The 72,089-nt window shown below is 35.4% G+C and overlaps 1 long non-coding RNA gene across 1 annotated transcript; it reads right to left on the bottom strand.

Moving 5' to 3' along the window:
• Positions 1-36,075: 36,075 nt before the first annotated feature.
• On the bottom strand, positions 36,076-41,178 carry LOC141276262 (uncharacterized). Its single transcript, XR_012325531.1, has 4 exons — positions 41,122-41,178; positions 39,784-39,841; positions 38,352-38,411; positions 36,076-36,256 (listed from the first exon to the last, which is right to left on the bottom strand). It is a non-coding gene; the product is annotated as an uncharacterized lncRNA (long non-coding RNA).
• Between the last annotated feature and the right edge of the window lie 30,911 nt (positions 41,179-72,089).

Raw genomic sequence — 72,089 nt, 5'->3', positions numbered from 1 at the left:
CAAGGGACTGGTATGCCATATATCATGAAAAGATCAAGGAGTGGCTACTCTCCTCTGACCTATTACAATTATTTTTGATCCTGAAGATTGTCAAAGACTTTACATGTCTGTTATTCCTAATGAAAACTACTGCTAGTGTTTGTATAAACTCCACAATGCTAATGGAAAGAAAAATGAAATGCCTCCATGACCATGTTTGTCAGAAAGAAATTTCCCTTCCAATTCGTATATGGATGCATCTGCCAGAAAATCCCTGGTGATATGCAGAACCCTAGCTGCAAGAGAGCCTGGGATACGTAGTCTTTAGCATTCTGGGTAAGTATTTGAGCTTACCCAGAGTATAGACTACCAACACCCAAAAGATAAATCAAGATGGAATGGCCACCAAATGCTGGAAGGAGATTAGGGAGTTGTTAGAAAAGATACTAGGGGAATTATAGCCATACTTTCTCTGAATGTTTCTAAGGGTTTGATCTCTCATAGATCACGTAAATGAATTGTGTTATTCTCAGACCAACAATTAGGTATTTTACAGTGCATTATAATAGCTGTCCTTTTACTCTTTAAAATAATTTTCTTAAGAATGTGATACAGGAAAAACACTGAAAAACATCCATGTTAATATTTTATCTGCTTGTATTGGAGATTTCTTTTACTCAGTTGGTAACGCTGCTAAATCCTGAGTCTTCTTACCAAATGATTTTTTAAAATTACTTCTCATGTAAGAAATGACAGCATTTCCATGCTGGACAACAGGAGGTCATTTATAGTCAATTTAGCTCATGCCATTTACTATAATCATACGAACCACTGCACTTTCATATCCAGTGTTATTTATTACAGAAACTGAACAACATATCTACACTCTGATGTGAGGTATAGGTCATAAAATTTAAACTTTATAACATATCAGTATAGATGTGAGAGCAAACCAGTTTGATTTATAAGCATTTTAAAAATAAAATCAGATGGTGCATGAGTAAGACGTGGACATCACCCTCCTCCCAACAAATACATCAGAAATACATCAACATATGGAACAACTCCTACAGAACACCTATTGAACGCCGTCAGAAGACCTCAGACTTCCCAAAAGGCAAGAAACTCCCCATGTACCTGGGTAGGGCAAAAGAAAAAAGAAAAAACAGAGACAGAAGAATAAGGATGAGACCTGCACTACTGGGAGGGAGCCGTGAAGGAGGAAAAGTTCCCACACACTAAGAAGCCCCTTCACTGGTGGAGATGGGGGGTGGTGGTGGGGAATCTTCGGAGCCACGGAGGAGAGCGCTGCAACAGGGACGCAGAGGGCAAAGTGCAGAGATTCCTGCACAGAGGATTGGTGCCAACCAGCACTCACTTGCCTGAGAGGCTTGTCTGCTCACCCACCAAAGTGGGTGCAGGCTGGGAGCTGAGACTTGGGATTCAGAGTTCAGATCCCAGGGAGAGGACTGGGGTTGGCTGCATGAACACAGCCTGAGGGGACTAGTGCACCACAGCTACCCAGGAGGGAGTCCGGTAAAAAGTCTGGAACTGCCTAAGAGGCAAGGGACCATTGTTTCGGGGTGCACGAGGAGAGGGCATTTAGAGCACCACCTAAACGAGCTCAAGAGACGGGCACGAGCCGCAGCTATCATGTCGGATGCCAGAGATGGGCATGAAACGCTAAGGCTGCTGCTGCAGCCACCAAGAAGCCTGTGTGCAAGCACAGGTCACTCTCCACACCTCCCCTCCTGGGAGCCTGTGCAGCCCGCCACTTCCAGGGTCCTGTGATCCAGGGACAACTTCCCTGGGAGAACACACGGCATGCCTCAGGCTGTTGCAACGTCACACCGGCCTCTGACACCGCAGACTCTCCCTGCATTCCATACCCCTCCTTCTTCCCAGCCTGAGAGAGCCAGAGCCCCCTAATCAGCTGCTCCTTTAACCCCATTCTGTCTGAGCAAAGAACAGATGCCCTCAGGCAACCTACACACAGAGGCGGGGCCAAATCCAAAGCTGAACCCCAGGAGCTATGTGAACAAAGAAGAGAAAGGGAAATCTCTCCCAGCAGCCTCAGGAGTAACGGATTAAATCTCCACAAACAACTTGATGTACCCTGTATCTCTGGAATACCTGAATAGACAATAAATCATCCCAAAATTGAGGTGGTGGACTTTGGGAGCAACTGTAGACTTGGGGTTTGCTATCTGTATCTAATTTGTTTCTGATTTTAAGTTTATCTTAGTTTAGTATTTGGACTTTATTATCATTAGTAGATTTGTTTATTGATTTGGTTGCTATGTTCCTTTTCTTTATATATATATATATATATATATATATATATATATATATATATATATATATGTTTTTCTCTTTTTGTGAGTGTGTATATATATGCTTCTTTGTGTGATTTTCTCTGAATAGCTTTGCTTTTACCATTTGTCCTAGGGTTCTGGCTGCTTTTTTTTTTTAATATAGTTTTTAGTGCTTGTTATTATTGGTGGATTTCTTTTCTGGTTTGGTTGCTTTCTTCTTTCTTTCTTTTTTCATTGCTTTTAAATTTTTTTATTTTTAATAATTTTTAAAATATTTTATTTTAATAATTTTATTTTTTTGTGTATCATTCATTCATTCTTTCTTTCTTTTTTCTCCCTTGTCTTCTGAGCCATGTGACTGACTGACAGGGTCTGGGTGCTCTGGCCGGGTTTCAGGCCTGTGCCTCTGAGGTGGGAGAGCTGAGTTCAGGACATTAATCCACCAGAGATCTCCCAGCTCCACATAATATCAAACAGCAAAAGCTCTCCCAGAGATTTCCATCTCAACACTAAGACCCAGCTCCACTCAACGACCAGCAAGCGACAATGCCAGACACCCTATGTCAAACAACTAGCAAGACAGGGACACAATCCCACCCATTAGCAGAGACGCTGCCTAAAATCATAATAAGCTCACAGACACCCCAAAACAGGGAGCGGGAAGGGTAAGCTGTGACGAAGTGAGAGAGTGGCATGGACATATATACACTACCAAATGTAAAATAGATAGCTAGTGGGAAGCAGACACATAGCACAGGGAGATGAGCTCGGTGCTTTGTGACCACCTAGAGGGGTGGGATAGGGAGGGTGTGAGGGAGACGCAAGAGGGAGGACATATGGGGATATATGTATATGTAGAGCTTATTCACTTTGTTATAAAGCAGAAACTATCACACCATTGTGAAGCAATTATACTCTAAGAAAGATGTTTAAAAAATAAAATAAAATAAATTGTTAGATACTTGTGTATATGAAAAATGTCCCAGTCCCATAATCAGCTGAGTTATTTGTATTTTCCTGAAGCTTATATCCACTTTGCCATCCAAACCTTATTGTTCCTTTCACATACCAATCATTCTCTGTGCCATTTACCTAGCACTGAGACCAGGACAAGGATGTTTTAACCTTACTTTCCAAGCCCATCCTATTGTTGTCATTGATGGATATCATTGTTTAGACTGAAAATGTTGCTTCTGGAACCGATCAAATGTAGTGATTTGCATTTGCTTGCATAGAAAGAAGAACTCTACTTACAAAACTGAGGCGTGTAACACAATAACATTTTTTTTTTCAGAACTGTAATTGTCTTGAGCCTTAGGCCCCTCATATATTTTTCCGTCTCATTTGTGTACACACTCTGTCATGCTTTGGTATTTGTAATCAGAATTTGAAAATTACAAGTTCAAGTATATAGAAACTTCTCCTTACCCCTCTCTAAAATGACAGTAAGCCAAAAAACAAACAAAAAACTAAAAGAAAGAAGACATGTTTATGCTTAATTTCATAGTTAAAAAATAGTTCTTGTTTTAGAGATTTATCTGGCACTGGATTTAAATGAATAGTCTAGCTTCTAACTAGGATCTATTCCTGAATTGATTCCATAAACAGTTTTGCTTGCTAGGGATTTACTCCTGGTATTTGGAGAAATGGAGACTGGTCATATTTTGTATTAACTGATTATTTTTATCTTTTGAAAACCCTCGCAGAATGTTGTGTTTCACAGTGTATTGAAATGTAAAACAGCTTCCTTTTACCAAAAAGTGTAGCTGTTGTTGGTTAACACCTCATCAGTGAATTTCACAGACATGTTTTGTTTCCTTTCTGCACACTAAAACCTAGTGTTTTTAGGACTAAAGATCTTGGTCCTGTCACATTAAACTATGACAAGCTCTGAGCCATCCAGCTGATATCAAGACTCAAATAGCTTTATTTACTTCTGAATAGACTGGAGGCATTGGGGGGTGGGGGAGACCATGAACATTTTAATATGAGCCAGCTGTGAAGTTTCCAGAGCATCCCTCTGCAGCCAGAGCCGGACTAAGATTAAACCAGGCAAAATGCCTGAAGAGATACTGAATAGGTTTGATATAAATTACATTGTCCTGCCGACTTGAAAGTGTACATTACTGGAGTCATTAACCATAATCATCCTCAATTACAAGCACTGTATGCCTGCATGCAGCACCCCTGCGAATGCAGCCATTGTTTGCATGCAATGTCTATCATCTGTAAAGACGTTGCCTCCCCTGGATGGACTAGAAGCCACCTCCTCTCTCCTATCCTTTGATCCCAATTTCTCAAGTTTATCTCTAAAATAGTGCAATTAATTAAAGTGTTTTTTTGTCCTCTGACAATTCAATATTGTTGAAGATACTAGTTTTTCTTATTTCAGGCTATGGAATGTGTAACGGTTATGACAAGTTTCAGATTAGCTCTAGTTTGTACTATTTGTTTCAGATTAGCTCTAGTTTCAGATTCGCTCTAGTTTATACTATTAGTTTGGCCAATTTTTTAAAAATGATAATTGTCTAATGATTATGTAATGAGATACATAAAGCTTTGTATCACGACGGGGTAGTAAAAGAGGGAAACAAATAGGAAACATGCTTTACAACTAATATATCACAACCTTTCATGATCAGAATCTGTATGCTTTCAGTGAAGGCTGAACTCATCAAGAGTTTGGGGATATATGTTTTTAACTTTTCTTTTGAAATAATCTCAGACTACTTCAGTAAAAAGTACAAAGGAGCATAAAAATAGTGCAAAGAATTCTCATATACATTTCATGCACATTCCATGAATGTTAACATGTTTTTACACATGATTCATCATTTTCTTTTCAATCTCTGTCTGTCCCCTTTTCTTTATCTGTGTGTCCATTTATCTGTGTGTGTGTATAGTTTTTATATTTTTGCAAGACTCAAATTTTACATTTAAATACCTTTTACCTCTAAATACTTCAGCATATTTTTTTAAAGATTTTTTTGATGTGGACCATTTTTAAAGTCTTTATTGAATTTGTTACAGTATTGCTTCTGTTTTATGTTTTGGTTGTTTAGCCACGAGGCAGGTGGGATCTTAGCTCCCCAACCATGGATCAAACCCGCACCCACTGCATTGGAAGGCAAAGTCTTAACCACTGGACCGCCAGGGAACTCCCTACTTCAGTGTATTTATAAATTCAGTGTATTTATTAAAACAGAACATTCCTTTACATAGCCACAATACAATTATCAAAAGGAGGAAAATAACATTGATAATGCAGTATTATCTAATCTATGGACCTTATTCAGATTTTGCCAATTGTGCCACTAATGTCCTTTCCTATTCCAGGATCCAGTCTCTGATGACACATTACCTTTAGTTTTCATATCTGTCAGACTTAACATTGCATTATATTATTGAAAAGTTCAGACCAATTACCTTCGAGAATGTCTCAAATTTTGAATTTGACTAATTAGTCCATATTGTTAGATGCAGGTTGTATAGTTTTTGCAAGAATCCAGCATGTGTATTGTGTCCTTCTCATTACATCACATCAGGAGGCATCTGGTATTGCTTTGTCCCATCACTGATCATGTGCATCTCGAACCATGGTTAAGGTTGTGTGTGCTCTTGCTCATGGCTAAGGCTGTGGCTGGAGTGTGGAGATCACCTGCTGGGATGTGGTAGGTTTTTTCCTTGATTCTAGAAGGTAATTTGTAATTTTGAAAATTTCTATCTTTTGAACACATTATTTTTGTGTAATTTTCTTTGGTCGTCTTGTTTTTCTGCATTGTTTTTGGAGTAACTATGGGGCAACGTAGATTTAAGTGGCTGACATTTTCCATGGTTATGTGAAAGTATGAGTGGGTCTATTTTAATAGGGAAGTATTTAAAATAAGTATAATTATATGTCTATGTTTTGCCAGTTTATATATTTTGCACTTGGAAATTTTTTTTTTAGTCAAAAAAATACTACACACTATGAGTAATGCTTGAGATACTAGCTGTTTGAGGGTAATAGTGATATTCTTTATTCTTATTGAAGAATCATTAGCATACAATATTATATGAGTTTCAAGTGTACAAGATAGTGATTTGATATTTTTATACATTATGCATCATACGAAGTTATCAACATATTATTGACTATATTTTCTGTGCTGTGTAGTACATTCTTGTGACTTATTATTGTATAATAGTAGTTGTACCTCTTATCCCCTTCACCTATTTTGACTCGCCTTTCGCCCTTCTCCCCTTTACCCAAGTAACCATTACTTTGTGCTCTATATCTTTGAGTCTCTTTCTGTTTTATTATATTTGGTCTTTGCTTTATATTTTAGATTTCATGTGTAAATGAAAACATACAGTATTTGTCTTTCTCTGTCTGACTTATTTCACATAGCATAATATCCTTTAGGTCTATGCATGTTGTCCAAGTGGCAAGTTTACATTCTTTTTTATGGCTGATATTCCATTGTTTATGTATATCACAATTTGTTTGTCTATTTATCTATCAGTGGACACTTAGGTTGTTTCCTTATCTTGGATATTGTAAATAATGCTACAGTGAACATTGGAGTGCATATAACTTTTTGAATTAGTATTTTGGTTTCTGCTGATAAATACAGAGGTGGAATTGCTGGGTCACATGTTAGTTTTATTTTTAATTTTTTGAGGAAATTCCATACTGTTTTTTATAGTTGCTATACCAATTAACATTCCCACCAACAGTGTACCTGGGTTGCCTTTTCTCCACATCCTTACCAACACTTGTTATTTCTTGTCTTTTTGATCATAGCCATTCTGACAGGCATGAAGTATCATGTGCTCTGACTTCAAACTATATTACAAAGCTATAGTAATCAAAACAGTATGGTACTGGCACAAAAACACTTAGACCAATGGCACAGAATAGAGAGCCCAGAAATAAACCCATGCACATATGATCAGTTAATATATGACAAATGAGTCAATGATATATAATGGAGAAAAGACAGTCTCTTTAATAAGTTTTGCTGGGAAAACTGGACAGCTACATGTAAAAAAATGAAACTAAACCATTTCCTCACACCATGTACAAAAATAAATTCAAAATGAGTTAAAGACTTAAGTGTAAGAACTTAAACCATAAAGCTCCTAGATGAAAACATAGGCAGTATGCTCTTTGACATCAGTCTTAGCAACATCTTTTTAGCTCTGTCTCCTCAGGCAAGGTCAACAAAAGCAAAAATAAACAAATAGGGCTACATCAAACTAAAAAGCTTTTGCACAGCTAAGGAAACTACCAACAAAACAAAAGGCAACCTACTGAAAGGGAGAAGATATTTGCCAATGATATATACAATAAAAGATTAATTCTAAAACATATAAAGAATGCATACAACTCAATATCAAAAAAACAATCCAATTAAAAAATGGACAGAGAACCAGAATAGGTATTTTTCCAGAGAAGACATACAGATAGTTAATAGCACATGAAAAGATGCTTACCATCAGTAATCATCAGGGAAAGACAAATCAAATCTGTATTTCTTATTTTTAAGGAAAGATAAGTAAAGTGTAGGAGAGGCAAAAAACTTGTATCAGGAATATATTGATACAAGAATCACAAACAATAAAGCTAGTTATTTATAAGTTTTTGTTATTCATTCACTTTCATGGCTTTTGTTTTAGACTCTTCAGTAAATCTCACTGGATTTCCTGTCCTATTTCAGTCTTTGAAGTGGGCAAGGTGCAGACTACATGGGAAGTTCTTTCAAACCCAAGTGGATTCAGTTTTGTATGTACAGTTGTTGCTGAGTTATTTGCCAACTGTTGCAGCAGTATGAGATTACCTTGTGCATTTTTAATAACTTCCTTCAAGCAATGAAAGAAATATCAACAGACTTTTTGCCAAAAGTATACCAGTCCTTAAAATTTATTTAATAGTTATGCCAAAAATTTTTATATATTCTTTTAGATACCACTGTAAATCTAGAAATTAAAAATTATGCATTGCTCACTAAAAATAATTTTATTCTAGAATTTAGCTAATAATAAGGCTATTAATATGAATTTTATCTAAAGCTTCTTAAGTTTGTTTTTATGTTGTTTGGTATTTTTGAATTTTATATTTTTCTATTAGTAAGCAAAGTGGTATTTGAAAATATTTCCCTTAGATATGGGGCACAGAATCTGTTATTGAGATTTCATACTTTATCTATAATTTAATATGTATGAATAAGTGTGAAAGTTAGTCCCCATTCAGCATCCTGGAATTCAAAGACAATTGTCAGATAGATAGAAATAACAAAAGAGAAAAGAAAAAAAAAAAATTAGTTGATAACTTTATGTTATGGACAGAAGGTTTTTACACCCCCTCCCCCTGCTAATTCATCTGTTGAAATCCTAATCCTCAATGAGATAGTATTAGGAGGTAGGCCTTTGGGAGGTAATTAGGTCATGAGGGTAGAACCCTCATGAATGGAATTATTGGCCTTATAAAAGAGCCCCCTGAGATTTCTTTCTTGTCCCTTCTGCCTTGTGAGGATACAAGAGAACATGACCATCTGCAATCCGGAAGACGGCCCTCACCTTAACCAGACCATGCTGGCACCCTCACCTCAGACTTCCAGCCTCCAGAACTATGAGAAATAAATTTCTGTTTTTAAAAGCCATCCTATCTATGATACTTAGTCAGCCCACATTGACTAAGACATTTGGCTAAGTAATTTATCTGTCTCATTATTTAGAATAAATTTTCTAAGCTACTAGTTATGCAGGAAATCCCACAAAAAATGGAAGAATCTTCTTTCAGGAAAACTAAAACAAGATACCTGAGAATATTTCTGAAATGTCCAGCAATAATCGTCAGCAATATTTATCATATTCTGGGATAGGTAGAATATTTTTCACTACCTTCTCCACAAGTACTACTTGGAATCCCCTGTCCCAAGTGATACTAATAATAATAGCTACAGTTAGCTATTTACCATATGGGTTTACCACATGCCAAGCTCTGTCCTAACTGCTTTAAATAAACAAACATGTTATCATCCATACAATGCCCTATGAATTAGGTTCTAATATCATACCATTTTAAAGATGAGGAAACTGAGGCAAAGAGTTTAAGTAGCTTACCTGAGGTTATCCATCTAGTGAGTGAACGAAAAAGTCACCGTTTTAACAGAACATGCATTTATAGCAGAGAATGACTGAGGCACATTTGGCTTCAGTGTTCATGCCCTTTGACCAGCAACATTGAAAACTATGATGTATAATTTGGGAATTTGGTATATTCACATCTGGCATATACACAGAAAACTTAATATGTTAAGAGGCTATTAAAAATCCCTAACAAAAAAAATGTGAAACAACAAATTAACAATTCACTGGTGAACATTTTCAAATTTTATATTTTAGCTTGCAGTATTTGATTAATAAAACTCACACTTTAGAGATCAAAATGCTACAAGTATAAAATTAAAAATAACATTCCTTATCTGGTATATGTATAGTAGAGCAGATGGCCTTTGTTTTTTTAATTTGTAAGTTCTTTCAAAAATCACCCCCACCTTTGATTTCTGAATGCTCTTAATCAGGTGATTCTCGCCCCCGGATCTAATGTCTACTCTTGTACAGGCTACTTGCACTTTAGTGAAATAGAAGTGGCAATCCTTTAAAGACTTTTGAACTTAACAAAATTTGATATTTTAGAATTGCATGATACCATAAAATCTTACCAGAGTGACACAGATAGAATTACAACAGCAATAAAAGCAAGTTTATTTAGATGTTTAAAAAGTTACTCAAGGGCTTCCCTGGTGGCGCAGTGGTTGAGAGTCCGCCTGCCGATGCAGGGGACACGGGTTCGTGCCCCGGTCTGGGAAGATCCCACATGCCGCGGAGCGGCTGGGCCCGTGAGCCATGGCCGCTGAGCCTGCGCGTCCGGAGCCTGTGCTCCGCAACGGGAGAGGCCACAGCGGTGAGAGGCCCACGTACCGATTAAAAAAAAAAAAAAAAAAAGTTACTCAAATGTCAGGCAGTGATTCTGTTCTATGTAGGAGGCCTAGGAATCTGGGGTGGCAAATTCCCGGTAGAGATCTCGCAGCATCAGTAGTTGTGTCAAACTGCTAGAGATGCAAAGGGACATTGCAAACAAACCTTAGTACTCTTAGACCTTAGGGAAAAAGCTAATAACATCTGATGCGGGAAAATGTTTGGAAAAAGGTATTTTTATAATTAAAAGGAATGTATGGGCAAATTAAAGGAGAACACGTATAATTAGAACGAGTCATAGCAGTTCTGTGCACGTTGGTAAACTGTCTTGTAGAGCTATTTCCCTGCTTCTCAACATCTGTTTTTTGTTTTTTACTGTATGAAATAAAAATTGTAAACGTTTTCAGAGTTTACATTGTTACAAAAATGTAACCCACAGGATTCTTGCATCCCATCATTTTGGGTGTTTGTTAGAAATGCAACTTTTTAGGTTCCATCCCAGATCTGCTGAATAAGAATCAAAAGCGGTTGAGTCTGGGCAGGTGCCAATTTTAAACATCACAGGTGAATTTTGCGCATCTAAAGATTTAAGAGCCCCTGGAATAGAGACTCTGTATGGCCCAGAGAACATAAAAATAACATTATCTTTATTCATAGTTTAGTCTCAGTTAGAAGGTTGAACGAAATCCTAGTGGTTGAAACTGGATGCTTAAAGAGGCAGGAATGGATAACCACCATTACTTTTCAGGATGCACTGCCTTGGCTTAGTTCTTCCTCTCCAGGCAGTATCAGGACATTCAAATCACAAAAATAGTGTAGAGAAAGGGAAAGGAGTAAAGAGAAGGAGATGGCATATGGGGAAAGGGAGGAAAAATATGTGTTCATATATATGTGTGTGAGTGTATATATATGTTTAAAATTTAAAATGTTTGAATTGCAACAGTAAATTATGAAGTGATAAAAAATCACAAAAATACAGAAAATGTAGCATACACTTTTTTGAGACTACTAGCCTGGAAAAGGATAAGACATATTCACATATACTCCTTGAAATATATGGTAATAAAGCCAAATGTTTCTTTCTGAATTCAACTTTCTCATCCCCACTGTAGAATCAAACCAATAACACTGACTAGTATTAAAACCCAAGCCCCAATATTCACGCCTACTCCATCCTCATCTTTAAAAGTAAACGCCAGGACTTCCTTGGCGGTGTCCAGTGGTTAAGACTCTGCGCTTCCAGTGCAGCAGGGGGCCCTGGTTCTATCCCTGGTTGGGGAACTAAGATCCCACATGCTGTGTGGTGCAGCAAAAAAAATGCCAGAAGTTACATGGGACTCACCACATCTCCTCGCTGAAAGCTAGCACTGGCCAGAACCAAAATTGCCAAATTGCACCAAATACCTAAAAACTCTGGGAAGCCCATTATATTTAGGTCCGCTGAGGCCTCACCAAGATAATGTCAGGCCTCTTTTTTCACTCTTATTGCAGTCGGTGGCCATCCTCACACCATCATAATTCCTTCCATTGCAGTGTACCTCTCAATTTCCTTGAGTCCTATTACTCAAGTTCAACCATAAGTTTTGCATCCCGATTTAAAACCTTTGATGCAAACACAAGAGATACTAACCACAGATTATCTATTGGGAAAAATTAGGGAAGAAACACAAACTATTCATTGTAAGCCAAATAAATCAACATTCAGTGCAGCCTCATTAATATCCTATAAAAAAGCAAATGCCATAGTGTTTTTTCATGATTTATTTGGTGGGGAAAGTTTTTTTAATGATAATAACAACACTTGTATTGAATATTTAGGTAGTATTTGACAGTTTCGAAAATACTTTCAAATTATTTGTTTATTTGATCTAAAAATAGAATCAAGTGAGGGACTGCATTATCACCATTTCTCAAGTAAGGAAAATGAATAGGATATTTCTCTTAGTTCACATAGGTATTTGGAGTAATTATTCCTTATTCAAAATCAGATTCCAAATCCAGAAGATTTCATTGGAATTTATATTTTAAGTGGGGACTTTTAGGACAAAAATAAAGGTGGTAGTCAAGATAACCATAGCTGAGTGTTATGAGATTTTGGCAAATGCATTTTACTTACTCTTCTGATGTCATGTTGTATCAACTGGATTAATTGTTCACTGACTTTGAAAAGCAGTTGCAACAACTTTTTTCCAGGGTATGCTTGTCCTGCAGTCCAAGATGAGAATCAGTGGGTGAGATATATATCTTTACCTTCTAGGTCTCTTTGAAACAGAAAATCTGCTGAATAGATTTTTATCCTTACATAATGCATTGTACTTGATGTTTATTGGAAATGTAGAACCAAACCAATAACAAGTGCTACACTAAGAGGTCAACATTTTGAAGTCAGAAGACATGATAAAGTGTTTCTAGCTTTACCTATACCATCACCAAAAGAGCAATGTAAGATACTGTAGACATAAAAGCTTACAAGTAGGGCTTCCCTGGTGGCGCAGTGGTTGGGGGTCCGCCTGCCGATGCAGGGGACGCGGGTTCGTGCCCAGGTCCGGGAGGATCCCACATGCCGCGGAGCGGCTGGGCCCGTGGGCCATGGCCGCTGAGCCTGTGCGTCCGGAGCCTGTGCTCCGCAACGGGAGAGGCCACAACAGTGAGAGGCCCGCGTACAGCAAAAAAAAGCTTACAAATATATAGAGTTTAAGGGCTAATCAAGAAAAAAATAAGGAGATTGTTCCAATTTTTAGATATTTTTATGTAGCTATATATACACTTAAAAAGCAATTACTTGAAATTAGAACATAATTCAAGTATACTCTTGAGATTTACAAAACGTTTCATACATACAAATCATTCTTTATACTGCTACCTCATCGCTAAAAGAGAAGATAGAATCAAACTATACGAAAATTGTAGAAAACTAGATCAAGGGATATTTTTTTGGAATGGCATGTATTCAGCAACATGACTGAAATACCTACAAGCTCAGCAAAATGCTAAGCTTTCCACTTTTCTTTTTTTTTTTTTTTTTTGGTTTGATTTAGTACGAGTGTATCCTTTTATTGATGGAAAATTGCACCACTGAAATATTTATACTAAAGTCTATTTCAGAGTCCTTGGAGGTTTAAATAACTTAAAGTCACTCTTTGAAGAATAGCAGTTGACCTCTGAATAGGTCTTACTTTAGTGTTCTTTACTTCCAAAAGAAATAAGAGCACTGGAAAGATTTAGAAAGTCAATCAATTTTTATAGAAAAATGAAACAATAATTTTTCCAGTAGTTTATGCCAATAGTCAAAAATAGGATATGACTTATGCCAAATTTCAACTGAACTAGAGTTAAATATAGGATTCTCAGCTTACATGAAGGCTAACCTGAATCACACGTAACCACATTGAAATAATACAGAAATCCATGGGTTTAGGTGCACATTATGGAAATAGAATCATTGTGCAAACCACGTGAATATTTTTATGGAGTGAAAATAATATTGTATCTCTGAGAATTCATTCCTGAGAAATTCCCACTCGCAAATCCACGTAATCCATTTCTTTATCATATGTGACATTTATGATAGGACTTTTGGATGTAGAGTAAGGGAAGTCGAACTGGTATTTGGCGAGTGACATTTCAAAGTAGGAAATTAAATTACAGAGGGGCTAAATGTTGCACCACAGAACCAAAGGGTTCAGCAGCAGCAGAGGCTTCAAAGTCATTTTCAGCCTATTCTCTAAAGGATCATTTCACAGTTTATGCAGAAAGCCCAATATTTCAGTGGTAATTAACAGAAGTTAATCCAGATGACTGTCTGTGGAATAGTCTTCATAAATTTACAGGATGTGAATTAACAGTCTATCATGAAAAAAAAAAAGAGTACTGTAGAAGTAGATTCATCACGTTGACAAGAGAAAAAGAATCATCTATTTCACACTGATCAGTTGCAAAGTCATCTCACTTTAGCAGATGTCCAATCAAATGACACAGAATGTTTATAATCAACATTTTTTCCACAATTTTTTAAAATTGTGTAGCTAACTTACATCGTATTTCTGTAATGTCCATCATTGTCAACATCAAGTCCTCTATAATTTAGACCATGCAACAGTGCTGTGTTGTCTAAATTAATTAAAGAGACAAATTTTAGGCCCATTGGAATCTGATAATATCAAACAATGATACGAACAAACATGCAAAGTTACATTTAGAGCTGTATAAGCAATGGAAATATTTTATCAAACGTGTTGAATATAAAAAGTATGCTCCATGGGAAATGTCTGGTCATTCCTTTTTTTTAATTAATTTTTTTTTATTAATTTTTATTAGAGTATAGTTGTTTAACAATGTTGTGTTAGTTTCTACTGTACAGCAAAGTGCTATATGTATACATATATCCCCTCTTTTTTGGATTTCCTTCCCATTTAGGTCACCACAGAGTATTGAGTAGAGTTCCCTGAGCTTACAGCAGGTTCTCATTAGTTATGTATTTTAAACATACTATCTATCTATCAATAGTGTAAATATGTCAATTCAAATCTCCCAATACATCCCACCCCACCTTCCCCCTTGTTATCCATACATTTGTTCTCTACATCTGTGTCTTTATTTCTGCTTTGCAGATAAGATCATCTATACCATTTTTCTAGATTCCACATACATGCATTAATATACGATATTTGTTTTTCTCTTTCTGACTTACTTCACTCTGTATGACAGTCTCTAGGTCCATCCATATCTCTACAAATGACCTAAGACCTAAATAGACATTTCTCCAAAGAAGACAAACAGATGGCCAGAAAACACATGAAAAGATTCTCAGTATCACTAATCATTAGAGAAATGCAAATCAAAACCACAATGAAATATTACCTCACACCAGTCAGAATGGCCATCATCAAAAAATCTAGAAACAATAAATGCTGGAGAGGGTGTGGAGAAAAGGGAACCCTCTTGCACTGTTGGTGGGAATGTAAATTGATATAGCCACTATGGAGAACAGTAGGAGGTTCCTTAAAAAACTAAAAATAGAACTACCATATGACCCAACAATCCCACTACTGGGCATATACCCAGAGAAAAACCATAATTCAAAAAGACACATGAACCCCAATGTTCATTACAGCACTATTTACAATAGCCAGGACATGGAAGCAACCTAAATATCCATCAACAGAGGAATGGATGAAGAAGATGTGGTACATATAAACAATGGAATATTACTCAGCCATAAAAGGAACAAAATTGGGTCATGATGTTCTTGATGTATCATAAGCCCCTACTTTCTTCTTAAATCCACATTAAGAACATATTAGTAAGTTTACTTTAACTTAAAATCTTCATCAGAGTTTAAATTATATAATTCTACTACCAAATAACTGTCCAGTCTTGGGCATGTCACCTGAATCTTTGTGTCTTGGTTTTCTCAGCTATAAAACAAGTGTACTTGCTTAGATCATTTCCAAGGACACTTCTAGATTTCTTGTAGTAAAGCTTTTCATTATTTCAACGGTTATAAAACTTTCTTAAGTAACATTGTATAAAATCATATTTTGAAACATTCAATTTCAGAATTGGGAAAGTTGTCGATTTTATAATCTATACAATTATGATGCCACAAATCTCAAATACTGTGATACTTATAATATCAAGTATACACTGATGTCATAAGTATTTAATAAAACCAAATTTAATATTTGAAGATCTAGAAAAGGAGTTTCTGGAAGCAGATAAAAGATAGCCCGACTTACGTTTATTCTCCCTAACTCTGATCGGCCTCCTATAGCTCTTTTCTTGTTTCCATTGGTACCACCCATCTAGGTCTCCATATCAGAAAATTCACTCACCCTATATTTTCATCATCTCTCACAGATAAGTAGTTAGTATATCCTGTCAATTAGACCTCCCTCCATAAAGTGACACATATTTATTCAGTATTCTCTTACTACCACATTTGTAAGTTTCCTGAACTATAGCCATTCTTTTGTGAACCATTCTCAGGCACATTATCTCGTTGCCAAGAGCTCTGCCTATTCTCTAGCTGTTATCTGACTGTATTTGTGAATGACAGGAAAACCAGACCCAGCAGCTGCAAAAAAAGAGAATCTTGGCAAGATTACAACAGCTAACCAGATGACAGGGGAGTAAATTGCCCCTGTCAGATTTACACAAGTCAGATTCTTATTATTTGTTTTCCTTTATGATTTAATTGAGCCATTTTTTCTTCTCTTTCACTTAAGGAAAAGGAGTTTGGAAATATTTTCATTTTAGTTAATCAGCTAAGAGCTAGATTTCACAATCCCAGAGAGGAAAGGAAAAGGGCATCAGATTCATCTGGGAGTCTATGTTTCTTTGAAATTTCTTGTTCTTAGGCTTATGTTGGTTGCACAGGACTAGTACCTCCCTTCTCTTTTTGAGGAAACTGAATTTTATTTGTCTTTTAGTTAGAAAATATTCCCATTTAGTTTTGAATTCTTTAGAATCAATAGAAACATCACATGGTCAATCTTTGAAGAATAAAGATTCTCTACTTGCTCAAAGGTCCAAAGGACATAGATATGGTGTTCTAGAATGATTTATATATATATATTTTAGTACCTTGAGCACATCCCCCAAAACTTGAGATATTATTTGCCCCTCTTAAAATATAATGGAAATACAGCTGAAAGAGATAACTTCCGAAAATGAAACATCTGATAAGCAGCATCATTGAATTTGAAATCTAGTTCTCATACATATCATTGTTCTTGTGAAAGCAAAACTAGAAGGCTGCCTCAAGTTTTGTTTTCTATGTATATACAGTTGATTCTCATTCACAGTAGTTATGTTGTGTAAAGTCAACGCAAACACTGAATTAGCAAATACTGAACGCTTATTACTAGGAGAAACACAGGGGAATTCTGCAAGCCTCTGGTCACATTTCATCAACTGATCCATGTTTTATGTGTGTTTCTTCTTGAAGATACCTTATTTAGGTATCTTTTTTACTCTTGGTTTTTTAACACTGAATGTACACATACCACTATAACTCAAGCCTGAATGAAGCTTATCTATCTCACGCATATTCTCTGTAAGGCACGTGGCAGCTTTCTTGCACTTAGGATCACTAGACAGTACTTGAACACTGTAGTTGAGAACCAGATTAAACAGCAAAACCACCCACAAAAGACACCAAAATGTGAAAAACTAAATTTACCACAAAGAGGACACTTGTTTGCAGTTCGAGAGCTGACACCAGAAGGCAGAGTATCAGCTCGTTCGACCTTAACTGGGAACATGTGTGTCAGGCAACCCTCATTTTTTTGCTGCTCTGCACCATTTGTGAATGACCAGGAAATCACTTGTGAGTGTTCATTTTGGGGTTACAAATAAACTTTAGTGAGTAGATGGTAAATTCCACAATTAGAAATGGTAGAAGTTGGATCTTTATAAAGATCTGTAAGACTCCAAAGTCCACAAGCAGAGCTGCATTGCAGATAGTCTGTGTAAAAATTCACTCACCCTCTAAAATCAAATGCAAATTCAATGAAAGATTTCTTTTTATATGGATATGATTTCTAGGGTCATTCAATCTTCAGATGTCTGGCTCAGCTTATTCAAATTCCTCACAGTGGCAGTTCTGGGCTCCCTGATATCATTTGACATATGTATTTCCACATCATTTTCTCACTTCATCTTCTGATTGACATTTATGTTTTAGTCTAGGCCAGAGAGACCAAAATTGAAATTTAAGTCCTAGCTCTTCAAACACACTATTAAATATTATCTAACTTAGTAGTGATATGATAGTCCCAGAATAGTATAAGTCAAATTCAACTTCATTCAAGAAATAATTATTGTGCTCTTTGCTTTAGTACATTTCATCTCCCTGATAGTTTTACTTCTTCATTGATGATTCTCTGAAATGCATTCCCTAAGTAATTTGGTAGACCTACACCCATAAAATTCTTCCGTAATAGTCTACGTATGAAGCGAATACATTTAAATGACTGTCATGATATTTTTCCTTACCTCCCAAAATATCCAGCCATTCTATGGTAAGTGGCTATTCAAAAAATTTATATATATTCTAACCCTCTCTCTTTCTATACCTCTATATACATATATACATGCATATATATTTATACACATATGTATCATATATTTCAAAAAGTATCTGAGCATTTGTTACAGGTCATCTATGTCATTGCAAATACTTGCAAGTTCCATTTTTAGTAAAAGCCAAGCTTTATATTCTTTTCATGACTGTCACAGAGAAAATACAATGAAGAACTAAGTATAAGGGAAGGGAGAGTATCTGGACTAGGATCTGGGAACAATACTACCAAGACCACATTGTTCTTTGAAGAGTGTTAATTCCTTCCTCAATAATCCTTCCTGTCTCTGATGTCCAGGACATCATAAAGATTAAGAAAAATGTCTGAATATGTGATTCCAAAATACAAGAGCTGTCCCTTGGGGTTTAAGTGTGAACCACCATCACTGTGACCTTTGGGACACTGTCAACAGTTTATTATGACAGCAGTGGACAAGTAACTGTCTTACACTGAAGAATTTGCAGCAAAGAGGAAAGGCAAAAGAAATTGATCCTCCTGTCTACTTCTTGCTCCACATGTTGGAAGTTGGGGATGCCCCTGTAGGCTAAGTGATATGATAGGGGCTCTCTTGTCAGATTGGGCTGCCATAACAAAATACCATATTTAGTGACTTAAACAACCACATACTCACAGTTTATTTTCTCACGGTTCCAAAGGCTAAAAGCAAGATCAAGGTGCAGCCAATTTTGTTCCTTATGAGGGCTCTCTTCCTGGCTTGCAGACGGCCACTTTCTCATTGTGTCCTCACATGGCAGAGAAAAACAGTGACCTCTCTAGAATTTCTTCTTATAAAGTTCCTAATTACCTCCGTAAAAGTCCTGTCTCCAAATACAGTCACATTAGGTGTTAGGGATTCAACATAATAATTTGTGGCAGGGTAGGGGTTGCACATACAAACATTTAGTATCAATATATGACATGAAGTAAGTTAATGGATCAGGAGGAGACTTGAAGATGGAAGTATAGGATTTTTTAATCACTTGGAAGTTGTGACAACAGCAGTTAATTGGAGAAATCAAAGTTACATTGCCGTATTTGTATGGCAGGCTGGTGGTATAGATCATAGTACCAACATATATATAAGAAGAAAACAAAGATTTAAATACTACTACTTTGCAAATTAGTGAAATTAGACTAATATTGATACAAATAAGCCCATTTGACTGTTCATATAGAATCCTCTGAGCAGTAATCAGATATTTTCATTTGAATTAAGTTTTTTATAAATGCACTTAAAAAATACATGTAAGCGTTTTTAAAATGCTTAATTTGCATTGAGCTAGAAATAGGTTCTAACTAGGGATAGTGTCATGCACGAATAAAATGTTTTAGCATTTACCACCTTAACAAAAACATAATAAAAGCCCAGGGTTTATAAACAAGAGAAAGACCCTACTTGTTATTTATTACAGACAGGATTAAATACAGACAATTTTTCCCAGCGTTTATCTGTTCAATGTACTATGAAATATAATCGACTCATGTAATAAAAGACAGCATCTTTAGAAGATTTATGTCAATGTTCTTATTAGCTAATGAGTTTACATGTAGACCCCTGGCATTTTTGTTTTCCTCCGTATAATCTTTCCATTCCCAATCACCACAGTTTCATCAGCAATTGCATCCTTTGAAGAGCTATTCTTTCACTGGGATGTGTGAAAATGTAGGACTACTTTTCAGAAAGGAGGCCACTCCCTGAAATCCAAGAATGAATGTCAATGAAAATGAGGTCAATAAAGAGAAAGTAAAAAAAAAAAAAATCACACTTTATATAAAATATTCAGCTTTTTATAAAGTACATGAGATTTATACATGTGTAATCCACTCAAATGTTTAAAGTATTAAGTATACACAATATATTCCATATTATTTGAATTTTGAAAACTTTCCATCAGGCTTTATGCATCCTAATATCTTCTACATGGTCATTAAAGAATACCATAGAATTTATTTTTGAAAAATAAAATGAAAGTGGTAGAAAACATAGTAAATTAAATGTCATTTAAAATGCTACTAAGACAGCCAACCATGTCAATTGTTTTACAAAAACCATCACCTATACTTAGAGAAACCAGAGAATTTCCAATCTGTGCAATATACTATTGTCAGTTTATCTCATGGAATTAATAAAATGGTATTAAGAGAAGCAAACGTTTCTCTCTTTTTTTTTTTTTTTTTGTCTGCATCGGGTCTTAGATGCGGCATGCGGGATCTTTTGTTGCAGAGTGGGGGCTTTTCTCTAGTTGCGGCGTGCGGGTTTTCTCTCTCTAGTTGTGGTGCACGGGCTCCAGGGCGCGTGGGCTCTGTAGTTTGCAGCATGCGGGCTCTCTCATTGCGGCCCACAAGCTCAGTAGTTGTGACACACAGGCTTAGTTGCCCTGTGGCATGTGGGATCTTAGTTACCCGACCAGGGATCGAACCCACGTGCCCTGCATTGGAAGGCGAATTCTTTACCACTGGACCACCAGGGAAGTCCCAAAAAAAGCAAACATTTCTTTCTTTCAAATAATTACTAAAAATTTCAAGTTATGTTTTAAACCTCACTCATGCTAATTTTAGTAAATGAAACAATCATTATAGAATTTGCCTTTCATTTGCTTCAATTTAGTTAAATCTTCATGTGTGTACCCTGCTCTAGAACTGTATTTACACATTTTCCTGTTCACTCCCTAAATAACACTTGATAAATCTAAAGAGCTGCTATGTATTCTGAGACATGTATGCAAGCAAATTTAGAATGCACGGTATGGTTTCCATTGTATCTGGTTTAGAATAAACTAAATATTTTCCAGGTGGTTTTGCAATTTTTTTAAGCTGATCGTAATGCAGAAGCTTTATTTTTTTTCGGTTAGCTTTGGTGTTTTTGAAGTAAAGAATGACAAAAAACAAAAACAAAAACGCTTTACATCTATCTATTAAAATATTTGATAGAGCGTAATTGAAATAAGTCTAAATGGCTGACAAGAATTTGAGCTTAAGCTTGAATAAGTTGACAATATATTTTCCTTAGAAAAAATAAACTAAAATTTTTAAATATGTACATAATTGTGGTGGACAGCTTTAAAATAGCTCCCCATGGTCCCTGCCCCAGGGTGTTTATACCCTTGAGTAACTTCGCCTTGAGTGTGGATTGGACCTAGTGACTTCCTTCCAATGAATAAAATTCTGCAAAAGTGATGTGATGCCACTTCAGATTATAAAAGACTGTGACTTCTGTCTTGTCAGAGCTCTCTCTTGCTGTTCTGATAAAGTCATCTGTGGTGTTTTGAGCTGTTCTATGGAGAAACCCAATGGCAAGGAAGTGAGAGCAGCTTCCAGCAATAGCCGTCAAGAAATTCATGCTTAGTCCAACAGCCTGAGAGACACTGAGTCCTATCAACAGCCACTGAGAGAGCTTGGAGCTAAATCGGTCTATCTGAATTGAACCTTGAAATGACTGTGGCAGGCCAAAATCTTGGCTGCATCCTTGTAGGAGACCCTGAACCTTAGGACCTGTACAAGCTGTGCCCAGATTCCTCATCCACAGAATCTGTGAACTAATACACATGTGCTGTCTTAAGCTGCTAAATTCTGAATCGCTTGCTGTGCTGCAATACATAATTAATACAATAATTAATATAAATAATTTTTACTTTAGGGCACTAATAATGTTCTATTACAGAAAATGGTTACATGCTGTGATGTTCCAATGCCCCCTACTCTCCATCCTTTGTTTCCATGTTTGTAAATTGAGAATGCTGAGAAAGAATATCTCTGCTATTGTTTCCAGATATAAATTTTATCTTATTTACATAATCCTATGACTAAATTCACACTTAGTCTTGATGTCAAAATAGAAGATAAGAATTGTGAAGATTACATGATATTATGCATGGAAAAGTACCTAGCTCCATGTGCTGTTCACTGTGAAAATGCTCAGCAAATAGATATTTGCCACAGGATGGAATGCAGGGAGCAAGCCTGCACTTCCAGTTGAGCTCTTTCTTGGTCAGTTTGGGTTTGTCAGATGGGGTAAATAGGAACAGTTTGGGGCTAAAGTCTTGGTAGGACAGGTAGAAAAAATTCAGTGCTTCAGCATCTTTCATCGTCATTTATTTTGGATTCACTTTTTTAAAAAAAACTTTTAAGATCAATTCTTAAACTTTCTGTAGGAAAATGTTTAGAATGTCAGAATAAAAATAAAAGTGTGAAATACACATTCACAGCCTTACATTTTCAAGTTTAATAAGAACATGATGTTAACAGATATACACGTTGAAAAGCTGAAACGGGGTGGGGAGATGAGGACGGAATAGTTGGTCTATTTGATTTTTGTATTTTAAGATTCAAAAGTTTAGAAGCTCTGGTCCTAAGATTTTTATGACTTAGATGCACACTGACCAGGATTCCTCTGTAGAATAGGTATGAAAAATTAATTTTGTAATGTTACTGTAGTAGTAGATTAAAGATGGCTGCAAATTCTTTGCTGCTCTTTCTGTTAAGAGGTAGAGGAAAAATTCATCTCCCTTTGAATCAGGGCTGAACTTATTAGCTTGCCTGACAAAAAAAACATGACAGAAATGATGCTGTGGGACTTTCAAAGGCAAGAAGCCTTTCAGCTGTCACTCTGACAATGTTATTATACATGCTCTGGGCGAAACCAACAACCATGTAAGAAGTCTAGCTACCTTAGACCACCGTCCTGGAGAGGCCACACATAGGTCCACAATGTGAGCTCTCAGTTCAGCCTTCTAGCTGTTTCCACCAGTAACTAGACTTGTGAGTTTAGCTAACTTGGACCCTGCCACCATAAAAAATGGAAGAATTACCCCGCTGAATTCTCCCCTAATTCTTGATGAACTGTAGTAAAATCATTGTTATTTTAAGCCACTTAATTTTAGGGTAGTTTGATATACAGCAATCATTATCTGGAAACTTCATCATACTCACCTAGTTTTAACCTAAGTGTTTAATATGCGACCAAATGCATAGTCGTCTCAAAGTGAAAAATATATTTTGCAACATTATTTAGAAGTGATAATTTAGGCCCCAATTTATATGGGACAAGGGTGTCATTGGATACCCAGAGGAAAATCATAAAGAAAAAGAATCAATAAACTGAAGGATTTTCATATTGGAAGCATATTGTATGACTTTACAGAAATTCTATATTTCTGCTTTGAGTCATCATGGAACAAAATATAAAAATAAATAGAAATGCATGTATATGTGTGTGTGTTTATATTTACATGCATACTTATATATATGTATATGTTTACAAACAAATATATATAGAAGTTTTGAGTTTAAAAAGACCTGCATTTATTATTCTATGTAGGTAAATAGATTGAATGAAATCTACCAATGTGTATTGCAGTAAAGTTTTTGATATCCAGAATAGATAAAACTGGGTAAAGAACATCGCTGAAAGAACTCTATTTTAAAAAGATTAGTAACTCTTTATGTATCATATGCTTTAACAGTGCTTTAATAATTAATTCTTTAACAGAATTAATTATTCATCTCCCCCACCCAAGGGAAAAAAAACAACCCACATCTTTATTCAGGTAAATACTGAAAATAAACAAAAATGGTAACTTGACTAACAAAGTCCTACTTAATTTCTTTCTCAAAAACCTCAAGTTTACAAAGGCTCACTTTTGTATACTAGGCAGAACACTGAAGTAGATATTCTCAACTGATAAATCGCCACTGATGATTTTCCATAGTGATGCATAAACACAGTTTTTAAAAAAAGGAAAGGAAAACCATCACATCCAGAAGAAGATTTAATGAAAAGCATTAATCTGGCAGCTGCCTTAACTGTGGTTCTTTTTAGAGTCAATCACACTTATTTTTTCATTTGTCAAATTTCCCTATGTTTCTTTCCAAATCCTCAGTATCAAGCTTATACTGGTACTTCGTATTCATACACATTTGGTACTGATACAATTTAGATATTTTCTGTTGACACTTTTCATTGACATTCAACCATGAGAGATAATGATTTAGTTTCCTTATACCACTCTAGGCACCTTTCTCTCTCCTAATTCTTCTTAATTCCTTAATTTTGCTGCTCAAATTCAAACTGCACTCTTAATTTTGTACCCTTTACACAAATAATACTACATTTTTAATACGAAATACTTACAAAATCAAATCTCGATTAACTCACTTTTGATAATTCAACATAATATTATATCATTTTTGTTAAGATGTGTCAGTTTACACGTTAAAGAGTTTTCACGTATATTTAAAATTATTCTAAACATGTTATGACATAAAATTTCCAAAATGTACTGATCAAATATGTCTATTTCATCCAGACTGCTCCCTTTCAGCCCTAGGTGTAAGTTCTTCAGAAGAGTCATATATAGAAAGAAGCAATAAAAGGGATTTTACACTGAATAAAATTCCTTGATATGGCTTGTTAAGAATGCTGTGTCTGCTCAAATCTCAGAGGCTGACACATCCTGGTGTGGTACCAATTCTCCAGTTCTGTGAATCAGCATGATGTCTCAGTACAGGAAATCTATAATGACATAATGTTCACTAAATGCCATCAGAAAGGTAATTGTCAAGTTAAGAAAAAAATAGCACATTTTTGTTAGGAAGAAAAATATTTGAAACATGCTTAAATATTTATCCATTGATTTTTATGGTAATGAATAATAGATAAAAGGCTTAAGAATATCTTTGGACAGCTAAGTGGTAGATAGTAGTGACAGGTTTTTGTTCCCTTTTCCAATTTCCACGATTGCTGCTCTGGAGAAGCTTCAGGGAACTCTATCTGGAGAGAGGTATTTTGCTTTCTCTTTCAGCTTAATGGCAGAGTTTTAATAACTAAAGATCACGCTATAGCCATATTCCATTCAATAGTTTTCCCTTTGTGGCAAAAGATAGAAGCAATTATGTTTCTATTTATTCATCACAAAATGAAGATGAAACTCCACTGCTAAATTGCCATTCTGCAGTGTTTAATGTTCCCCTGAAGATACTGCCTTTTTGGAGAAGTTATATGTGCTTGATTATAAAACTATTCATTGTTTCTCTTCTATTTTAACTTGTAGAGCATGACCTTTCCTTAATTGTTGTTGTTACATTATAATTTATATATGTTTTATAAAAAAACAATTTCTAAATTTAGTGATGGGAACTTTAGTTCCTTGCCATAACACAGATCAGATATCCTGAAAATACTCTGAATAAAAACACCAAAATAAGCTGAAAAACATAGACTAAACATACTTTAAGTGTGTAACTGACGCTATAAGTCATTAGAATAGTTCTATTTGGGGAGGAACGGCCAAGATTCCAAAGGATAAGAAACAAAGACAAAGAGAAAAACCTACTTACCCCTCAAGACATGGTCCTAAAACTATAAACAAGGTAACAGGGAGATCTTAAACACAGTCAGAGAGAAAGGAAAGATAACAAGGACTAATAACAGGCTTCTGAGCAGTCATTTTTAGAAGAGAGTGAAATAATACCTTTCCAACTATGAGAAAACAGTAAGTGACAACCTATACATTTATACATAGCTAAGGCATTATTATAGAAAAAAGCTGAATAAAAGACTTTCAAAGAGAAAAATCCAAATCTTAAATAAATCTTAACCATATCTTTTAGTAGAAAGGAAATTGAATTTAGAAGGATTAAGAAGTGGTACAAAGAAGAATAATCATCAAGGAAATTAGTAAAACGTAGCTAAACATATAAAGTATTGATTTAAAAATAACAACAAGGGTAATTAATTTGGAAGTAAATATAAAAGAAATCTAAAAGACTGGGCAACAATAAAATGTAGAAATTAAGGGGATAAAATGTTTTCAGTGCTTTACCATTATTGTATAGTTTTGTTGGAGGTTATAGGTATTGATTTACTCTACATTTTGTTAAATATGTATGTAAAATGTTAGGTGCCATATGAAAAAAAAGTATGGGTCAAATGCACATTAGAAATCAAAATGTTTAAAATTAAATACTTAAACGATCAACTTAAGAAATGAAAAAGAACAGGGTAAGTTGAAATAAAGAACAAAAATGAAAATAAGATAACAATGGAAGTTAATTAAATAGAAGAAAATTAGAACAAACCAAAAGTAGATTCTATGTAAAACCTACTAATACAGAAAAGAAAAAAAAATGTTGGTATTGAACATCTTTGTGTCTAGAAAGAGGAGGCAATGCAAGGTATATAGAAAAGATTAAAAATGGTATGAAAAAACAATGAATATGTTTGTTCAAATGAATATAAAATTCAAATGACTTGGAAAATTTTCAAGAAAGGGTAATTTAACAGCACTAACTCAAGAAAAAATTTTAATACAATAATAACTATTAGAATGTTCCATCAGAAGTTTAAAATCTATCTCCAGCAAACATACACGCTTACAAATCAACCCTCAAAAAATGATTTTAAATTTAATCACTAAACCTTCAAGAAACTGCTAATTACTTTTAAAAATTCTTATGGGAAGTAGAAAAAAGTTGTTACGTAACCCATTTCTCAGCTAGTATACTTTAGAATAGTGTTACTCAAAGTAGCCAGTCAGCTGTTTGCTATTGATCAGCAATGAGCTAAGGAGTTTGCTGCACTGGAATGTAAATTAATGTGTTGCTTCCTTCACTGAGAAAGTCTTGCATCAAAAAATATCAGGTGAACTAAAATTGTCATCCTTAGTGATGTAGTTGATTTATATTCTGGCCCAAGGTCCTTATTTCATTGTGATCCAATAAAAAACAGTTCAAAACCAGCATCACAAAACCAACACCAGTTCATATATCACACTTTGAGTAGCATTGTTCTGGAAACCAAGAGAGGACAGGATAAAATGGAAAAATTTGAAAAACATTTTTGAATGTAGAGGTAAAGTGCCCAGCCAAGATATTCTCAAATTAAATTTATTAAGGAATTAAAACAAAAAAGCCAAAGTTAGGTTTATCCCAGGAATTTTATTAAAACTCGACACCAATACATAACAAATGAATAGGAAAAATAAATAAGAAAATGATGGACCTTTCTTAATCTAATGTAAGGTACCTAAAAAAACCAAACCAAACAAAAAAACCACAGAGCAACTATGTGATGGTATTTACCACTTTGTGGTAAAAATCATAATCCACCCTTTAAAGTATGAAAGTAAGCAAAAATCATAATCATCATGGTTTATATCTAATATGTATACTGGAAGTAATAATCAACTAAGAAAAGAAAATAATACAAAAGTTTGGAAATAAAGAATGACTGTGGTACAATTACATAGAACATCTAATAAACTCTAGAGACACATTATGGGGATTAATAAGATTAAGATTGTACAATAAGATTTCTGTATGTTATTTCTAGAAATCATTTCTATTAGAAGTGCAATTTTTAAAACATAATTTTAATTGTAGCCCAATATAAAGGATTCACATAACCATAACAAATGTGGATGAAAACTCTACAGAAAATACATAAACTTTGTACTGAAAGCCTTTAATGAAGAATTAATTAAAGAGATATAAATGAAGTTTATAAATAGTCTCAAAATATTAAAGGATGCTGCTTCTTTTCTAATTAATTTTAAATCTAGTTTTAAGGAATACAGTATTTTAAGTAAGGTGGTTAAAAACATGTTTATGGAAAAAAAGAGACCAAGAATAGCAAAGATGATTCTGATAGATGAAAACAACAGATGAGGTTTCAATTATTATAAAGATATGAGATATCTTATAAATATACTGTATATAAAGATATATAATTTAGAAATAATTCAGACAGTGTTGAACTGGCCCCTCCAATGAGATGAGTAGGATAGGATACGATAGGATAGGGCAGATGATGAATAGGGCAAGATTGGATAAGATCAGTTAGGATAGATAAGGATAGAATATAATGGGCTAAGATAGACAAGAATAGAATAGAATTGAATAGAATCTAATAGCAAAACATTTAGTAATATATCCATCAGTGTATAGAAATTCATTATTTTAAATGAGTGGCTTTGCTGAGAGGGGTGAAACAATGGCATATTGAATTAAAGGTACTGAAAAAATGTCACTTAACATAGAAAAAAATCAAGTCCGATGCAAATCTTTTTAATCTGAAAATCAAAACTTTAAAATTCTGATTTAAGCAGAATATATTTATGACACCTGGATCAGGGTGAACTTCTTTAAAAAGACACATAAAGTACAAACCATAAAATATACTTTGTAAAAGTATTTGTATAAAATCACACACACACACACACACACACACACACACACACATGCACACATAAAAAGGCAACCGAATGACTGGGAGAAACACTGGTAAGGCATAAGATAGACAAAAAACTAGTATGCTGAATATGAAATAAACTGTGGTAAATCTGGTAGGAAAATTTTTTTAAAAAGGAAAGAAGGAAAAAAGGAAGGAAGGAAGGAAAAAAGGAAGGGAAATAAAATTCCTACAAAATGGACAAAATATAGCAACAGGCAATTCAAAGGAGAGGAAATATGACTAGTGTTTAAAAATGTCTAACCTCAGTAGAAATAAGAGGAATGTAAGTTAAAACTGCAATAAGAAAAAAATTTCACGTTCAGAAACTGGCAACATTTAGTCTGAAAATAGCATGTTTTGACAAGGATACATAGCAAATATATATATATTTTATAACCCACTGGTGGGAATTTACATGGGTACAACCAATTTGAAGGGTAATTTGACAATATATAGAAAAATTGAAGATGTCCATACTCTTAAGACTTAGTGGTTTTCTCTAGAGAGGCAATCACATACAAGTACACCAGGAGATATATACACAGAAATGCTTGTAATAAAGAAAAGTTAGCAATAACCTAAATTTCCATAAAGTAAAAAGCAGATATATATATATCTATATATAGAATATGTATAGTATTTATTAGCTAAATAAATAATTTAGCTAATAAATAACTTATTTAGTATTTATAAATATTAAATAAATCTATATTTAGCATTTAGTTTAGTATTCAGTAGCTGTGAGATGGATGTATGTGAATTATATGTTCCAAAGTGAATTATTCTCAAAAATATATTGAACAAAAATAAGCAATTTGCAAAACACTGTGGACATCAATAAAATAAATATAATATGTACTTTAGGGATAAAACATATATGCCATAAAATGTAATATTTGCTAAAATATAAGAATACCAAATTAATCATAGTGATTACTTAATATTTATTTACTTATTTCTTAAATAGGTGAGAGAAAGACAAATGTATAAGGGATTATTCTTTCAAATTTTTTAGGTCTAAAGTTTTTCACAGAAATAAGTATATTATATGGTCATCAAATTCAGCCAAACTACTTACACAAGCACAGAAGGCCATTCAAGTGCAATGGAAAAGATGGTAATCTTCTAACCAGGAAAATGTTGATATTAAATGGGCTGTGAGTATAGAAAGTATCTTCTGAGAGCTTCATCTGTTCAGTAACAGGAGTCTAACTAGTGTGAAATCCTGCAATGTGGAATTATAGTAGTAGGACCTGACCATCACCAAAGTCTAGAATCTGTTTATGACTGAAGCTATGAGACCTTTAGGTAGACAAATGAAACAAGACTGAGATAAGGAAAAGGAACATAGGCTTTCAAGCTCAAATTCAACTTCATTTACTTCAGCATTTTAAAAATCTCCTGAAGCCTTTATAGGATATGCCATACCCTTTTTTACACTTTTTTAAAAAAATTTTTTTTCACAATAAATGTTCCAAAGAAAAAATTATTAGTATCTATATCTGTATCTCTATGTATGTGTGTGTGCATGCATTATGTATGTATATGCACAAAAGTACATGTATTAACTTTCTAAGAAAGTACAAGGGGGCAGAGTGATGCCCAAATCATAACAGCAATTAAAATTTAGGAAAAAGTCAGAAAAACCAACTATGCTAGGAATAGAAAAATAGAATGGAATAGAATTGAAAGAATTAAGCTGGGACACTCATCACTTCTCAAGGAATTTCTCTCATTTCACTTGTATCTTATGAGGTAGGGGTATTTTCTGATAGATAGACAAGCCTATCATGGTAAACCCAGATGCATTTTCAATAATGCCTAGAACTAAGTATAGTTCAAGATTGAGGTAAAGCCCAGTAATCTACTTTGGTCAATAACTCCCCAGGAATAATACTATAGCAATTTGCAGTGCCTGTTCTTAGAGTAGGCACATAAAATATCACAATTCCCATAACTGGAATTCAATGATGAAGATTGCATCATTCCCATTTCATAAACAAAAAGAAATTCAGAAAGGATATAAAATTTTCATATAAATAAACGTATATCAAATAAAGTTATTTTTTTCAAACAATGAAGTGTCAGAGCCTTGAGTTCAAAACCAGCTATATCTGATTTCATACACCATATTTTATGTTGCCGAGTTAAATGGGGTTATTACAGTCATGGCAGGACCCCCTAGGATGGGAGCTGTATTACAGTGAAAAGAGACCCAAAGCCCAGTCTGTACCCGCTCAGAGGGAACTGCCAAATTTCCCTATTATTTGAAACATTACTGTGATTTAGATATGGTACCTCTAAGAGGTACATAACACATAACTGGATGGGAACTCAAATTAAGATTTTAACTTCTGTTAAATCAATAATAATTAAATTTCAGATTAGTTTGCCATCATTTAAATAAAAAATAATAATAATAAAAAAAAAACTAAGGTAAAGGACTCTGTGACAGGGAAGGAATACGGGGACACATCTGGGCAAGAAGGATTTACGTCTGGCAATCAACCTGAATGAGATCCTGGACAAAGGGGCCTGGGAGAATGGCAAAGAGGAAATGAATATCTTTTTTGCATATTTAAGTGAAGTTTCCAAAATCACCTGATATATCATATCTTGGTGATAAATCCACATGCATTTAAAATTTATAAACCTGTTATGCAGTACTTAATAGACTCTGGAATTTTTAGGCACATTATCTCTGATAGACACAAGCCGAGTGTTGAAAGAATATGGTGTTATTTACTTGCTGGGTAGAAGCTAGTGCATCCTATTGTTTAGTGAGGTTAGTTTAGCTAGTGAGTCCTATTGTTTAGTCAGATTAGCTTGGTAGTGTTCCCCGGTCAAAAAGTCTAACTGGGATATTGTTTCATCACTATCTTCATCATCATTAGTACTGTTACCATTGCCAATATGATAATGGTCATTTACAGTTCAGAAAGTATTTACACATGCTTATTTACCTCTATGTGTTGGTATGGTATATACAGGTCGGTGAATGGTGTATGTCTTTCTGAAGGAGACATTTGATCTGTGATAGATATATTTTATTCTCATTGCAAAAGGAATAACAGGGTTTTAGAAGGGGAGCAATAATTATTTAAAGCTTTAGAAATATCAATCTGGTTGGTTTGTGGAGCATGTATTATAGAGGAGCAAAAGAGCCAAAGAGAGCAGTTTGAAGAGTTTCAGTTTAGAGATGATCATGGTTTGTTCCAAGATGACAGATAAGAGGCAAAGGCATAGATCTGAGGTTCATTAGCATGTAAAATGCTATCCCTATTAGATAGGATTTAATGGGATTTAAATGAGTGCTTCTAAGACAGAATAGACAGAGAAGAAGAAAGAGGAAGGACTTTGGGTCACTGCAACATTTAGAGGACTCAGGAACCAGGGATGGAGACAGACTGGTATTGAGTTGCAGACTAAGGTAGTGTACACTATCCTAGAAAATTAAGGATTCAGAGGAAGTGGTGACCAACAGACAACTAACCGTTGACTTTGAGAAAATATAAATCACCAGCCCTCCTTGATATAGATATTTTAGTGCTGTCTTAGAGAAGAAAGTCAAAACAGTCAGAAATATGGCTAACTGCAGCCTGGTCAACTGCAAGTGTGGTGTTGTTGCTTCTGATCACTCATATTCTGTGATTTGCAGAATATCACAGAATACTCTGCGGTTGTGTAACTCACGCTCCATACCATTACAGGTTCTGTATAATTCTATTGAACACTCCCTTTGATTATGATTGCCTGGGTTCTATCTCTTAATAACTTCAGGTCTAATGATTGGTTATAAAAATCTTTACTTCAAGTTTCACAGTACGAAGCCTAAGAAAATTATCAATTAATATTATAGCAAACGTCCCTTGAAGTATGTGTAAAATTTATCCCTAATTGGTATTTCAAGTAAATAATACCCTGTAAGAGCTTAATTCCTCTTGGAGGAATCTGGGAATAAATAAGAAAATATATAAGTAAATAAGGTAAATAAATAATTCTGACTTCCATTACCTGTTCACACATTTTAGATAAATTCAGCTTATTAATTTCATTGTTCTCTTTAATATAATACAAACTCTCATTGAGACATAATTCATAATTATAAGAAATATAACTGTGAAAAGTAAGAAATATAATTGTAGGTAAATACAAAGAAAATATGCACCTTGCTTTTTTTGTCTGTTTCTATACTGTATCTACTGTGTGATTATATCTTCTAAACATATGAATATTGTAATACCATTTGTTCTTACATTTAGCTATCCTAGCTTTTAAATTTTATCAAATAATGTCTTTTTAAAATCACACACACACACACAAAAGCATGCACACAAACAAACGAGTATTGTAATGTCTATGTGTTGGCAGACAAACCACACAGGAATGCTTTATTTTGTTTGAAGCTCTGATAGAGTGTTTGTTAGGTATCTACAGTTTCACATCTCCTTCAATTCATCTGACATTTTCAAATATCACTACTGAAAAGGTTACAATTGGATAAAATGCTTTGCAAAGTTTGAGATATAGTCTACAAAGTCTTCCCTTTGATTTATTTAATGGAAATTTTATATAGCTTATTAGCTATAAAAACTTCTCAGCAATCAATAATTCTTATGTCCCCACCATCTACTCATTGACAGGCTAATCCCTGGCCAACGTTGTTTTTAAATATGCCTACGAACACCCCGCCTACCCCCCGAAACACAGATGCACACAGACACACAAAAGTAGACCCTTCTTTACCCTAGTCAAGTTCCTATCTCAGCAAACAACAATCTGGTTTTTTTCATTTCCAGGAAGTGTAAATACACACCTTAAGGCAGCAGGTTGTTCCTTCTCAACTGCTAACACATCTTTTGAAAAACATAGTCCCAGCCTTTCTTCATTATATAGCATTCAATTTCCAAAGTAAATTTTATTTATGTTAAGTATGAACAAAACTCTGTCTTAACTAGAGTTCAGCCCTCAAATATTAAGTGTTTTGTTTCATTCCTGCTGTTATAAAAAGTCCCCATACGATAAGGTAAAGGATTTATGTTGTGATTCTGAATTAAAAGATACTTAAGCGATGATGTATTCAACTGATAAAATGAAAAATTTGCAGTAAATGATAGTAGTATAACCATAAACATTAAAAGGCTTTTTATTGGTTTTTACTTCTTAGAACTCATCCTATTGGCAAAACATAGAACACTTGATTTAGGGGTTAGAGTGCAAATGTTTAATATTGTGACCCTATAATAGCAATGGCAGAACTGACAAAAAGGAGAAGTGGGGGGAGGGAATGTGGGCTTACCAGTTTACCCATTTACATAATATGGAGTCATAACTGTGATTAGAAATACAGAGTCAAGCATAGCATCTAAAGTTATAAAGGTAACAAAGAATGGTTTTAAATTATATACCTATCAAAATCAGATGGTGGTAGAGAAGGAAGCAGGAAGGTAATATAAGTCAAGTGAATTCCTCAGCAAATAAAGGTAAGGGAATGTTATTTTTATTGTTACAATAGTGACCCGCAAAAGAAATAACATTTGAAATACTTAGAAGTCAAGATCTCTGTGAAATTAGTCCAAACTTGGAGAAAAGGAGAGAATCACCTCTGCACTGCCTGAATATTTTTCCTTATGCATGTGTTAGTATTATTTACATATAATTAATAACACGTTTTATAATTTGGTAAATAGTTTTAAAGACAGCTAAACTTTTTCTTTAATATCAGAAAACATAGCGCATAATCAATAAACTGAAATGAAAAATCAACATATTTGGTACACATTCTTCTGCATTAAAATTGATAATAGTAAGCAATTCTACTCGAAGATTTAATTATCAGAGGGTGCGTTTTGCGGCTAATTCATCCTGGCGGACTCGTTGGGTTACAATTTTGCACATAAGTGTTCTTCAGGAACAATATTAGGGTTCCTTTATGACAGAGGCAGGCAATTAGCTACTCCCACCTAAAATATCTCCCAGGCTAAGATAATGTCTTATATGTTTGTGATACAGAATTCTAGGCCTTTATCAAAGTACTTTAAAAAAAATAAATATGTATCACAAAATACTTTTTAATACAGTCAGAAAATACTGACTATGCCTATAGGCATTCTTGCATTTAATCTCTGTACAAAATGAGGTGACCCATGTGGACTTGAAAGTAGTTTTTAAAAATTATCTTAACAAAGTATTAAATTTCATAACTATATGTTTTTTATGTAAAATAATTTCCCTTTTAAAAAATTATACAGAATTTCTCTAGTTTAGACATCCACCACTGGCTTAACCATTAATTGTGGTCAATTCATTTCTCATCAAAAAACTCCACTGAATCAAATGATATTAAGGGGGGGGGCACAGTATGAGAAAAAGTGAACATTTATTTCTCAATTTTCTCTACGTTCATGCTTTGTGTCTTACCAAATTGTTAGCAAAGTGCATTGGTAATATTTTTGTATATGTATTTGTGATAGAAAATACTTTATAGAATCATAGCATTATGATTCATAGTTAATATCCTTGGTAAATGAAATATATGAGGCTTAAATAACATAACATGCAATGTACTCTTTTCAAAGTTATTTTCCCAAATTAAGACAAACCTTATCCATAAAGTCAATTTTAAAGGCATAAAATTTTAGGTCATGTTTCAGACATTGGGAGAGTTAGTATAAATTATTTTACTCTTAATAAGATTTCCAAATCCTTTCTCCCCTTTATTATTTTTCAAAAAAGAAAGAAAGAAGAAAAGACAGAGTAACTGTCATTCTGTTATGATTTTGGATAAGCCCTGATGATTGAAAGCACCAAAACAAATTATATTCACAAAGGTCAACTCCCCTGCCTAGCTTTTTAAACTGTTCATATTCCAACCCACCCTATCTAATTAGCTTTAGGTCCCCAAATACACAGTGGATGAAGTCCATTTTTTCCTTGTAACCTTTTCCAATTTTCTGGTCCTGTTGCATATTTTGTTTCCTGAACACCTATTGCATTTAAAACCATCTATACAATAAACATCATCTCAAATTACATTAAAAAAAATTTTTTTTCCAGTGAGTCTGTTTGTTACAGGAAGAATTCCATGTCCTAGATATATCAATTAAACATTGACCCAGTGTCCCTACAGTGACAAGGAATTCATAAAAAGCAAGGAGGAAATTCCAATATATATATATGGGAAACAAATACCCATTGGTATAATAAGTTTTTCCAAGAAAATTTAGTAGTTTTAATTTAATTTATTTACTTAGAGGTGTCTGAGACAGTCTCCAAAGTGTCCTTCCCTTCTGCAATGTATGCAGAAGCATTACTTACACAATGGGAAATCATTTTGGTTTTAGATTCTCTTCATGTTATCCACTGTTAGTTACACATTTTACCTGTGTCCTAAGTATCCAGTCAACAATGCACCATAAATTCATAATTCCCAGGTTTATTTTCATTGTGCAGAGAGATCAGATATAGCCTACTAAAAATCATTTTGTGAATAGGACTTACCTTTATCTTTCTGCTAGTGAATGATACTAACATGAAGGCTTTGATATAAGGTCATTAACTTGTTCACAACGTAATTTTATTGTAACCATTGTTCTTCTGGGTAGTTGCTAGTAGAGAGAGAATGAGTTCTATATCTGCTGTTAATTATTTCTTATCCACCTCTGGTATATTAAATTTGAGGATTTCTGTTTATCAAGAGAAAGAATTAAAAGAGAGACTAGGAAAACCACCAACAGGAAGAAAATAATATACCTATCCATCAAAACTTTATATCCAGAATATTTGTAGAAGTATAAATCAATAAAAAAAGACAACACAGAAAAAAGGAAAACAAGAGACGAAAGACACTACTAAATAAGATACCCAATGGCTAATAAATCTATATAAGGTGCTAGACCACAGAGAAATACAAACTAAGACGACAGAAATACGATTCCACACTTACTAGAATGGCTAAAAGACAAAAAATATCAGATGTTGGTGAAAATATAGAAGAAGCAGAATTCCCAAACATTGCTGGTATGAGTCTCTACTAGTACAACCACTCTGGGGAACTTTTAGACAGTGTCTACTAAGGCTGAATGTGTGCAGTTCACAAAACCTCCACTCCTGGTAATATATCAGTCAGAAATATGTGCACGTGTTTATCATAAAAGCATGTCCTAAAATGTTCAAAGCAGTACCATCTATAGCAACCACAAACTTGAAATTTCCCAAATGCCCCATCAACCACTGAATGAATAAGTGAAATAAATAAATGATGTTCCATTGTAGGGATACTTTCATACCATTCAACCCAAGTCCCTTCCTTTATCCCAGTGCTTTATTAGATTGGATGTAAACTCATGTAACACCTTCTCACATTAGGGAAGTTGTTATTAATAAGGTAGAGCACAGAGGATATGAAAGTCAAATTAATATGCAGAATCTTAAATTAATTACCAGTATTGTTTTCCAGAAAACAATGAAATTAGGGATTATATTTCTCATAGAATCTCAGTTTGACTTTCTGTATCCAAAACTCTGGATGGTTTTCTAATCAAATATCTATCTGTAAGCTTTATCAGTCGATGACTCACTTTCATGATAGGAACAGATAAATACTTATTATTACAAAATTTTAAAAGGGCAGAAACTCAAAGAGTAATGCATTTTAAAATTTTGAACCAAACAAAAGACAAAAGTCCACTAGAAGACACCAGAAAATTAAAAGCTGGCTTGTAGTAACTCTGGGCACCAACAGGAGTATATCTTGCCAATGCACTCTGATTTACTTAAGCATGTAATGTTATTTTTTTACTCTTATAGCCTGAAGAGTCACAATGACCCTGTTCCAAACAAACAGACCAACTCTTATCTGTGAGGAAATTCAGAGCTGAGCTGAGGCATAATTTCCATAAACACCCTGACTACAGACATATTATTACATTACTAATTGAAGTATTTCTTTGAAATTGCTGGTCGAGAGCCAATAAAATCTCTACTGAATGACACCCAAGCCTGCTAAAAAAATTACCTTTAATCAGAATGTCAATAGAGCTATTAATAATTTTTCAGAAGCTGCTTCATACTTACAGAGGTAACCAGGCAGCTTCTGTGAAAAAGAGGAGCAAGATATTCCCTCTCCCCATTCCTTCACTATGACAGTGTAATTCGAGTCTCATTAATCTGCAGTGATACCTTCGATTGTCAGCAGGCATGGCAGAGATGGTTTGGGTCTAGGCTAATATAAAAATGGCAGGAGTAGAGTTTCCCACTCATTTTCATTGAGGTTTATTCACAGCACTGCAATACATGTAATGGAAGGCTTGGCCATCTTCTTAATAGTAGAAATGTAAGGACCGTCTATCAGTGCCAGAGGCAGGAAGTTGATATGATATATCAAGCGTCACTTAGCACTTGCACTTTCAGAAAGATCCATTATTACAATATTTATTTTAAACTGCCCAAGTTGTATCCACAATAGTAAGACATCCATCTTATCAGTTACATAGCTTTAATCCCTAACGTTGTTAACTGGATATTGCGTACTACAGCCAGCCACTCTCTGAATTCTGAGAAAGTAATAATTTTTAATTTCTACTTAGACATTTCTCAATTTATCATCCTTTTCTTTGAATTCAATAAATTCTTGTTTTATGAATCTAGTCTGTAAGTCCTGGCTGAATAAACTATAATAATTGTGCCATGTTGTTAACTGAGAAATGGCTGTACTGCCTCATTTCTTAAAACTGTGAAGAAAAGATTGGATAGAATGATTGTTACTCAGTTATCTCATACTTGAATTTTCAGAATCTCCACAAAAACTGTGTTCTCTGCAACAGTCTTGTGAACAAGAACCTGTAAGGAAAGAAAGGGAAAGCACTTATAAACAAAATTAAATTTCTAGTGACCATGCTCCCAATTGAATTCTTAATCTATTTAACCCTGCCCAAGTTTTCCTCTTTCTGTGGAAGGCTGAAATTGTGTGCCAGGGAACCACTAGTTTTGATGTTAATAATTTATAGATGTTGGCAACAGATATAATCTCTTTAAGTGTTATGGGAATAGCAGCTGTGAATAACTTAAATGTGTAGAATGAGGATTGAGGAAAGAGAAGTAGCATTCCTATTACATATTCAAAGTATCTTTACTTGCAGTGCAGAATTAAATTCGCTCCCCTAAATCAAACCAGAGGATGATGATGAATTTGCATTTAACTATACTGAGAAAATGGACAACATGTGGATTTTTAGATTAAATATCTAAATACAGAGGGGAAGAGGGAAATTACAAGTACCTTGAAAAAACATAACTGAAACACTCATAAGATAAGGAGATGTAGGCTATTCTGGAATGATTGCAGCGTTCTTTGTGTTTTTATATATAACTGTTAAAATGCAGTAAGGAACCTTTTGTGAGATTGCTGATTTCACAAAATTTATGTTTTATCAGTATTTGCAGCCCTTTTTCACAATTCCTAAAAACTCTAAAAGAAGAATAATGTTTAACGTTCATCATTTAGTTTCAATTTACTTTCAAAGTATTCTTGTTACTAATATCTAAAGTCCTCTTTGCCAGGAATTAACACTTTCTTTCCTTTAAAAAATGCAAGCTTGTGGGCTTCGCTGGTGGTGCAGTGGTTAAGAATCTGCCTGCCAATGCAGGAGACACAGGTTCGAGCCTGGTCCAGGGAGATCCCACATGGCGTGGAGCAACTAAGCCCGTGCGCCACAACTACTGAGCCTGCGCTCTAGAGCCCTCAAGCCACAACTGCTGAAGTGCCCATGTCTAGTGCCTGTGCTCCAGGACAAAAGAAGCCACTGCAATAAGAAGCCCGCGCCCCGCAATGAAGAGTAGCCCCCACTCGTCGCAAACAGAGAAAAAGCCTGCACACAGCAACGAAGACCCAGCACAGCCAAAAATAAAATAAATAAAAAATATAAATTAAAAAAATAAATTCAAGGTTGTATCTCCAAGTAGATGAATTCATGTAACATAATGGCTAACTTTGTGTCACTAACCCTACCCGGCAATCTTCCTTTTTCTCCTTTCTGTATCGGTATGAAACCTATCAAGGGACTATAGAGAAGCTGCCTGAAAACGCTAAAAAGCTCTTCTTTACCAACCCCAATCTGCAATAGTTTTTTTGTTACATGATCATCACACTTTTATTGTTCAAAATAGTTTGCTTTGGTGATTGAATATTAGGCTCCAATCTTGAGTACTCAACCTATTGGGTGCGCCGCCTTGAACAAATTACTTAACTTCTCTGAGTCTCATGTCTTCATCTATAAAATGAGAATAATAATATGAAGGAAGAGATGATACATGTGAAATTCTTAGAAAAATACATACAAACAGAAATCAAATAGTAATAATATAAAAATAGCTATTTTAACAATAATGCACATTTGAGGAATTCTCTCTGCCAGGCACATTTCTAAGTTCTTTATGTGTTTTATATTTAATTCCAAAGACAGCCCCATGAGACAGATAACTATCTCCATTCAGGAGCCCTGGATTCTATGATACTTGCTCAAGTCACAATATGTTGGCTGGTCTTAGCCTTACTGTAAGTTGCTCTAGAACCAGGCGTTTGGTTTCTTCTTTTATATCTTGACAACTTTGAGATGAATTATTAATGTGATTGATGTGCAATAATTCTAAAGTGTCTAGATTCAAAGTGAAGTAGTCTACAAAGTTTCATGTGTAGGATAGTGTATTGTAAAGTTCTCACAGTCATTTACTATCACCTGTTAGGTGCAAATTACTGTCCTAAGTAACTCTTCAGTTAGTAAGTTTAGGAAGTGATCTTTATAGAAATTAAATAATTTTCCCAAGTCACTGAGACAGCAGATAGCATAATTAAGGTTTGAACCAAGGAAATTCTGGCCTTTACATCCCTGACATGTCTTCTGGAAATGAATATTTAAGACTTCTACAAAGGCATGACAAAAAGTATAAAACCCAAGGTTACTATTTCCAGGCAAAAGCCTCAGTTATACAACATAGGAATTTTGCATGTCTGGGAAAAATATATTTTGTTCAAAACATTTAACTTGCAAATAGTTTTATTTGTTCATTTTTTACTTTGTTACAAAAATCCTGAACAGGTTCTAAAATGCAACTCACAGCTAGAATGCAGAGCAGATCTCAGAGTGCTCAGACACAGAGATAGACCAGAATTGCATTATTGAGGAGATTGTGAGAGGGTAACTGATTCCGGAAATAATAATTATTCACATACATTTACTCCCACTCCCTAGATAAATCCCACTAAACTTGTAGTGAAGGGATGGATATAAAGGCATAAATATGATGACAGAGAAACTAGGAGAGAGAGAGAAAGAGAGGGGAAAAATACCTGAAGAAGCCTGCGGAAGGAGTCCAAAATTTAGTAAGACCTAGCTAAGAGTGATTAGCAAATGTGACTCTGCTTGATACTAAAGGCTCCAGTTTTGCAAATCCAATGGACAGAGAAAAGGAAAGGTTAGACTATTCTGTGAAAGACAACTAACCCATCCAGAACCATACACATTCCCTCTTACACAGACACAGCTACACTTACCTACACTCTCATACATATTCTTCAGCTTGTGTGTAGAACACTGCAGAAGTCTATCGCCTGTTAAAAAAGGGAAATAATAAAGAGTTTTCTCTGGAATGTGAATGGGCCACTCAATCTGGTATTTAGGACTTCACAAGTAAAGATCACCCACTGCTCAAACACCCAAAAGAGCAAAGCCTGCCTGTTCACAAGCCCCACCAAGTTACTATTTTTTCCACACAATAGTAAATGTGAATTAACAAGACAAGACACATAAGATATTTGGGGGATTCTTTTAAGTAAAAGAAACAAAGATAAACAGATAAAATTACTCCTAAAAAGATATGTGAGTGAAAAAATTGTACATCCTTAAAACAAGATACACTGTAAAAGAAACAATTAGAAGACAATGTTTTTTGTCTTTGTTTTTGAAACAAATATATGCAATAAATATCAAAATTTTAAGATTCAATAAATAGAATTTAGGTACTGGGTAAACAGGTTTCACTACAAATTTCTTTGAAGTGCTTTATGTTGGAAAATTTTTATAATAAAATGTTGGGGAAAATCAATAGAAATATTCAAGAATAAAGTTTGGTAAGTTTCCTCAAAAGAGCTGAAAACAAAGAAAAAGAAATTTAAAAGTTGTGAAAAAAGTAAGGAACATGAAGAAACAATTCTGTATCCCCAATATGCAACTAATAAGTGCTTCAGAAAGTCCAGAGAAACTGGAGTAAATAATAAAGAAATATGTAAAAAGAAAATTCTCCAAAACAAGACATGTTGCTCTAGATCGAAAGAGCCCACCCAGCATGAGTGGGGAAATTATGCACTTACTTACAACATAGTAAAGTTTCAGAATTGTAAATATGAAGAGATTTTATAAATTGGGCCTGGAAAAATGAAAGGGGAGATGCAGACATGGGGATAAGACCAGAACAGCGTAACTCTCAGCAGCCATGCTGAATGCCGGAAGACAAGAGAGCAATTCCCTCCATGTTCCCAAGGGAAATTATTTTTTGCCTTAGAATTCTATTCATACCCAAACTATCAATCATGTATGAAGAAAGAATTCAGCTATTTTCAAACATGTAAGATCTCAAAAAAACCACCTCCAACACATCCTTTAGACAGTTACTTGAAAATGCAGCTCTTTTGCTCTGACAAAACCAACAAATAAACTAAGAATGATGAAACTAACATATCATTGTAAAGCAATTATACTCCAATAAAGATGTTTAAAAAAAAAATAAAATAAAAATAAAATTGGAAGAAGTCCTTAAAAAAAAAAAAAAAAAAAAAAAAAAAACTAAGAATGAGGATCCAGACAAAAAAAGTGGTTTGAGTCCAGGAAAACATTAAATGCGATCAATCCCCAGGATGACTGCAGTTCTGAAGTATCCCAAGAAGTCAGTCTGCAAAATTTGAGGACATATAAAACTAGAAGAGTAAAGCAAGGGGAAAAATAGCCATAGAAAATATTCAGAGTGGGGAACCACAAAAATTTTATGAAGACCAATGTACTCATCATTTATGACTTGGCTTTGTAATGAACATTTTTAAAATAATTTTTAAAATGTAAACATTGTTTATGTGAATGCTACCTACCTAGAAATTACAAATATATGAACAAGAACAGGAATACAGTTAAAGGAAAGAAGAACAAATGGATACATCTTACAGAATGGGGGATAAAATGTACTTTTTTGCTGGCACAAGAATTAAAGATAGTTATAAAAGGTAACCAACAGAGTAAAAAAAAAATGCACCATAACTGTTGCGATTTGTTTGCCAGATGAAATACAGATTGCTTAGTTAAATTGGATTTTCAGATAAGCATAATTTTTTTAGTATAAGTACATGTTGTCTTAGGCTGTTTGGGTTATTATTACAGAATATCATAGAATGGTGGGTTATAAACAGCAGAAATTTATTTCTCACAGTTCTGGAGGCTAGGAAGTTCAAAATCATAGTGCCAGCAAATTGAGTGTCTGGTGAGAGCCTGATTTTTGGTCCACAGATGGCCATCTTCTCACAGTGTTCACTCATAGCAGAAAGGGGTGTGAAGCATTCTTGGGCTTCTTTTATAAGGACACTAGTCCCATTCATGAAGTCTCCACCTTTGTGGCCTAATCACCTCCCACCTCCAAATACCCTCACATTGGAGATTAGGTTCTAAGGCATGAATTTTGGGGAGACACATTCAGTGTATAGCACATGTAATACTTGAGACATACTTTTTTGAAGATATTATTCTTTGTTTATAGGAATTTTAATTGAATTGGGCATTTTGTATTTTTATTTGTGAGGTATGGCAACCCTATCTTGTTAGAATGGGGGAGGAAAGTTAGAGGTTGGCATAAGGTAAATCTTTGCCTATTAAAACAAGAAATTAATATGAAATATCATATCAAGTCAATTTTAAAAAGCTGTAGAAACATAATACATAAGAATACTGAGACATCAGAAGAAAAAAATTAAGACGCTAATAATCCTGACTCCGGGGACAGAGGTTAGAAGGGACTTAGCACAATAATATTAGCTTAGCCACATGCCTTTGTTAATTTAATCATATTACACTTTTAAAAATTAAGTAACTAATGAGTCCTATTTCACTGAGTATATTAAAGAAAATCAAACTGCAGTGATGAAGAACAATGAAAACTCTTTATAGTAAAACTATGAGCAATGATAGATTGGAAATGAGAATAGTTAGTACTAAGAATCCCCAAATTAGAGAATGACTATTCAGAGTATACTGGCAGGTATACAAGAATAGTGTGGGTCATAGAACCAAAGCAGAAAGGTAGATGCCAAATTTAGACAAGCATAGATTTAAGAACAATATAAAAGCATTCACTGGAAACAATCCAAATGTCCTTCAGTAGATATATGGACGTACTGGGACACATCCACAAAATGGAATATTATTCAACATTAAAACGAAAAAGGACTATTGATTCACCCAGCTCACACATGCATGTAACTCAAACACATTACACTAAGTGAAAAAATTCAGTTTCAAAATACAGGAACAAAGAGCAGATCAGAGTTTGCCAGGGGTTGTGGTGGAGCAGGGTCTGAATATAAAGGGACAACATGAAGGAATTCCTTGGTATAATGGAATTATTCTGTATTCTGTATGTGCCAGATGTTACAAAAATCTATTTACATGTAAGAACTCACAGAACTATATTCCAAAAAAAGTGAGTTTTACTGCATGTAAATTTTGAAAAAAAACGTACAATAACAAATTACATCAAGGTGAAATGAAGGGAGGATGGGATTTCAAAGGAGATAAAGGAGCAGAGGTAAAAATGTCAAATGCTAAGCAAAATCATCTTTAGGTAAATCTAACCAAAATAAGTCTGAACCCAAGGAAACATGTCTGATCCTAACTGGAGATAAATAAATAAACTAGTAGTGATATACAAGTATATATAGGCTTTGTACTGGTTACCAACCACACTAAAGCAGAAACCCAGCGAACCAACAGTTCAACGAAAAGGAAGCATGGCCCACACATTGCCTGCTTTATTAAGAGGCGTCTGTGGAGTTGCTTTCTAAAATGTTGGTAAAATTCTGAAAGCAGACAATTATGCATATATAACAAAAACAGAACCCTATTTTAGCTAGAAAGAGAACTATGGCTATTGTTTAATAAACTTTGTTATTTGGAAGTGAAGACAGGGAGCAAATGACTAGCTACTCCTTACAAACATCCAGGAGAACGCTGGGAGGGTGTGGGGTAGTCAAAAGCCAATATATTAAATGGTTAATGTAATAATTTAGGGAACAGGGCTTCCCTGGTGGCGCAGTGGTTGAGAGTCCGTCTGCCAAGGTAGGGGACGCGGGTTCGTGCCCCGGTCCGGGAAGATCCCACATGCCGCGGAGCGGCTGGGCCCCTGAGCCATGGCCACTGAGCCTGCGCATCTGGAGCCTGTGCTCCGCAACGGGAGAGGCCACAACAGTGAGAGGCCCGCGTACCGCCAAAATAATAATAATAATAATTTAGGGAACAAAATTTATATTCTTAGCACTTGGTAAAATAATTCTCTTAATGGGAGAAAACTTCTGTTTTTGAGATTGATATCTATGCAAGATAAATGCAAGAGTCAAGTGGCAGTGGTTGAAGAGAGAACCCCATTTTCCAAAGGAAAACAGAAACTAATCTTCAAGGTGTGGGGGAGAGAAATTTGATATTTCAAAAGGGATATGTGAAACAAAGGTAGAATACAGGAGCATCGTTCAACAGTTGATGGAGAGAAGATTTAGGGAAGAAAACACCACTTCTTGGCTATATGGCCTACAGCTTGAACTTGAAAGAGAGAAAAAAAAAGTGTGTGTGTGTATTGCATGTGGTATAAAAAAGAAATATCTTGTAGGAGATATGCAATATTACCACCGACACTATCTCCACCTACAACCTCCTCCTCAATGTGTTTCCCCTGCAAAATATTCACCACAATCCACAAATACATGACATACTGAAAAGCAGAAGAGACCAGGTTACCACACAAGTTGCAACAAGGTTAAACAGAGTTGGTCCATGAAGGCTAGGCTACAGCTGATATTCTGAGTTACCTAAATATTTGAACGGTCTTTGCTTAAGCTTTAAAAAAAATCAATAAATAAATGACTGCTACAACATTTCTGTAAATTACTTTCTGCAGCTGTCCTGATGGATTGCTGACTGAAACATATAACCTCTGTCTTTCCATGGGAGGTGGGAGTGGAGGTGCTTTTCTAGGATAAATTTTACATGTAAGGTTCTCCTGTTCTATTCAGAAATCTTTTTTTTTCAGGAATAGTTTTTCTCTTTTACCACCAAACGCCTCCTGCTGCAGCTTGAGAGCTTAAAAGGATTTTGCTTGATGCCTTGTACAAGGTATTAATATGTGTTTTTTTCTTTATATTCTGTTTGCCCTTTTCATATTATATTGCCTCATTTGATAGGAACATGAATAAAAATAAACTAGTAGAGCAGACCTTCTTATTACCAATTAAAATTTGAGAAAATTGAGGGTCAAGTATCAATGTGTTCAGTATCACACTGCTTGTAATTGGTAGAGAAAAATTAAATTTGGAAATTTTTTTCTTTTCCTTTAGTTTTCTTATTTGTTGTGATGGTTTTATTTTATTTACATCAGAATAACATTGAGTTATCAGGACAAATCTTAAAAAATTTAGAAAACAAGTTCAAAAGAAAAACCCAAAGTTTCTGAAAGAGGAAAACATTAGGGGAGAGGTTAACAATAATCTCTGATATAAGAATAGCATCATATCCTTATCCAAATGTATCCAGGAGATAAAAAAGAAAATACCATAATAGGTACAGTATTGCAATCTTGGGTTAAGAATAATTAACTACAAGGACAAATTATTGCTTTAAAATAAGGAAAAATCTTGTGCTTGCATTTTACTTCAGCAAGTAGGTATTTTTGATGTTGCTTTAATTTTTTAAGACTTTATTTTTTAGACAGTTTTTAGGTTCACTGCAAAGTTGAGAGGAAAGAACAGAGACTTCCCATTTACACCCTGCCCCTACACAGGCATAGCCACCCTTTCCATGCCCCGCACCCCCATTATCAACTTCAGCCAACAGAGTGTTACATTTGTTACAATGGATGAAGCTACATTGACTCATCATTATCATCCGAGGTCCATAGTTTGCTTTAGGGCTCACTCTTGGTGTTGTACATTCTTTGGTTTTGGACAAATGTATAGTGACATGTATCCACATTAGAGAATCACACAAAATATTTTCACTTCCCTATAAATCCTCTGTGCTCTGCCTATTCCTCCCTTCCCCCAAACACTGGTCTTTTTACTGTCTCCATAGTTCCCTTTTCCAGAATGTCATATAGTTGGACTCATACAGTATGGAGCCTTTTCAGGTTGTCTTCTTTCACTTAAAAATAATGCATTTAAGATTCCTCCATGTTTTTTCACGGCTTAACGACTTACTTTTTTTTTTTTTTTGCGGTACGCGGGCCTCTCACTGTTGTGGTCTCTCCCGTTGCGGGGCACAAGCTCTGGATGCGCAGGCTCAGCGGCCATGGCTCACGGGTCCAGCCGCTCCGCGGCATGTGGGATCTTCCCGGACCAGGGCACGAACCCGTGTCCCCTGCATCGGCAGGCGGACTCTCAACCACCGTGCCACCAGGGAAACCCACTTACTTCTTTTTAATGCTGAATAATATTCCATTGATAGTATGTATCACAGTTCACTTGTACATTCACCTACTGAAGGACATCTTGGGTGATTCCAAGTTTGGGCAGTTATAAATAAAGCAACTATAATAAACACCCATGGGCAGTTTTTTATGTGGACATATGTGTTGAACTTCTTTGTGTAAGTACCAAGGAGTGTGATTTCTGAATTTCATGATTAGAGTGTGTTTGGTTTTGAAAGAAACTGCCAAACTGTCTTCCAAAGTGCATTTTGCATCCCTACCAGCAATGAATGAGAGTTCCTGTTGTTTAACATAATAACCAGCATTTGATGCTGTCATTGTTTTACATGTTGACCTTCTAAGTGGTGAGTAATGGTATCTCATTGTTGTTTCACTTTGCATTTCCCTGATGACATATCATGTGGAGCATCTTTTCATCTGCTTATTTGCAATATGTACATCTTTGGCGAGAAGTCTGTTAAGGTCTTTGACGCATTGATTGAGTTTGCTTTCTTTCTGTTGAGCTTTAAGAGTTCTTCATCTATTTTAAATACCAGTCTTTTATCAGATGTGTCTTTTGCAAATATTTTCTACCAGTCTGTGGCTTGTATTTCCATTCTCTTGACAATGTCTTCCACAGAGCATAAGTTTTTAATTTTAAAGAAGTCTAGCTAATCCATTATTTCTTACATGGATCATATTTCAGTGTTGTATCTGAAAAGTCATCCTCATACCCAAGGTCATCTAGGTTTTCTTATGTTATCTTCTAGGAGTTTTATAGTTTTGCATTTTACTTTTAGGTCTATGACCCATTTTGAGTTGGTTTTTGTAAAGGGTGTAAGGTCTGTGTCTGGATTTTTTTTTTTTTTTTTTTTTTGCATGTGGATATCCAGTTTTTTCAGAACCATTTGTTGAAAAGATTATTTTTACTTCATTGAATTGGCTTTGACCCTTGTCAAATATCAGTAGGCTATATTTATGTGGGTCTATTTCTGGGCTCTCTATTCTGTTCCAATGATCTATTTGTCTGTTCTTTAACCAATGGCACACTGTCTTGATTACTATAGTTTTAGAGTAAGTCTTGAACTCGGGTAGTGTCAGTCCTCCAAATTTGTTCTTCTCTTTCAATATTGTGGTGATTTTTCCAGGTCTTTTGCCTCTCTGAATAAGTCTTAGATTCAATTTGTCAATATCCATAAAATAACTTGCTGGGGTTTTGATTGGGATTGCATTGAATCTATAGGTCAAGTTGGGAAGAACTGACATCTTGACAATCATCTTCCTATCACAAACATGGAATAGGCCTCCATTTATTTAGTTCTTTGATTTCATTCATCAGAATTTTGTAGTTTTCCTCACAGGGCTTTACATGTTTTGTTAGATTTACACCTACTTTATTTTTTTGGAGTGCTAATGTAAATGGAATTATATTTTAAATTTTAGATTCTATTTGTTCATTGCAGAAATATCGGAAAGCAATTGGTTTTGATACATTAACCTTGTATCCTGCGATCTTGCCATTATAACTTGTTAGTTTCAGTATGCTTTAATTTTTGCACTTGAATGAAGAATCTGTTTTCATATAGAAATAGTTACTAAAATCAATATTTCAACAAGCTAAATTGTTCCATGAACATTGTGAAGCAATATTTATTTTTTTTAAACAATATTCCTTTCGGATAGTACTTGGTGTGACACTAAATTTCATTTTTGTTTTATTACTTATAAAATGCTCTTATTAAACTGTCACAAAAATTATCCTTCAAATTGCTCTGTGCTATTTCATTGCCTCTATTTTTATTTTTCTTGAGTACTGTATGAAAAATACATCTTGTTTAAGTGTGAAGATATGAACTATTTTGTCCGTCCCATATGCTATCCTTCTTCTGGAAACTGCATCTTTCTTTTGGGGAATTGTTCCTCTCCCACTCTAATCACATGGCTCTAAAGTGGTGTGAGTCAAGTCCTATCAGAGGCCATCTTTGCATAGATGTGATGTTGGCTGATTTGTTAAAATCTCACCATTTCCCAGAATGAATCAGAAATAAAAGATAGAGAGAAGCACATCCTGCTGGTGTCAAATCTCTTATTCTAGTTGTAAATCTGGCTTCCTATTTTTTTCAATTCTGAGCTGAGTCATTAGCAACCACACAAGAATTGACATGCACACAAACATATATACACAAACCAGACTTTCATACACACACATATATACACGCATACTCACACTGGTAAGAACATGTAGAAAGAGTCAACTTTCTCAATCTGTGGCTTTTTACACAATTTTTTGGGTTATGTTTGATTTTATGCTTTTATTTGTAAGATAATAATTACCACTTTAACATACAATATCTGCTTTCAGGGTTGTTAGATTTCTTTCTTTACCATTTTATTTTGAAATAATTTCAAAGAAAAGCTGAGAAACATTAGACAGAAAACGCTTATGTATGCGTCACATAGCTTCCACTACATAATCTGAGTGTCAAACTAAGGAAGTGACATTAGTACAATACTATTAACTAAACTACAGATTTTACTTTTATTTCACCAGTTTTTCCACTAATATCTTTTGATATGTTTTTACAGCACCCTATGCATTTAGTTTGCATTGCATTTGGTTTCATGTCTCCTAACTTTTCTCCAATCTGTGACAGTTCCTCTGTCTTCCCTGGACTTTCATGACCTTGACACTTTTGAAGATTATCGATCAATATTTTTATAGAATTTCCCTCAAATAGGGTTTTTTTGATTTGCCTTATGATTTGATTCAGTTTGTACATAGGCAACAATAGCACAGAAGTGATATTCCCTTCTTATTGCATCATCAAGGGCTATGTGATGTAACTATGTCTTATCAATGGTGAGGTTAACCTTGATCAAATGGTTAAGAAGGTGTTTTCCAGGTTTCTCCACTGTAAAGTTAACATGTTTCCCTTTGAAATAAATAATTATTTGGAGGAAGATACTTTTAGACTATGCAAATATACTGTTTCTAATTAAGTTTTTCATCCACAAAATTTAGCATTCATCAATATATCATGCCTGCAACAATTATTACTGTGATTCTCTAATGGTGATTTTGTTTTTATCCCATTCCTTTTACATTTATTAACTGGAATTCTTCTGTAAGAAATAGCTGCCCCTTCTCCCATTTAATCTATTAAATTATTTATTCATATTACTATCGACGCATAGATATTCATTCATTATAACTATTCTATACTTATAATCCAATAATATCGTTATTTAGTTTGGTGCTAAAATTATCAAAGCTTTAGCCATTGGCAGTGCCTTTCAGGCTGGTTCCTACGCCTTTTCAATATGTTCCCATCATTTAAAGAGTATTCTCTCTTCCTTTTGTAGAATGCAAGAAGCCGCAGGCTCCTCTTTTGTTTTTCCTGGAAATAATGACTTCTCTAAGGACCCCTAGTTTCTTCTGTTGGAAAATGATATCTAAAAACAAGACCTGGGCACCATTTCATTGTTACTGAGGTGTCATTTCTACTTGTCTTTCTCACCATACAGCACTACAATTTACTTCTTTATCTATATGTATTCTGTCCATGTACATATTTACATATTTAAAGAATGAATTAGTACTAATACCTCCAGTTAAACCTCCAATGAACACCACGGGGTTTATTGTAGTCTTCAAGATTCCCTTATTTGTAACTTATTTCTCTGACAATGACAAACTTGGCTCTCAATATCAATGATATGTTTACTTATTTTTTCAATCCTTTTACAAATATAAAATAATTTTGGAATTGGTAAAACAGATTTATTAAGTAGGGAGTACAGTATTTGTCTGTTACAGTATTTATGTCTTTATCCATACAGTATCTAGCCAAAATACTATTTTCCAAAATTGATTTTGGTGTGTTGACTTTGTATCCTACAACCTTGCTAAACTCATTAATTATTTATTGGGGCTTTCTTATACATTGGGATTTTCTACAAATGTCAATCATGTTGTCTGCCAAAAAAGGTTGTTTTCTTACTTTCTGTATGCATTTTTTTTACATTTATGTAACTTGATTTCATTTATTTTCACAACTCACACACACACACTGTATTTTATTTTTACAAGAGATAAATAAACTGACACCAAGCATTGTAAATGGATGACCACAACAAAAGCAACAATGATTGCAATTACCAAACACGAAACACACTCATACTATGTCATAATATTGACATTCAGTCCAGGAATCCTCCACTGTAACAGCTCCTTTACTTTGCAGTGAAAATTGATTTGTATATTTTTTGCCTCTGAGTCCTTGTGGGATTTTTTTTTTTTCATTCAAACAGAAAGTCACAAAAATTATAATCATCCTCATCAGTTCACTCAGTCCCATGTAATTAATTTTTTTCATCTTGATCTTTTGTTAGCACTTTTATGAATTCATCAGTTTTTCATTAGAGTTCTGAAAATGCTTATTCATTCAGTTCAGCAGTATAGTCAGTTACCAGAAACCTGTACTTGTCAGTCTTTTCCATGAATTCCTTGAAGATGAAACCCTTTTATAGCAACATTTTTGCAAAAGCATCAGAGTACACCCAGAACTGTCTGTAAATGACAAATGACTTAAAAATGACCATGGTTAAAGATTTGATGAAAGTTCATAATAATGCAATTGACAAGGAAATTTAGTTATTTCTGAGACATACATTTTAAAGTAATAACTAGAATTATGACTTATAACATTATACCAGAACATATAAGATTTTTAGAAATTTCATGTAATGTCTGAAACATTTATGTTAACATATTTCCATACAAATAACCCAAAGAAAGTTTAGTATTACTTGGTTTTTTTGTTTGTTTTTTTATACTGCAGGTTCTTATTAATCATCAATTTTATACACATCAGTGTATACATGTCAGTCCCAATTTCCCAATTCAGCACACCACCATCCCCACCCCACTGTGGTTTTCCCCCCTTGGTGTCCATATGTTTGTTCTCTAATCTGTGTCTCAACTTCTGCCCTGCAAACCGGTTCATCTGTACCATTTTTCTAGGTTCCACATACATGCATTAATATACGATATTTGTTTTTCTCTTTATGACTTACTTCACTCAGTATGACAGACTCTAGATCCATCCACGTTTCTACAAATGACCCAATTTCATTCCTTTTTATGGCTGAGTAATATTCCATTGTATATATGTACCACATCTTCTTTATCCACTCGTCTGTCGGTGGGCACTTAGGTTGCTTCCATGACCTGGCTATTGTAAATAGTGCTGCAATGAACATTGAGGTGCATGTGTCTTTTTGAATTATGGTTTTCTCTGGGTATATGCCTAGTAGTGGAATTGCTGGATCATATGGTAATTCTATTTTTAGTTTTTAAAGGAACCTCCATACTGTTCTCCATACTGGCTGTATCAATTTACATTCCCACCAACAGTGCAAGAGGGTTCCCTTTTCTCCTCTCCAGCATTTGTTGTTTGTAGATTTTCTGATGATGCCCATTCTAACTGGTGTGAGGTGATACCTCATTGTAGTTTTGATTTGCATTTCTCTAACCATTAGTGATGTTGAGCAGCTTTTCATGTGCTTCTTGGCCATCTGTATGTCTTTGGTGAAATGTCTATTTAGGTCTTCTGCCCATTTTTGGATTGGGTGTTTTGTTTTCTTAATATTGAGCTGCATGAGCTGTTTATATATTTTGGATATTAATCCTTTATCTGTTGATTCGTTTGCAAATATTTTCTCCCATTCTGAGGGTTGTCTTTTCATCTTGTTTATGGTTTCCTTTGCTGTGCAAAAGCTTTTAAGTTTCATTAGGTCCCATTTGTTTATTTTTGTTTTTAGTTCCATTACTCTAGGAGGTGGATCAAAAAAGATCTTGCTGTGATTTATGTCAAAGAGTGTTCTTCCTATGTTTTCCTCTAAGAGTTTTATAGTGTCCAGTCTTACATTTAGGTCTCGAATCCATTTTGAGGTTATTTTTGTGTACGGTGTTAGGGAGTGTTCTAATTTCATTCTTTTACATGTAGCTGTCCATTTTTCCTCACACCACTTATTGAAGAGACTGTCTTTTCTCCAGTGTATATCTTTGCCTCCTTTGTCATAGATTAGTTGACCATAGGTGCATGGGTTTTTTCTCTGGGCTTTCTATCTTGTTCCATTGATCTATGTTTCTTTTTGTGTGCCAGTACCACATTGTCTTGATTACTGTAGTTTTGTAGTATAGTCTGAAGTCAGGGAGTCTGATTCCTCCAGCTCCGTTTTCTTCCCTCAAAACTGCTTTGGCTATTCGGGGTCTTTTGTGTCTCCATACAAATTGTGAGATGATTTGTTCTAGTTCTGTAAAGAATTATGCATTGATGTTTTTCCTTGCCTAATTTCACTGGTTAGGACTTCCAGTAGAATGTTGATGGGATTGATGAGAGCACATTTTTGATATCTGTCATAAATTATAGAAAACTCTTAACCAGTTTTTCTTCTAATATTTCTTTTTTCTTGTTCTCTCTCTCTCTCTCTCTTTCTCTCCTCTTTCTTGGTTACCAGTTATATGTATTAGACTGATACTGACCCACTGCTCTTGGATTCCCTGCTTTGTTTTGTTTGTTTACTTATATTTCTCTTTATGATTTTATTTTTATTTAACGTTTCTGTCTTCAAGTTCACTGATTATTTATTCAGCTGTATGGTGTCAATTTATGAGTTCATAGAACATAGTCTTAATTTTGTTCATTTTTTAACAAATGTCTCACATTTCTATTTGATTCTTTCTTATAGTTTTCTTCCCTGTACTCAGTTAATCCATCTATTATTCATGTTAACCTCTATTTTGTTGGAGAGTTTAACATATTAAATTTAGTGATGTTAAGTTTCCTGCCAAATATTTCCAACATCTGTGTCATATCTGAATTGACTTTTGTTGATTGGTTCATATCTTAGCAGTGTGTCATATTTTTCTTCTCTTTTCTATATCTAGTAATTTTTGGATGAAATAAATGCTTCCAGTACAAAATAATAGAGACAAAGATAAAAGTTTTTTGTTTTGTTTGTTTGTTTTAGTATGCCTGGAAATACGTATAGTTTTACATCTGCTAGGCCTTTAGCATGGGAATTTGACTTAATGTAGACATGGTCTGGGTTTGTGGTTTCTTGCTGCTACAGTCAACCTCCTAGCACCAGCCTCTTCATATTCCTCTAGCACCACCATTTGTTTAAAGTGGGAGGAGGTTTGCAAAAAATATTAAGGTTTTTCTTAATATTTGTTCTACCTTTAGCTTTAAATGTTCCCTTTAAGGCTTTCGTGCTCTTGAACTCTTCTGGGAGTATTCACTGTTATTTGTTACTTGATGCTTGTTAGGCTGTGATGGTGGTTGGGTTGGGGTAGGGGGAATTCTTGTTGTGGTGATTAAGCATCAGTATTAAGTAGGAAGTATGTCCCTACTTGTCACGACTGTGATCTTCCAGTTCCTCTAACCGTCTCTTAGCTGTATTTCTGTTCTGAGAATGTATCCTGCCTTTCCCTCCCCTTTACCCCCAAGATGAGTTGTTGTGTTGTGGTTTTTTTCCCCTGTTACCTTCACGCAGCTGCAATGGGTTTTCACAAATGAACTAAATGTGATGGCGTTTGATAGCCTTCCTTGATCCAGATTGATTTTGTTCCATGAAAAAGACTGGGGAGAAGATTTGGGTAGCTTTTCACAACCCTCCCATAGCAGTTACTTTTCCCCTCCCTCAGGTCTTCACAAGAAGAGACACATTATCACAAATCTAGGCAATTGGGGTTCATGGAGAAAAAGAATCCAGCAAAAGAATATGAACTCCACTTAGGTCTGCAGCCCCCAAGGTTCCACTCTGTTTCACCCCCCTACACTTGGCCTCCACCAGTTTGTTAAATATTCTAGCTTACTTCTTCTTACTGCTGTTTGGCTTTACGTGCCCCAAGTGCTAGCATCCTTTCACTCTCTGCAGGTGCCTGTATTTCCTTAGACTTCAGGTTATTATACTGCACTGTGACACCCAACTCTCTGATAGGCCCAAAATAATTCATGAAGTTGCAGTCTGTCCAACTGTTTTTCACGTGAAGTGTGGAAGTGATGCAATTTCCAGTTCTCTTTATCCTCATGAGAAACCAGAAAGAAGTACACATCAATCTTTTTTATATAAAGCTATTTAATTTTCAAACAATTTCCTGATGATTAGGAAATTCCAAATGATTTAACTAAATTAAGCAAAAGTCTAGTAATCTCAGCTTCTCCAGCTCTCTCTGTAAACCATTTCATCACCATCTACAAAGTTGAAACTAACTTCTCTGTCTAGTTTTCATAGATATTCTTCTGTTTCAATAATTTCATCATTCAAACTCTGCTGTGTAGTAAATACATCCTCTAAACTCATAGCTCTTAAACTTTTCATTTCAATCCTTAAAAATTATTTGGGGGTGCTTATTAAAAGGAAACTTGCTTAGTTTACCCACAGGAAATCAGATTTCCTAGATTTGAGGTGAAGCTAGGAAATTGGCATTTTTTATAAGCCTCTCCAATATTCTGATACAAGGTGGTTCCTTTCCCATGCTCTGAGAGTCTCTGTCCTAAGCATTTGTCCCAGTAGGCTACTGCTTTTGAATTTCTTCCATTTGGATTTTCCTTGGTGTCGTATCTCTTTTTCCATATTTTGTCCCTCTTTCAAGAATATTTTTCTACTCCAACCCCTCTACTTGGAAGTAGGGTGATGATCAAATGCTTAATAATTGGTGAGCCCTCTTCACTAACCAATCAGAACAGAGGCCAACCCAAGCGGAATAGATGTCAACGTTAAAGAACACTATAGTTGTGCCTATGTCTACCAGCCAATATCAGCCTTCAAAGAATCCATTTTGATCACTTATATTTCTGTAAATATCAGTTTGCACATAGTATTTTTTGTTTTGTTTTTTGAATTTTATTTATTTTTTATACAGCAGGTTCTTATTAGCTACCCATTTTATACGTATTAGTGTATATATGTCAATCCCAATCTCCTAATTCATCCCACCACCATCGCCCCCCCACACCCACTTGCGCCCCTTGGCGTCCATAAGTTTGTTCTCTACATCTGTGTCTCTGTTTCTGCTTTGCAAACTGGTTCACCTGTACCATTTTTCTAGATTCCACATATATGCGTTAATATACAATATTTGTCTTTGTCTTTCTGACTTACTTCACTCTGTATGACAGTCTCTAGGTCCATCCACGTCTCTACAAATGACCCAATTCCATTCCCTTTTATGGCTGAGTAATATTCCATTGTATAAAAATACCACATCTTCTTTATCCATTTGTCTGTCGATGGACATTTAGGTTGCTTCCATTGACCTGGCTATTGTAAATAGTGCTGCAATGAACATTGGTGTGTATGTGTCTTTTTGAACTATGGTTTTCTCTGGGTATATGTGAGGACACAGGGAGGGGGAAGGGTAAGCTGAGACAAAGTGAGATAGATAGTGGCATGGACATATATACACTACCAAATGTAAAATAGATAGCTAGTGGGAAGCAGCCGCATAGCACAGGGAGATCAGCTCAGTGCTTTGTGACCACCTAGAGGGGTGAGATACGGAGGGTGGGAGGGTGATGTAAGAGGGAGGAGATATGGGATATATGTATATGTATAGCTGATTCACTTTGTTATAAAGCAGAAACTAACACACCACTGTAAAGCAATTATACTCCAATAAAAATGTTTTAAAAATGCACGTATTATTTTTAAGCAGATTTACTGAGAACAATTCATATACCATAAAATTCACCCATTTAAAGTGTGCAATTTAATCATACACAGTCTTTTCATTTTTTATGCTTTACTGATTTGTGAATGTGTATTATCTATACCAAAAAATGATTTGAATTACTTTTTAAAAAGATATTTGTCTTCTTATCTTGTATTTTCCACAGTCACTTGCCTAGTCCCCCCACATAATAGGTGTTCAATAAACACAGCTGTATTGAATAAGTGAGTAAATAATGTTGATTCTTAAATATCCCCTATCTACTTGAGTGTATATTTATGTTCCAATAACTGCAGTGTTCAGGAGTCTGAATACATAAAAACAGAACAGCTACAACAATTTAAAAAAAACAACCTTAATTACCAAGTTTAGTGATATACAAAAATTTGAATGCGTCTAGGAGCAGGCTATTACCATTCCAATAAAAACGAAACATTCAAAACTAAAAACACTGAAATATAAATATTATATGCATACATCTACAAACAGTATATAATAGGTATATAAAGCGTTCTGCATTACTCACGTGAGAATTCAGTTAAGCAAAATATAAGCTCCTTCTAATCAGAGTCTAAGATAAACTCTTTGTAGACATTTTGATATGTCACAAATCTTCTGGAAATGTCAATATTCTTACATAAACAGTCTCAAGAATGCCATTTTGTTACAATGTCCACACAACATTAAAAGAATACCCGATAAGCAACACTGAGAGAAGATAGCATACTTTGCAGTTTAACAAGTTATTTTCTTTTCTCTACCCATTCTCTAAGGTGATTATGACTGAATGATTTGGTATACACTCTTGTAAATCTAGGACACATTCTTTAATCTCCATAAATGTTCTTACCAGTCCTCCTAGTTATAACTCTGCTGTCAAGTATACTTTATTCCTGAGACTGAAATCCTTTACACAATCTGTGTTAAAAATATTCATAAATCATCTAAAACACAGCTGCCTGTATTTTCAGTCAGGACTGACAAAAATACTCCAGAGTTAGCTTATAGTTTTGTCTCTACCAAGTTAAAAGAAAATAGGGTTGATCAAAGCAAGTCAATGAAATTTGTCTTCTGTGTCACTAAATCCACAATCCTCTTATGTTTCTCCTCTCAGTATTTACTTCTCCCCATTATTCAGGTCTTTAGTTTTCTTCAACCTTTATCATTTCCCCTTTGTCATACTTGATAGGGATATAACATCAGTCATTTAGATGTTAGAGAAAATTAATTTTAAATGAAGACCATTGTTTTCCTTTTGGTCACACGGACATCCCTGAAGCCATACCTAGCCTACATACCCTGAAGAGGAATGCTTTAATCCTTTTAGCATAATGTTCAACAATTGTGTAGGGACTCTCATCAAAGAAGAAACCCTTAGGAGGATGAGCTTTGGAATAGTTGGGCTTCTGCTCATCACCGAAAGCTGTCCAGGATATGGAAAGAGCCCTGTGTTATTTTTCGTGGCTTTTTCCAAGATCTGAAGCATGTCATTTCTTAATTCAACAAATAGTTTTTCAAGCACCAGTCCTTCATTAAGAATGTAGCAGTGATTATGATAGACAAGTTCTCTACTGTCATTTGGTTTACAAGGGTAATAAGGAAATAGATCTTATAAAAGTAAATGAACATGCAAGATAATTTCAAATACTGATGAGTGTTATATTGACACCATTCACCAGCTTCCACCCCAATATTAATGTAATAAATTGCCTTTAGGAAGGACCCAGGGAAAATCATGGCTACTTACAGAAAACAATCAATATATATATATATTTTTTTTTTTCTGTGAAGCTGACATTGTCAATGAGTCTACATGACAGAGAGCCAAGTAGTCCAAGAGGGAAGAATCTTCCTTTCAGAAGTCCTGTCTCCAGGGACAACAAATCAAAGGCTTTTAAGGAGAAAAAACTCAATGTATTGGAGAAACAATGAACAGGCCAGTGTTGCTCAAGGATCCTGGACAGGATAGAATGATGTATGTATGGGGAGCAAAGCAAAGTGGAAGATATTTTAGGGTCTTATAAATGAAGATAAGTTTGGATTTTTGTTTTCTAATATGAGGTGACAAGCCATTGGAAGGTTTTAGTTAAGGAAATAGTATAATTTGATTTGCATTTTAAAATATCACTTAAATTACTTCATGGAAAAGATATTGCAGATAGGAAGTTGGAAACAGGAAATCAATTAGAAGGAGATTATATCCAGGTCAGAGGTGATATGGCTTGACTTCAGATAATTCAATAGAGATGAAAGAAGGAAGAGGTATAAGATGTATTTAAGATCTTTCATAAGATGGATTCAATACCTTGGAATCAGACATGTCTTGCGTGAATCTTTCTCTAAAACTGACTAGGTGTGAGACTTTGATCAAATTATTTCTGACATTCTATTCAGGCAGTCATGAGCAGTATCAACATATGATAGACTGTAAAAATGACGGCAGATTCTTCTCATCCCTGCATCTATACTCTTGTGATGTGATTTAGCAGGTCTTCCTAGCAAGAAATAGAGCCTATTAATTGAACGTTTGAATCTGGGCTGGCCGTGTCACTTTTATGGGCCAATAGAACATTAGCATCATGGTGCAAGCAGAGACCTAAAAGCTGTTGCACAATGAGGTTTTCCCGCTACTTAGGCTCTTTGGATATTTGCCACTACCACCATATGACAAAGCCCTGGCTGGCTTGCTGTTTGATGGGCAACATGTGGTCCAGTCACTGTTGTCAAAACAACCTACAGGGCTTCCCTGGTGGCGCAGTGGTTGAGAGTCCGCCTGCCGACCCGTGAGCCATGGCCGCTGAGCCTGCGCGTCAACGGGAGAGGCCACAACAGTGAGAGGCCGGCGTACCGCAAAAAAAACAAAAAACAAAAAAAAACCCCTACAGCCAGCCAATCCCCAGCAGCAAAGCCTTTCAACTGACTGGCAGGTGACTGTATTTACATAAGTGATCTTCGTTGAGACCAACAGAAAAACAGTCCAGCTGAGGCCAGCCCAAACTGCTAACCCACAGAATCATGAGCTAAATAAATGGTTGTTTCAAGCCACTGGCTCTGGGGTGGTTGTGAAACTATGGGTTACTGATACATAGAGTCGGTGAGAATTAGGGTTGGGCCTGATTAAACACTAATTAGAGTTTGTGAATGGAAACACTGAAAGTGTAAAAATTCTCCCTGATAATTTACAGCATGTATTAAGAGATGGCAATGAATCATTATATTGGTTTGAAAATCAAGGAAACTAGCTTATCTGGATTGTAACAGAAATAATAAAGGACATTCCGTTTTTTGGTTTTTGGGTTTTTTTTGCAGTACGCGGGCCGCTCACTGTTGTGGCCTCTCCCGTTGCGGAGCACAGGCTCCGGATGTGCAGGCTCAGCGGCCATGGCTCACGGGCCCAGCCGCTCCGTGGCATGTGGAATCTTCCCGGACCGGGGCACGAACCCACGTCCCCTGCATTGGCAGGCGGACTCTCAACCACTGCGCCATCAGGGAAGCCCTAAAGGACATTTCTTTTTAAGAGCATGAAGGAATCTATAGACCGTGCTAAGGATGAAATATATATTTTGGGGGCCAATTGTTCATAAAACCAACATATAGTCAGGTCACCTGGTATTCCTTAAAACAGAATTCCAGTCCCTGTCTCATACTCACTGAATTTGAAATTTTGGGGTAGTGGAAAAGTATAGACACATACTTAGAATGTCAACCTAGAAAACATATTAGAAATTTTATTCATTGGGACCATTTAAATTATAATAAAACATTTCAGACTTCAACTTTTTCTTCCTTAAGTTCCATGAATCAAAAAGTTTTTTCCAGTCCTCTTTCTGTTGCAGAAGGAAAGATGGGCTTTGGCATGAAAACCTTTATGGACTTCTCTGGAGACCTAGCTTGCAAATGTTAAATTCTATTTCTAGTAAGACAGAATCAAATTCCAGAAAACCAACTCATAAAATGTCTTTTGCAATAGAAATATTAACTGTGCGTGTTTAATTCCTAGATGTTACGTATATACATCAGAAACGGAAGAATATTGTATGATTTCTAGATTTGGATTTTACCTGTTGTTTTGGCTTGAACAAATGATTTATCTGCTCTGCATCTTTGTTTCCACATCTGTAAAATCAGAGGTTGAATTAAGGTCTCTAAGGTAATTTTAGCTTCCAGGGTTCTATGATTGATGGCACAGCTTTGTATTTTCAATTTCATATAATCCAACATATACTAACCATTTAATTTAACAATGCCGCTATTCTCACTAGAGTATTTCTTGTTTGTTTATGTAATTATGTACACATAAGAGGACTAATCCATTAAGTCTCAATCTTTATTGTGGCTATAAGCAGTGAATGGCCCAGACATCAGCTTATCCCATCTATCCGATATAATCTTCTTCCCAATGAATATTATGTGGCCACCTGTCAGGAAAATGCAGCCAAGACCGATCACCACAGGTGCACCTTCAACCTTGTTATCGATTTGCCATCTCTGATTTATAAAATATATCATGATTTCCAATGAATGTTTTTCAGCTGTGTTTGATTGCTTCAGTGTTTAAGGGGTTTCATTATTGATTTGTTTTAATGGCAATCACATTAAGCATCCAATCTATGCTATGTAAACTTTTGAGACATGTGAATATATTTTTTGCATTCAATTTTTTTAGCAATTCTTTTAATGGAAAAAAAGGCTATGAAGTTATTTTCATTCATACATAAGATTTTGATTCTTGTATTGCTTGGAATTAATTTTTAAAGGAAAGATTAAATTACCGTGAGGAGAGGAGAATTATAATACCAAATTGAGGTAGACTTCTTAAAGGATGTGGTCTCTGAAAGTGATAATAGATTAACCAGGCACAGAGACAATTTCTGGATCTGATTTGACAGATCCAAAAACTCTAATCAAGATAAAAGTATAACTTTAACAGTCTAGTTCACAATCTAGAATTCTCTTATTAATGTAATCTTTTGTTTAAAGCATTTATCTCAAAAAAAAGCATTTATCTCAGAAAAAATTAAAATACATCCACTTAATATATAAGTGATTTATAACTAATTCATACCTATCGTTCTAACAGGATGCATAAATTAGATCCATTCACTGGAAATTCTGTGTGATTTAATGTTATCAAAATGGAGCAAATAAAATATGAATTAATGTCAATGTGCACATTTAGATATTAGGAGTAGAAATTTGACTGGCAGGGTTAGGTCTCTCAAGAAGCCAAATTTAAAGTTGACGCAACCAGGGGAAACAAAATTCGTGTGCAGATGCCCTTTTTACGAACACGAATAGGTCTACAAGTGCCAAAGCTCACCCTGGATTCTCCTGATTAAGCACCCTGGGCTTCTCATGACTGGATCCCATTCAGAATCTGACTCAGAGACTCTAAGATATGTCTGTAGCAGCTGTGTTTTTAAGAAGCTCCAAAAAAATTTTAGATATTCACTGGTGTTTGAGAACCTCTAATTTAGACTAATTATCACAAACAAACTAGAGGAAAGTGATCCATGAAAGGCTGGACACTAAGAACAAGTAAAAATGGAGCTATTAACACAGCACCTTTCTACACTCTGCTTCGCAGGAGTAACTGCAACAGTAAAACTTCAAACCATTACAAGAGGATGTTAGAGTTTAAACGAATGTTAGAGTTTAAATAAAGAATCGCAATTCAACCAGAGGCAGGCAATGGATATGAAGGAAAGTAGATATTGTCAAGAAGTAAATAATATGATGTAGTTTTAAAAAAAGAGTAATTTTTTTAGAGCTTAAAACAAACAAACAAACATATAAGCCTATACAAATGGAGTACCATTTTCTAAGTATTCAAGACTCTCCTAGTTGGAATATGGTCTTTAGTATGATTGGGGCAATTACAATTTATATTAAATAAATCAATGTAATATAATAATATAATAACATAATCTGAATTCATCAATTGTTTGCTACCGTTTTTGATGTTTGTTTTACATTTTAGTATAGCTACAATGGAAATTCATCTAACACTAATTGTGTCTTGGTGTCTTACAATTGCTATTGGCCGGGTAGCAGTTTTGATGTAGTTGATAAAAACTTTCTTTTGATGCCTTCTGGTAAGATCAAGAAAGCAGTAGAATCAATGACTCTCAAATTTGATATATTAAATATTTTACAAAAGTTATTGCTACCTCCTTAGTAGGAAGCCAGGACCATAAGGCATACCTCCAACTAATGTATCCATTATAATTCCATTGTTATAATTTTAACTATTACTTATGTGAAAAGGCTGAGACTTCCTGATAATTCATTTCAATTAAAAATCTGGGTCCAAATGGACCTAAGGAAAATCTTGAGTCAGGTATATTATTTTCTTTTATTTATCCTTTTCCAAGTTCTTGAAGTTTTTGGAGAAGTACTAAGGCCCAGAACATGTCTAATCATAAAAACCATCATAGAACACTTGGTAAGACTATATACTTTCAGGACCTTTCCCTAGAAATTCTGATCTATATTTTGGGAGAAATCTGTTTTTTTCAAATAAGATCTCTAGGTGATTTTATGATCAAGCAAGTCTGATCTTATTTGTTTATAATTTTACAGGTTGATATGGAGACGGGGGAACAGAAAAGATTTTAATGGGTGAAAAAAGCAAACAGTTTAGTAAATATCTATATTGTTATATCATCCCCAGGACTATTGACATCAGATACTGGGAATGGGGGGTGTGTGAAAACTTAAGAGAAACTGCTGGGCAGGGAAAGGTGGTTATCAGTAATCAGATCCAGGTGCAGGAATCTGAGAAAACAGAGCATCCAGGCTGTTCGGCCTCACTGGGTAAAGGGACCCATCTGTTCCAACTTCAAAATTGTTGATACCCAACCATCAAAATCAGTTTGACACTGTATGACGGTAGGTATTCAGGTTAATGGAAAGTGTGGAAGGGCCAGTGCAGTAGAGCAGACGTTGACTCTTCCAATTTTTCATATCCATGACCATCCAGGAAGTACTTTTATGACAAGGACTCTTGACACATTTACCACTAGGAATATATGAGGAATGCAATAAATCGTTGATCTTCATTTTTTGTGGATTTGATATTTGTAAATTTGCCTACTTGGTAAAATGTATTTTTAACCTCAAAACCAATGCTCAAGGCAGTTTTGCAGTCATTTGTGGTCATGTGCAGAGTGGTGAAAAATTTGAGTTGCCCAATGTGCTCATTCCTGGCTGAGGTTGAATGAGGCAATACTCTACCTTCTTGTTTCAGCTCTCATACTATAAACAAGTGCCCTTTTCACAGTCTGTTTAGTGCCACACTTTTGCATATTTGTGCTTTTTTGTTGGTGATTTCACTGTTTAATATAGCCCCCAAGTGCAGTGCTGAAGTGCTAACTAGTGTCCATAAGTGCAAGAAAGCTGTGATGTGCCTTACGTGTTGGATGAGCTTTATCCAGCTTGAATTACAGTGTTGCTTGTGAGTTCAATGTTAATGAATCAATAGTATATATCAAATAAAGTATTCTTAAACAGAAACACACATAAAACAAGGTTATATATTGATCAGTTAATGAGAATGTGATCAGAAACTTGCAGAAACCTAGCCCTCTGTTTGACCTAGGAGCAATGGTTCAGTATTTGCTAATTCAGTTTTTACAGTGACTTTATAGAACATAAATAAGAATCAACTATATCTGTGGAATATTAGTCTTTGCAGAGATAGGAAGGGAGGAAAAAAATAGCTTCAGACCCAAATGATACAGGCTAACTCAGTTGTACAGCTATACCCTGCTCTCCCCAAACACTCCAACCCTCTATCAAGCAGGCTGTTTAAGTGTGAGGCCCAGCTTTGGAGGGTAGTGTGGAACCACATAATTCAGAATTTTTTCTTCTGAGATGGAGATGAAAGCAGAAGCTCAGCCCTACATTTTGGGCAAACATGAAAGGAAGAGAATGTGACCACTCAGTTTTGTGAAAACCCAAGTGTCAACTCTGGAGTATTGAATCCAAGATGTAGGAAGTATCTTTTAACTCAAGGTTCTAAGAAAAGGGAAGGCAGATTGATGAGGTCATACTATGTGTACACATTGTGCTTGTATTAGTTCTCTACTGCTATCTAACAAATTACGCTAAAATAATTTTTATTTTATAGTTTATAGCAACAAACATTTATTATCTGACAGGGTTTCTGAGAGTCAGGAATTCAGGAACAGCTTAGTTGGATGACTCTGGCTCACCTCCTCTCACAAGGGTACAGTCAAACTGTAGGCAAAGGCTTTTATTGTCTCAAGACTCAACTAAGGCTGGAGAATTAGCCTCCAAGTTTCCTCAAATTGTTGTTGATAAGCTTCCATTATTTGCTGGCTGTTGGCCAGAAGACACCATTCTTTGCCATGTGGTCCTCTCTACAGGCCACTTGAGTGACCTTATATGTGACAGCTCACCTCCCTTAGAGCAAGTGAACACACACACACAGAATCAAGATAGAAGCAATAGTCTCTAGAATCAAAACTAGGTAATGATATACCATCACTTCTGCCATATTCCATTGATCACACAAACTGGTACAATCTGGGAGGAAACTACACAAAGGTGAGAATATCAGGAAGTAGAGATGAATGTGTAACATCTCTCTGAGGCTGGCTGATACAATGCAATTTTGTGAATGTTTCAATAAGATCAGAGCTGTACCTGAAAGCAGGGGAGGGGGAGGGTGGTGACCTTCAGCGGGAAAATGTAGCAACAAGTAGAGAGGGCAATATCAGATCTATGACACAAAAGTCAATCTTCAAGAGACAAGAGACCCTGGAAAGAGGGTGGACTAGTGTCCCCCAAATCATCTCCCAGTTGCCGGTTAGAGGGAAAAGGATTTTATCGGAAAAAACTGGGAAGTTTCAGGGGTGTGCAGGCAGGGGCTATGTTTAGAACAGCACAGTCAGCTCCAACAGCCATCCTGAAACTGTTCATGTGGTGGTCTGGTCAGCATCATCTGTCTAGTTTTTTGTTTTGGGTTTTTTTTTGCCATGCTGAGAGGCTTGCAGATCTTAGTTCCCTGACCAGGGATCGAACTCAGGCCCCTGGCAGTGAAAGCATAGAGTCCTAATCATTGGACCACGAGGGAATTCCCATCTTGCTTGTTTTAATGGGTTTGTTCCCATTTTCTTGAGACCAGTTCCTGGAATCGTGCAAGCCACACGTTCAGTACTGCTCAAGATGGAGCAGCTTATGGCATGGCTACAAGCAGTTAGCTTTTTCCCTCTGGTGTCGGTTTTAGTATCTGCAAAATAACTCAGGAATGTGCATCAGACACTGTTATCTATTTCCTTCAGCGAAGAACTAAAGATTCTGTGACTGCTAACTGACTGATCTGTTGTTTAAATTGTTACTGAGTTCTCCTGGCCCAACTGCTGTTTTTTGTTGCTATTATATATTCACATTCTTTCAGTCATTAATTCTTGAGCCAGGCTTTTATGACTCGGGGGAAGCTTGCGAGCCTAATGCTTTTCTATGAACAAGAGGCAAGCAGAGGACGTGGGGCCGAGGGGGTGTCCATCCTGGGAAGGCCCCATAGCGTCCTGCTCGGTTACAAGCCTGAAGAAATTGCTTACCTACAAAGTGGTGGTTGAAATGGGAAGAGGAAGACAGAAAAATATATAATATTGTTACTTTACTCAAGGAAAATCTGATCCATGGAGAATCAGTTGTCCTCCCCAAGCTCAATGAAAAGATATAAAACAAAAGACAGGTTTTTTTTTTTTTTTTTTTTTTTTTTACTGCGGTACGCGGGCCTCCCACTGTTGTGGCCTCTCCCATTGCGGAGCACAGGCTCCGGACGCGCAGGCTCAGCGGCCATGGCTCACGGGCCCAGCCGCTCCGCGGCATGTGGGATCTTCCCGGACCGGGGCACGAACCCGTGTCCCCTGCATCGGCAGGCGGACTCTCAACCACTGTGCCACCAGGGAAGCCCAACAGGTTATTTTTTAAATCAGTGAGTAAACAGTTTAAAATTCTAAAAGACTGAAATCAATGAAGAAGTTTTTTAGTCAAATGCTTCTACTTTTATTCAAGAAAACACTACATAATTACCATATTTTCCCAAGCTAGTTATATAGTTCTTAGGTGCAGAGGTTTCTTCTTTAATTTCTGGACTCTTCCAATGGTCTGAACAGACATTTGATTCTGTTCCTTATGCTCAGAGAGGGGGGCTACAAGATGTTTTTGACTTTGACTTTGACAGAAAAAGTTGGATGCTATTTTGTTCTCACTTCCTTACCTGAAATTCCCCACCTCCCTCTTTTATACCAAAGATGCTATTCAATTATATTTTCTTTCTCATTTGGGATTTTGAAGTGGTGCTTCTTGAATTCTCTATTATGAAATAACCCCATGAAGAAAATGTAACCTTTAAAGACCTAGAAAATACCCAATGCTTAGTTCCACTGCCTCATAAGTTATAACTTACATGAATTTCCTGAAGTAGTAGACTTATTCTACAATGGTTTCCAAGATTGTTTTCCAAATTCGTGTTCATAAGGAAGCGTTGGTACTAGCAAAGGGCCAGGAAGCCCCCACCCTGGTTGGCAAGATGGCCCATTGTTTAGCTTTTAGTAGATGGCAAGCATTATGCTAAGTGATAGGTAAAAATTTATACACATGACAACCCTGCCAGGGAGGTATAATTGGTCTAATTTGCTAAGAACAGCCTTGGCTTGAAACATGCTTTGAAACTTGTCTATTATGTTGTCTGGGGCAGGGTGATAGTTTGCTCTGCTGTCATTCATTATAGCCGTGCATTTTGGAAGAAAGGCAGTATTTCTCACTCTTGTCCACTGCAAGATTGGAAGTTTTGGGAGGTCACAGATGTTGTTAGCTTTGCTCTCTCTTTCACAGCACACTAATATATAGTAGGTGATCCGCAAATGTTGAATAATTACCACAAATCTCCTCTTCCCTGTCATAATACTAATTGCATCCCATGGTGTTCTATTCAAATCAATTCAATTCAACAACCGTGTATTGACAACTTCTCATTTTGTAGGCATGAAACCAGTTATAACTTGAGCTTTCTGCACTAAGGCAAATTCTAAAATATTTCCCCAAATTGAGAGTAAAAAAAATATCAGATCCCTTTGCCAGGGCAGCAGGAGCCCAGTTGGAATTAGCAGTAACAATGAGAGCAGCCCCGAGAGTCGAGAAAACAGTGCTTTCTCTCAGCTGAGGTTTCCACTTCCGGCGTTTTTTTCACCACACTACCTGTCCAGGCAAACATAGCAGAGCTAGAGCATTAGAATGGCTAAAACTGCAACTTCTGGCCGGAGTCTGGTGAATGTCTCCATTGCATGTGAGTAAGTAGCTCCCACTCACATGGTGAGATCTCTGGTAATTTACTATTTTACCGGGCTTGTCTTTAGTAATTTGTTTACTCTTGGACAGGCCTTACATATGCAAATAAATATTCCTAAATAACGACTCTGAAACTCTGGCCATGGGTTATTCTGATGATGCCACCTTTTGAAAGCTCCTCTTCTAAAATTACTTTTAGAACCAGTTTATGAGCCATAAAGCAAAAGTAAAACAAGCACATTCTTTGTTATCAACCATATAAGCAAATCAGTTTCCTTCCTCTACTATCATAGTTAATTTATTTTCCTTAATGATTGTCATACATCATTCTCAACCTTACTCAGCCACCTTGGATGATAAAACATGGCTATGAAAAAACAACAATAACAGCAGCAAAACTGTTCTCAAAAGATGTAGATTTGGGACATATCACTGTATGAGTTTTAGTTCATGGACATCTATTTACCACTTGACCCTCATAAATATAGCTGGTCCCACCAGGATAGACAGAAGTGGTTAGAACTTTTTCAGGCACTATACAAATAAGAAAACTAGACATAGAACTGAGAGAAAAAAATTAGAGAACATGAAAATTTTGTCAATTTAGCATAAGCCAGTAAATACAGAGAGCCAGAAACTGATGAATCTATATGATGAGATCTGTTAAATCCTTGACTGGTTAAGAATCTTAAGAAAAAATCTTAGTCCGGACTGGAGTTTAGAGCAGGGTGGAAATAGAAATAATTTCTCAAGGACTCAAGGAAAAATGACCCTGTGCAGGTAACAGGTTAGACATGTGTCAACACAAGGCTAATCAGTACAAAAATGTGCAAGTGTCAGAGGTCTGCAGATGAAAAGATAAGGTCAAAATGAAGGAGGTCCACTCTTTGCAACGGAGTCTAACAGCCGTCACTGCAGAAAGAATGAGACGAATTATCAGAAGGCACCCAGAGCAAATATTTCTGGCCCTGTGTTCTCTCCTGTGTTTGTGACCAGTGTGACCACACCACCCTATTTTCACCACTGCTTGAAGCTGATATTTCTTTTCCATTCCCAGCATCAGGGCCTGTCATATCCAAACTGGATAACAGTAATCTCCTCTCCCCTAGACTACCTAGTGTGAACAGATGCTGTGATATCTCAAATTGTTATGTGTTACAATCAGAAAAAATAGAGCTATGAAGTATACTTTTCTAAGGGCAAATAAATTCCAGATCTTTTTCTTTGCCAGGTGAAGAATTATATGAGACCTGGGACCATTAGAAAGTCCTCTTTGAGAAGACCTCTGATAAAATAAAACCTCATATATGAAGACTTGGTAAATAATCTTAATTATGGAAAGGATAGAAATAAACATAGCCTATACATAAGTGTTCACAGGGATGCTGAATCAGAGAGGGAATAAAAAGAAGTCACATTCTGAAAATATTTACTGAGATTCTACCATTTGCGTAGAGGAACATCAAAGTAAATGAAGTATCATTACTACCATCAAGAAGCAGTCATTGAATTGAAAAAGATTTCTTAAAAGGTCCAAAGTGAAAATCAAGTGACACATGATTTTAGCTAATAGATAATGAAAATTTTATAAGGAAATGTCCAGGAAAAAAAGCAGTAGATTTTGACTTCTTCAGTGGCCTTTCAAAATAAGGCAATAGCAACCAAAATATTACAGTGCTATATGAAATTATTTTTGAAGAAAATTCTCTCAATTACCTGGTATAGGTTTTACCAGAACAGAAAATGGTCTGGGGCTGGCTCTGATGTAAGGCTGAGACATGTACCAGAGAGAAGAAAGTAAACAGAAGATAACCTAGAAAAACAAACAAACAAATGAATTCGAAAAACTACGCGGTCAAGTAAGTTTACAAAATGCAACATACATTGCTCTGCCATCCTTTTAGCAATGTAATGCATACCAAATGAAAATCTCAAGAAATCTTAGTAAAGAAACCAGTAAGTTTCTTGGATCCAACATGTTTTTCAAACTTAGAGCAGAATCGTTTTCCCCTTTTTCTGTCTATCTACAACCAATAAAACTAATTTATGCAGAGCATACATTTTACATACAAGACTCCTGTAGTTGTTAGGGGCAAAGGTTTGTGGTCAAATCCCAGGCCTGCCACTTATTAGTAGTTTGATCTGAAAAAATGTCAAACTCTCAGGCTTTTTTCCTTTTATTTCAAAGGGTAAAAGTTGCATCCACTTGGATTGAGAAGGAGTCCTGAGCTCAGTTCCTGTTACAATGAACACTGATCATTATATTAATTACACGCAAAGCACTTATTATTATGCTAATTAAAAAGTGTATAAAAGGTCTTGGAGAAGTATGGCTCTCTGGAAATCTTCCTACCTTTTTTACCTGCCTGGAGCAGTACTGAGGAAATCTGGACAAACTGGAGCCAGACATTGAGAAAGAAAGGCACTGGACTGCTCTAGGAGGACTCAGTCTCACAGAACCCCTTCCCACTCCCGCTCTCCTATTTTCATGTTTCCTCCTCGGTTTTATAAAACATTCCAATATAAATTGTTGCCCAGAAGTTGCTTCATTGACCTCTCCTCTCAACCCAAACACTTTTAAACAAATTCTTACCATGCGCCAGCCACTGTATTCACATTACCAAAGACAAAAGCAGTGAAGAATTGAACTAGTTGAACCAAACCCACCCAATTGCATGACGTCTGGCCTCACTGGGAAATAGTGTAGTGAGCTCCACTGCTAGATTCAGGATTCTTGAGACAGCCCTTGTGACATCGCACCTGAATCTTAGGAAAGCTGTTTCAAGTATGTAAGCCATAGAGACCTCACATATAAAGGTATCTATGTTCATCTTTCAAATTAATAACAAATGTCAATTCCTCTCAGCTTCTCTTATCAGAAAAATAGTTGACTTTTCCTTAAAAACTTGTGCCCTGATTACTGACCAGAGATTCCACACCTAAAAATTCTATAATTAGAATATGAAATTAATTCTCATTTAGACATAATTTTTTTTAAATGTATATATCTGGCTCTGTATGATAATGCTATGCATTTGTGGATGCCACATACTACATTACTTTTTGAGACTTTAAGTTTATGAAAAGCAGGGCAAATGATTGCTTTTCTTTGAATTTCATAGCACTTGAACTGGCATCCAGTCTTTGATAGAGGAATGGGAAGGGCTTCCCTGGTGGCGCAGTGGTTGAGAGTCTGCCTGCCGATGCAGGGGACACGGGTTCGTGCCCTGGTCCGGGAAGATCCCACATGCCGCAGAGCGGCTGGGCCCGTGAGCTGTGGCCGCTGAGCCTGTGCGTCCGGAGCCTGTGCTCCACAACGGGAGAGGCCACAACAGTGGGAGGCCCGCATACCGCAAAAAAAATTAAAAAATAAAGGAATGGGGAAATTAGCAAAATTTTTAGAAACTATCTAGAAGGGTTTTTAAAATTCAGAACATTTTTTGCAGTGTTTTTTTTTTCTATTTATCCTACCTTAAAGCTCTTATCTCCTATTAAAAGTTGAGATATTACAGTAACTTAAGGAAGATTCGAAATTGTAATTTAAATTTTATCATGGTAGGAGGTACCATATACAACAAATAAAAGTTTATTTTTAGAATATATTTAGAATGTGTTTAAAAATATAATCTAATTTTAGGTTATCTAAAAAAAATCTAGTTTCTGCCATTCCCCATTATAACAAATAAAACTGTACTTTAATTGTGAATTAAAATAACTTCTATGCAGTATAATTATTTATTCCTTTAATTCTT

The sequence above is a fragment of the Tursiops truncatus genome, chromosome 13, assembly GCF_011762595.2.
Source record: "Tursiops truncatus isolate mTurTru1 chromosome 13, mTurTru1.mat.Y, whole genome shotgun sequence".
Lineage (NCBI taxonomy): Eukaryota > Metazoa > Chordata > Mammalia > Artiodactyla > Delphinidae > Tursiops > Tursiops truncatus.
Note: the sequence above shows the minus strand (reverse complement) of the source record. Positions and strands in the feature narration are given on the sequence as shown.